Source organism: Miscanthus floridulus, chromosome 7 (genome assembly GCF_019320115.1).
Source record: "Miscanthus floridulus cultivar M001 chromosome 7, ASM1932011v1, whole genome shotgun sequence".
In the NCBI taxonomy this organism is placed as follows: Eukaryota; Viridiplantae; Streptophyta; class Magnoliopsida; order Poales; family Poaceae; genus Miscanthus; species Miscanthus floridulus.
The window spans coordinates 7,640,352-7,707,229 of record NC_089586.1 but is presented as its reverse complement, the minus strand read 5'-3'; the positions used below and the strand labels follow the sequence as shown (position 1 = coordinate 7,707,229).

At 45.8% G+C, this 66,878-nt stretch overlaps 5 protein-coding genes and 2 pseudogenes across 6 annotated transcripts; 6 read left to right on the top strand and 1 right to left on the bottom strand.

Moving 5' to 3' along the window:
• The first annotated feature begins 6,846 nt into the window (after positions 1–6,846).
• LOC136466488 (uncharacterized) lies at positions 6,847–22,109 on the top strand. Its single transcript, XM_066464917.1, has 3 exons — positions 6,847–7,134; positions 19,927–20,769; positions 21,851–22,109. Exon 2 carries the CDS (start codon positions 19,940–19,942, stop codon positions 20,735–20,737), a length of 798 nt encoding a protein of 265 aa, XP_066321014.1. The 5' UTR covers positions 6,847–7,134; positions 19,927–19,939; the 3' UTR covers positions 20,738–20,769; positions 21,851–22,109.
• Positions 22,110–23,045: 936 nt separating this feature from the next.
• On the top strand, positions 23,046–28,983 carry LOC136462454 (uncharacterized). 2 transcript variants are annotated; one of them, XM_066461548.1, is made up of 13 exons: positions 23,046–23,373; positions 23,478–23,537; positions 23,604–23,654; positions 24,392–24,493; positions 24,652–24,738; positions 24,838–25,413; positions 25,505–25,969; positions 26,503–26,564; positions 26,662–26,752; positions 27,097–27,176; positions 27,280–27,570; positions 28,041–28,335; positions 28,451–28,983. In XM_066461548.1, the coding sequence occupies exons 1-12, from the start codon at positions 23,299–23,301 to the stop codon at positions 28,075–28,077; spliced, it is 1,977 nt and encodes a 658-aa protein (XP_066317645.1). In that variant the 5' UTR covers positions 23,046–23,298; the 3' UTR covers positions 28,078–28,335; positions 28,451–28,983. The 2 variants fall into 2 exon arrangements, with proteins under 2 accessions (XP_066317645.1, XP_066317646.1); XM_066461549.1 differs by having other exon boundaries at positions 28,428–28,983.
• Positions 28,984–31,245: 2,262 nt separating this feature from the next.
• On the bottom strand, positions 31,246–32,103 carry LOC136464999 (aspartic proteinase nepenthesin-2-like). The gene is made up of 2 exons (XM_066463911.1): positions 31,384–32,103; positions 31,246–31,278 (listed from the first exon to the last, which is right to left on the bottom strand). Exons 1-2 carry the CDS (start codon positions 32,101–32,103, stop codon positions 31,246–31,248), a joined length of 753 nt encoding a protein of 250 aa, XP_066320008.1.
• Positions 32,104–33,957: 1,854 nt separating this feature from the next.
• On the top strand, positions 33,958–35,414 carry LOC136464998 (aspartic proteinase nepenthesin-2-like; annotated as a pseudogene).
• Positions 35,415–47,996: 12,582 nt separating this feature from the next.
• On the top strand, positions 47,997–58,022 carry LOC136466486 (serine carboxypeptidase 3-like). Its single transcript, XM_066464914.1, has 9 exons — positions 47,997–48,423; positions 48,635–48,803; positions 49,459–49,578; positions 50,315–50,458; positions 50,556–50,706; positions 51,009–51,097; positions 51,183–51,441; positions 57,214–57,347; positions 57,681–58,022. Exons 1-9 carry the CDS (start codon positions 48,098–48,100, stop codon positions 57,807–57,809), a joined length of 1,521 nt encoding a protein of 506 aa, XP_066321011.1. The 5' UTR covers positions 47,997–48,097; the 3' UTR covers positions 57,810–58,022.
• Positions 58,023–59,598: 1,576 nt separating this feature from the next.
• LOC136466487 (protein WALLS ARE THIN 1-like) lies at positions 59,599–61,125 on the top strand. The gene is made up of 3 exons (XM_066464916.1): positions 59,599–60,423; positions 60,510–60,661; positions 60,779–61,125. Exons 1-3 carry the CDS (start codon positions 59,605–59,607, stop codon positions 60,966–60,968), a joined length of 1,161 nt encoding a protein of 386 aa, XP_066321013.1. The 5' UTR covers positions 59,599–59,604; the 3' UTR covers positions 60,969–61,125.
• Positions 61,126–63,481: 2,356 nt separating this feature from the next.
• LOC136464997 (LEAF RUST 10 DISEASE-RESISTANCE LOCUS RECEPTOR-LIKE PROTEIN KINASE-like 2.4) overlaps positions 63,482–66,878 on the top strand; it is a 5,229-nt pseudogene continuing 1,832 nt past the window's right edge.

Below are 66,878 nucleotides of genomic sequence, written 5' to 3'. Positions count from 1 at the left end.
GTATTATGGCATTGACTTTGTAGAAGAAGCCGAGAAGAAAGTTCATATTATTCAGCAGAATATGAAAGCTGCCCAATCACGTCAGAAAAGCTATGCAGACAAAAGAAGGAGACCCCTTGTGTTTGAAGTTGGTGACTATGTTTATCTGAAAGTCACGCCAATGAAGAAGAAAAGGTTTGGAATCCGAAGAAAGCTTGCCGCGAGATTCGTAGGACCATACAAGATCTTGAAACGAAGAGGTCCGGTAGCCTACAAGTTAGAGTTACCTGAGACAATGAGTACCGTTTTCCTAGTTTTCCATGTATCACATCTCAAGAAATGTTTGCGTGTTCCGGAGGAAAGAATAGAACCTCGAGGTATCCAACTCAAATCAGATTTGGTGTATCGTGAACAACCAGTCCGGGTGTTAGACACAAAGGAACGTGCTACTCGGAATAGTGTGGTGAAAACATACAAGATACAGTGGGATCATCATGATGAGGGAGATGCAACTTGGGAAACAGGAGAGTATCTACAAAAAGCTTATGAAGAATTTTATAACAAATGGTTCGTAACCCAAATCTCGGGATGAGATTTTTATAAGGGGGGAAGGCTGTAACACCCCGGTGTTATGCCTGCATTTAGGCACTGCTAATCATACATATCGTGCATCATCAAGCATCCTAATCATACCTGCATAATCTTGCATATAACAACTGAAACATTACTTCAAAACATACGAAACATGTTTGTGAAACGTAAATGATGCATACACTTATTAGAGTTGTTTTGCTCTGATTCTTGCTTGCTAGTTGAGTAGAAACTGTTGGTTATGCTTGTAAATCATCTAGAATTGTTTAGCACAATTTTTGGAGCAAGGTTTGTATTCAAATTAATTCAAAATTTTGCTTCCAAAGTAATTTCCAAAAATTAGGGTTTGAGTTAGATTTGGACTTTGAATTTACAATTCAAAATCTAGAAAGAATTTGGCTTTGGTCATAAAAGCAAAGTTGTAGAGAATTAAATTCTAAACAACTTTCATTTTTGGTACATTTTCAAAAGAGGTCATTTTCTTGATCAAAATAATATTTGAAAGAGGGCATTTAAAATTTTCTTGAAAATCTAATTGAAAAAGGACTTTTTCTCCTTCATGGGCCGCCGCCTCGCTTTCGGCCTAGCCGCACAGGCGGCCCGGCCTGCCTCCGCGCCCGCCGCCAGCTCACCCGCCTTCACCTCGGCCCAGTTGGCTCGCCGTGGCCCAGTCCACCGCGCGCTGCCTTCTCCTCCCGCGCGCCGCGCCCGACCGCGTCAGGTACGCCGCGCCGCGTGGCGAGCGCATGCCGGTGACGCCGGCCGGGTGGCGTCCCGTGGCCCCCGCAAGCACGCGCGCCGCGCCAATATCACGCCACCGCAGCTCCGCATTCACGCTGTCCGAGCGCAGCATTCCGCACTCAGCCAGCCGCAGCAGCTCCTTCCGCGCGCAGTGAGCTCCGCCACCGAGCGCCGCGGTCGTTCCGCCGGCGAATTGCTCCCCCTCCTTCGCCTCATTCTCTGATTCCTCGCGCCAGCAGCTCCGCCTTGTCAAGCCCTTTCAGTTGCGCCCGTGTGTGGCTGCCGTAGGCGAGGTGAGAGGCCGTGGTGAATGTTTTCTTCCCCGCTCGGCCATGGCCAAGCTCGTCGGAGCTCGTGCCCGCACTGGTGAACCGCTCCACCTCGGTCTTCCTTATCTCGCGCATCAGCACCGCTCTGCCCCCGTGACCTTTGTGCGCGCCTTTCCGTGGTTTGCCGTGGCCAGGAAGCGCCCGCCCGCAAGTACGCCGCGCCGCCGCGCCTGTGCAAACGCCGGCGAGGCGCTCTGCCTCGGCTGGCCAGGCCGAGCCAGGCCGTGGGCTGACGCCCTATTGGGCCATCTCCCCTCCCTCGTGCTCGGGCCACGCAGGCCGATGATGGCCGTGGGCCAGCTGTTCCCCACGGGCCGGCCCAGTATTTCTTAAATGAATTGATTTCCATTTATTAATTGTTGTTTGAAATCTGAAATGGTTTGAAAAATGTTTGGATGATCAAACTTGCTCCAAATTTGTTGAAACAAAATTTTCTAGGTTCCTTATCACCAGATCTACTTGGGAAAATTATTGCATGTCATGTTTGGGATACTTTTCTGTAGGATTTTATTTAATCATGGATATTGCTGATAACTTGAAAAATATGTAGAAAAATCTATAGTCTGCAGAAAAATATGATTTCAAGTTTGTTAATCTTCTTAGGTCATGTACTTCCTATGAAAAATATGTTTCATGCATGTGCTGTGGGAAAATTTTGAGGTGTAGTTCAAGTGCCTTTAATGGCTGATTTTTGTTATTTTTGCTAGAGAGCAAACTTTGTATAAAACATGCATGTGGTAATTTTTGGACAGTCATTATATGCTATTAAAAACCTAGGAAAAATACTAATTCTATTGTTTGACACTTTTCATAGTACAAAGTAATTTCATGCTCATTTTTATGCTATAGCTTGTCATTTTTGTGTAGGATAGTTTACTTATCCAAATGCCATGAAATTTTTATGGTAGTCTGTTTAGGGTAGTATTATGCTACTGTAATTTTCTTAGATTTTTAGGAGCATCAGAAATGTATGTTGCTATTCAAACCTATTATTAATTAGGGTTTAAGCAAGTGTTGCTTTAAGTGGGATTAAGAAATTAGTAAAGCTTTGGTGTATCTTTGAAGCATTTCATAAGATATGTTGATTTAACATATTAGTAGTAGAAGAGAATGCAGTAGATGACATGTGCTTGTAGTATAGTTTCTTGGATGATGTTGACTACCTTGCATTTAAACATATCCATTGCATTCATCTCCTTCGATGCACCATTTGCATAATCACTTACGCGCATTGCATCATACAGGATCGCAAACCGAGAACCCAGTCGTCATACCTGAGGAGCCCGAGGAGCAGTTCGAGGTGCAGCAGCAGGAAGTGCTAGAAGCCAACGAGGAGGACGTTGAGGAACTTCCGGAGTGCCCCGATCACCGTCCGAGCTCCTTCGAGAGAGGCAAGCCCAGGAGAATTTTTCTCCCAGTTTGCAATTATTTAATTAAATGCTTTACTTAATTGATGCATTACGTTCAGGAGTTGTTTGCAACCGTTGCTGCATTATACCTTGCTTACCTTTGTTATACTATATCCTTGTTACCCTAGTATCCGCAGTCGAGTCAATGCTTAGCTGGCTTAGACCGGTAGAAGTCAGGTAATTTCCTGTCACCTGCGAGCTATAGGTGGTTACCTGGATCTGCTTGGATGACTATGAAGTCATGGTATAACTAAGTGTTAAATGAAGTTGAGACCGGACGGAGACTTGCAGAGTTTTGGACTGTAGTGTTTCCGTCTGTGTCGATTAAGGACCGACCGTTGTTGGGCCTCGAGTCATGTTGAACGCATGCCTTACATTTAGCTGGCCGGATAAAGTACCTTCCGACCGCGAAGCTGGGAGATTTTTCGGGCCGAGTAGATTGCCCACAACGCACTGTACCGGAGCAGGTGTGGTAGGACACGGGGGCGGGATGATAAGACCAAAGTGCAGTCGGTCGGCCCCCGGGTACATGTGGTTCCTGGCAAACTCGAGATTCCTAGAAAGTTGACTCGGTGATCAATATCTCACTTTAGCGGGTGAGTGAGGTTTGTGTAAGGAATAAATCACCAGCTGGTTAGGAATCGATTCGAATCGCCATCGCTCCTGGATAGTGAGCACTTGACTTGAGTTACTTCATCGTAGTAAATGTTATGGAACACTTGGACAGTTATAATGAATATGACAGTAAGGAAGTTGTTTAATGATCATGGGTTATCGTTATCTGCTTAATCACATGTTTACTCTAGTATAGGTGCAAATCTAGTTGACAGGTTAATAATAATTAACTTGGCAATAATGCTTTTAGAAAGGTTCTTGAAATGCTAAAAAAATGCTTCTTTTTGCAAACGAGTCAGCTACCCTACTATAAAGCCCTTCATAATCCTTGGTGTCATTTATTTTCGGTTATGTCGGGTAAGTCTGGCTGAGTACCTTCTCGTACTCAGGGTTTTATTCCCACTTGTTGCAGATGGGCAGATGTATTATGGCTACTGTATCAACTGCCTTTATCCTGCGATGGGTGATGCTTAGGACCATGGGCATGGTCATTCCTTACGTCTCATCTGATGCTTTTGTTGGAGATGGTCATTCACTGGCACTATATTTAAACTCCGCGTGAGTGTGTGTGTGGTTTGAACAAATGACTTCCGCTACTTTTATTCGAACTGGTTTGTAATAACTATGTTTAAACTCTGATGTATCTGAGATCGCGAACTTTTATGTAATATGTGATGGTGACCGCTAAACTTATTACGATCATGGCTGGGACACAAGTTGGTTTGAAATCCTTCGTGATTTCACGGACTACCGGGTTATACGGGCTTAAGTTTGCTCAATCGTCTGCTCTGGTGGATGATTTTCTTACTTAATTTCGTATAATTGGTCGGTTCTGTCACAGATGTTAGCCACTCAACTTGCCACGCCACTCGATCCTAGCGACAATACAAAGTTAGATCATTCGAGTGGCACTAGATGACCGATATGCAAACAAGTTTGCCCCTCTTGATAGTACGGCCATCTATCCTAAACTCGATCATAAACTTCTCTACACACCTATGACCGGTAAAATGAAATGCCCTAGGTTATACCTTTGCCTTGCGCATTCCATTCCATCTCCTTCAATGTTGATGCAACACATGCACCAACATGATCAACAATGATATGATCCACTTCATATCATCACATGATCATATTGGTTCATCGATCTTGACTCTACTTGCTCTTCACCGTTGCCATCGTCCATCGGCGCTAAGTCTTGCTCAAGCTTCACCGCCTCGTGGTCCATCACTCCAAAGCCTTCGACTTGCCCTTCACGCTTGCAATCGGTCCATCAAGCCAAGTCTTGTCTTGATCTTCTCCACCTTGATCACATGACTCAATGTCATGTCTCATGTGCATTTAAGCTCCTTCATCATCACATGTGTGAGCTTTGCAACATTTCCAAGCCATTTTTACCTTCATGACATATGTTGCTCACATACATATACCTGTAGACTAATCACCTGTGTATCTCACATAAACACAATTAGTCCACCTAAGTTGTCACTCAATTACCAAAACCAAACAAGGACCTTTCAGACCTAGACCCCATGACAGGAGTGGAATGGGTTGGTTTTGTTTGTGCCTAGGGTACAAACGGGACGTATATTTTGGGGTACCCAACTGGGATATATTGGTTCGTGAATCATCATTTTCATGAGACGGTATAGCTTGGCTATGGTCTAACACCGTAGTAAGAACTGAAATATGAAAGATGGTAAAATGGTTCTGATTGCTTACCACCTGCTTGAAAGTAGCATATGTGCTTACATAGAATGGTTAGTTAATGAACTAATAATAACTGCTAATGAAGTTGAATATAAGGACGCACGTTTAGTAATGCTTTCGTAGATGCAATAACCCACAAGCTAGATGACCTTGCATATCATTGGAGTCTTTTTATTTTTCTCCTGTCGGGTAGGTCTTGCTGAGTACAATTGAGTACTTAGGGTTTTATTTCCCCTGTTGCAGGTGATCGAATGATACGTAGAGCTGACCCTTGTATGTGGAAACCTCCTGGTGGGCTCAGAGGAGATTCATTTTCCGCTACGATCGTAGTGTTTATTTATAACCCTCACAAAAGGTTTTTTATAAGAAAAGATGTAAAATCTGCTAGCATCTCTTATATAAAAATATCAATTATGTTAATGCTCCACCATGTCCTTAAATTAATCCTGCTTACTCTGTAACTCTGATAACATTGTTATATTTCGCTGTTATAACAAATTGAGGTAATATTCTAGTACTATAATAAAGTGATGTAAGAAATGACTTAAGAATGTTGTAAGCTTTATTCTCTCATTTATGGTCCTGATGGAAAAATGTGGATTTTCGAGTTCTCCCTTAGGGTGTGCTCGACGAAACTGCATAGTTTAGTGTCGTCTCTTGGGTACTTAGTATCTAATGGAAGACAAATACTTTTAGGAGACATTAGATTAGGCGGTTCTGCCACATGGTGTCATAAATAGCTATATTTATTCACTTATGAATGTTGGAGATGTTGCTTATTATTTAATTAAAAAGTATTGGTATAAGTTTTGACTGTATGTAAGGATTTTTGTCATTTTATTTATGTGAGGGCACTTATTGATATTATTAATAGTGAAGATGGATGGGTTCTAGTACATAGTATTGATTTCCCTATTGGTGAAATCCAAGCAAACATGGGCCATGTTCGCTTATCTTATAATCCGTCTTTTTCGTCTTGTTTTTTCAGTCGGAACAATATTTTTCTCTCACAACAAATTAGCGGAACAGTATTTCGGCTTGTTTTTTCAGCGAAGCGAACGGAGCCGCTACGATGGTTTAGCAGAATCTATCATATGCATGGTGTCTTAAACACTTGATATTCTTATTTGGACCACATAATTTGTTTTTATCGCGAATCCAGTGGTTTGGTGATAGAATATCACTAGCACGATCAAAATTAAATAATGGCGTCATGTTCACAAACAGAAAATACTTCAAAGTTCAAACACAACCAACCACTTTCGAAACTAAGTATATTCTCGTCAATCACAGGGGTGGGCTCAGTGGTACTCCATAACTCCATACAGGCCCAGGATTACCTTGGAATTGGGCCTAGAGTATTCTTAGTACAGTACCTCGCATCAAAGGGCCCGGCTCAAGAAAAGCCCAGGCCTGTTTAACCATGGACCTCTCTCTCTCTCACGCTGGTGCCCTACCCGCCCCCTCACGACTCCAGTCCCAACTCGGCAACTCCCGTCTGGGGTGGGGTCTGGCCTTCCCCGTCATCCCGTGGCGGCGGCTAATCGGCGACCTCGACCACGCCTCTCCTGATCCTGTGCCCTTCCTGCTGAGCGCCGGCGCGGACCTGCCCCGCGCGTCCGGCCGTCCCCGTCCTCCGCCGCGGGCTGCCGGGCTGCGCAGCCGCAGCTCCTCTGGGCGCCTGGGCTGCCGGCGGCCAGCACCCCTGCGGCCTGCGCAGTGCCACTGCTCCTCGCCGTCTTTGCAAGACTGCATCTCTGGTGAGTAAAATGAGTACTGAGACTGACTGTAGACTGATGCTTTGCTGCTTGCACGCGCTTGACATTGGCCATTGATTGATGGTGAAGTATGGATCCGTAGTTGGTAGTAGACAGTAGAGATGAAGGTTTCCGTATGCCTGAAATTGGTGATTGACAGATGGTGAAATGTGAATTTGTGATCCTGGGTCCACCACTGGGAGGATGGAATGGCTATTTGTTGATCCTACTTGCTTATGTTGGGCGGACCCACTGTTGTGCCTGGGTGCATACCCAATATTTTTGGGGAGAAAATTATTAGTTTGTGTAGAGATATATACATGTATATATAGTATAGTTAATGTCTCAATTTATTACTCTCTGTTATTCTCATCTCTTATAACGCAAAGTAGCCCATAGGCCACACCCGACGGCCCATCAAGCGGCCCTTCACGCTCCCTGGTAACTCCCCAATTCCCGTCACCAGCGAGCGTCTGTCCTTCGAGGAGCGGAACGCAGTACACAGAATCGAGAAACCCTAGGGTGGATAGGAAGAGGTGGGTATGAGATAGGAATATAAAACTTCAAACCCATACCCTTGTTTGGCATGAAGTGGGATCAGGAATGGAAATAAATTTTTTATGACCATAATAATACCCTTATTCAGGACACAGAATAACCATCACAGAGCTATAGCTCACTACTGATCAATCACTTGGCATGTACACAAAATAAAAGTGCAAAGGCTAAAAACAAGTTTTTGAAGCATCGATTCATTAAGGCATACATGCACATAGCCCATTTGTACATGTTAGTGCCAACAAATTTTGATAAAGAGTTCCAGCAAGACTCCGAGTAACTGGAAGTCACCTTTGTTTCTGACTTCACAGCACCAAAATATACAACTTACCACCATGCAGTGAGAACACAATCTCCACTGCATTTGAAATTTTTGTCTACACACAAAATATACAGATGACCACCATGCAAAATGAAGTTCATAATTTTGGTCAACCATGGTTGACTACTTCCACTACCTTGGAGTTCAGCATGCTACTTATTATATACTATACACAAAAGGAAGCACACGATCTCCACATGCATGACTAAATTAGAGCTTTTTAGATTTTTTCAGGACTTTGACGAACAAACTCAGTTTTGAATTCATCTGGAGTAGTAAAGAACAGATTCAGCCTTTCCTCATTCTGACCAATTATTAGAGCAGCCTTCACGATTTGATCTTAAGTAAACTCAGTAAACTTTGCAAGCACGGTGAACAATTGCTCCCTCCTTTCAGCAGTCCGCTTTTGAGCCTCAAGTTCCTGGGTAAATGCAGACTGCAGTGCATTCATAGCCTCTGCATTGGCTGCTTCAACTTGCACAAGACTACTGAGTGCTTTAGAAATATTAGAAAACTCCGATGCAAACACGACATCATCTAGAAAAACCCTCTTACGATAGGCTGCAGATTTAATTCCACTGCCTAGGATGGTACCATGAGATGATGGTTGTGAATGGGGAGTCAACTGCATTTTCAAACTGCTGGGTTCCTTCATTCACATTTCCTGAGGATAGTTTTTCATGCAATTCAAACTGATCTCCAGGGCCTTTAGCCTTCACTCCTTTTGCTAAGTCACTAGCATAAACCTCAAATACAACAACAACAACAACATAACCTTTCAGTCACAAGCAAGTTGGGTTAGGCTAGAGTTGAAACCCACCAAGAGCCCTAAGTCACGGTTCAGACTGTTGGAGGTAACAGAGCAATAATCAGCCAGGGCTTAGTCACCCAGATGACTGCATTGCAATATATATATATAGGATAAGAACTGCATTGATTACATACAGCTCACTAGAGCTTTTACTAGACAAGAAAAACTGCCTGGGTACCCGCACACCTCTTGAGCTACCCAAGGACTTAATGACATAGATTAGCTAAAAACTTAAAAGCACTAAATGTGCCTGGGAAGCAGGGCTTACAGCTACAGTTCTCCCCCTAAGACCTGCTTCAACCCTTCTTGATCTGCTTGATGCCAATTCTGCTTCTCATATCTTCAAGCTTGGCCTTGCCCAAAGCCTTAGTGAGAATGTCTGCCAATTGATCAGCTGTAGGGATGTACTCAGTCCTGATGCTGCCTTCTTCAATACAATCCCTGATAAAATGTTGCTTAACTCTGATATGTTTGCTCCTGTCATGGAAGACAGGGTTCTTAGCAAGTGCAATTGCAGACTTGTTGTCAACCCTCAGTTCCACAGTCTCCACCTTTCTTCCCAACAGATCAGCCAACAATCTTGACAGCCACAGGGCTTGTGTTGCTGCTGAAGTCATAGCCATATATTCAGCCTCACAACTAGACAAAGCCACCACCCTCTGCTTGATAGATTGCCAGCTGACCAAGCTGTTGCCAAAGAAGAACAGACAACCTGTTGTGCTTTTGCTGGAGTCAATATCACCGGCTAGGTCTGAATCACAGTAGCCCACAAACCTAGCAGAATTTGGGGCTCTTTTGAACTGCAGACCATAGTCCAATGTTCCAGCCAAGTACCTCAGCACCCTCTTGACTGCTTGCTGGTGCTCAGTGGTCGGTTTCTCCAAGAATCTGCTCACATAGCCCACTGAGAAAGCCAAATCAGGCCTGGTATGAACCAGGTATCTCAAGCTTCCAACCAGCCTCCTATACTGAGTTGGATCCACCTCCTTGGCAGTGCTATGCTTGCTGAGCTTCAGACGCTCTTCCATTGGTGTAGCTGCTGGATTGCAATCAGACATGCCTCCCAGTTCTAGGATTTTCTTGGCATAGTGAGTCTGCCTCATGGTGATCCCATTCTTGCCTTGCTGTACTTCAATGCCAAGGTAGAAACTGAGCAAACCCAAGTCACTCATCTCAAAGGTGGATTTCATCCTTTCCTTGAAAGCCTTTACTTCATCTTTGACTGCTCCAGTGATAATCAGATCATCAACATAGACCCCAACCAGCAACACTGAGCCCTCTGAACCTTTCCTGTAAATTGCTGCTTCATGTTTGCTCTGTTTGAACCCCATTTCCTTCAGAGTAGAGTCCAACTTAGCGTTCCACGCCCTGGGTGCCTGCTTCAGCCCATACAAAGCTTTGTGCAAGCGATATACCTTGCTTTCTTCCCCAGGAATAGCAAACCCAGGTGGCTGCTGGACATATACTTCTTCCTTGAGCTCTCCATTTAGAAAAGCTGACTTGACATCCATATGATGAACAGTCCATCCTTCCTGGGCAGCTAGAGCAAGCAACAGTCTCACTGATTCTATGCGCGCAACAGGAGCGAACACATCCTCATAATCAACACCCTCTTGCTGCACAAACCCACGAGCAACAAGCCGAGCCTTGTGCTTGATCACATCTCCTTTCTCATCTTTCTTCAGCTTGTAGACCCATTTTAGAGAAATTGGCCGATGGCCAGCTCGGGGAGACACAAGCTCCCAGGTGCCATTGCGCTCAACAGCGCGCAGCTCCTCTTTCATTGCTGCCTGCCATGCAGGATCATCTTTTGCCTCTGCATAAGAAATGGGTTCCCCAGAGTGGGTGAGGTGGAGCTCTGCGAACAAGCGCTGCGCCGGCGGCGGAACTTCCTGTTCCCCGCCCAATATGCCATCTATGGTACGATAGCGCAGCTGCTCGTCGTTGTGATAAGTGTCCAGCCGTTCCTCATCATCTTCCAAGGGAGTCACGTGCTCCACTTGTGGGCTGGCTGGAGCTGGTGGTGGTGAAGGCGTTCTGGATGTCTCAGACACCTCTTCTCCTGCATCAAGCACCGATTCTGCTGCTGGAAAAGCTTCAGGTGAGGCAGAATGGGGCTGAGGAGATGAGTGTGACTGCACTGAACCTCCAGCTCCAGGGACTTCTTCCTCCCAAGGAAATTCCACCACAAAATCACTACCAGCTGCCCCAGACGTACCTGCTGCTGGTGATGTCCAATCCCAACCTCTTCCTTCATCAAAAACCACATCTCGGCTGACACGTACACGCTGAGATGCTGGATCAAAAACTCGATAGGCTTTGGCTCCTTCAGCATAGCCAATAAATACTCCAGCTTCACCACGATCATCAAGTTTCCTGAGCTGAGACAAACGGCGAGTATATGCCACACAACCAAACACCTTCAGATGGCCAACAGTGGGTGCTCGGCCATGCCATGCTTCATAAGGAGTGACATCACCTAGAGCCTTGGTTGGTGACCGATTCAGAATATGCACAGCAGTCATCACTGCCTCCCCCCAAAACTTGGCTGGCATCTGGCGCTGCTTGAGTAAGGCACGTGCCATGGCCACCACGGTTTGATTTCTACGCTCCACCACGCCATTCTGCTGTGGTGAATGAGGAGCACTGTAATGCCTTTTGACTCCTTCATTGGCACAATAAGCAGCAAATTCTGCAACAGTAAACTCTCCTCCATTATCTGTGCGCAGAACTTTCAGTTTACGCCCACTCTCCACCTCTGCAGCAGCCTTCACCTTTATGATAGCATCTGCTGCAGCATCCTTAGATGACAGCAGCACTGCCCACATGAATCGTGTGGCATCATCTACAAGCAGCAGAATATAGCGATTACCTGCCGAAGTTGCTGGTGTAACTGGCCCACAGAGATCACCATGCACCAATTCAAGGTGATCCTGAGCACGATATGTTGCTGCAGCAGGAAATGATCGCCTCCTCTGTTTGGTGGTGACACAAGTGTCACACACTTGCTCAACATGATCGATCTTTGGCATCCCTCTTGCCATTTCCTCCTTGCCAAGCCTCCGCAGGGCCTCAAAATTCAGATGCCCAAAACGCTCATGCCATTTCCACGCCTCCTCATCCCTGCGCACAGCAAGACACACTGGCTGTGCTGTCTTCATATGCAGTACATACAGCCGGTTCGCGCCACGCCTCACCTTGGCCAGTAGGCGGCCGCTGCTGCGTTCCCAAATCCGCAGTACTCCATCATCAATCACCACCTTTGAGCCATTCTCATCAAGTTGACCGAGGCTCATGATCGAGTTCTTCAATGCCGGAATGAAATAAACTCCATGAAGAACACGATGCTCACCAGTCTTTGCTTCAAAAACAATTGAGCCAACGCCCTTGATTTCCACCTTGGACGCGTCCCCGAACCGAACCGTGCCTTGAACGTCCGTGTTCAGGTCTGAAAACAGGTCACGCTGCCCAGTCATGTGGTGTGTTGCGCCTGAATCAAGGTACCAGCCGCCAGCCATCTCTTCATCATCTGCTCCCAGATAAGCACGCGCACGTGGCTCAAAGAACTCAACGCGCTGTGCTGTATAGTTGAGCTCCGGCGTGCTCTGTTCCATCTCAATGAAGCCGTGAGACAGAAACAGAGCTGCATCTTCCTCACACTCAGCAAACTGGGCACGCCCTTCATGTCCTCCTTGCTGCCCAGCTTGGTTACCACCGCCACGGCCTCCTCCACGGTTTCCGCCACCGCGTCCACCACGATTTCCTCCCCCGCCGCCGCGCTCTGTTCCATCACGGCGCGGCTGGGGACATTCACGCGCCCAATGCCCTTCCTGATGGCAGTTGAGGCACGTGTTGGGGCCAACACGGCCGGCGCCATTGCCTTCTCCACGTCCGCCGCCACGGCCAGCACCTCTGCCCCGTCCGCGTCCACCTCCGCGGCTGCGTCCTCCGCCACCGCCGCGCTGGTTCTTGAAACCAGAACTGCCAGCTTCTTCTACGCCTTTCTTCTCCTTCCTCAAACGCGCACGCCACTGCTCCTCAGTGTACAGCAGCTTGCCGTTGATGGACACCGGCTCTGTCACAGCTTGCGCTTCACGGTCATCCACCGCCTTGAGCCTTCCTGTCACCTCTTCAAGCGTGAGCGCCTCGAAGTCGAGGAACTGCTCAATGGCGACGACGATCTGCGCGTACTTGGTCGGCACCGTGCGCAGAAACTTTTCCACGACACGCGCCTCATCGATGTCCCTGTCTCCATGAAGCACCAGCTGCTGGTGCAGAGTTGACAGCCGCAGGGCAAAATCCTCCACCGGCTCGCCAGGCTTGACGTCAATGTTCTCCCACTCCCGACGCAGTCGCTGCAACGTCGCTCGGCGGACCCTGTCCACACCGATACGAGTCGCAGCGATGGCATCCCATGCCTCTTTTGCCGTCGCCTTGTCGAGGAGCGGGAGCCCCAACTCCTTGGGCACAGCAGCGACGATCACCTCCAGAGCTCGCCTGTCGTCGCGAAACTGCACTGGGCCTCCTTCGACAGCTTCCCAGAGGTCGCGCGCCTGCATCCTGAGCTTCATCGTCTGGCTCCACTCATAATAGTTGGTCTTGTCCAGCATTGGCCATGATGTGCCGCTGCCGGAATCGCGGTAGACCACCCTGCCATGCGGCGACTCATAGCGACCACCGCCACGACGCCTTCGGTCACGCAGTGGTGACTGCGAACGGCGCCTGTCCCGCGGCGGAGTCCGTGGCCGCCGGTTCCTCCGGTCCTCCTCCTCTTCTTCCTCCTCCTCCTCCTCCTCATCTCCCTTCTCTGCTGCTATCTCCGCCCGCAGCTCCTGCGCTGTCCTGGCCGCCGCCTCCGCGGCTGCTGCAGCCTGCTGTGCCGCCTCGACAGCCAGCGCCGCCGCCTCCTCTGCTGCCTTCAGGCGCGCAGCCCTGCCAGAGGGGTCGCCCAGCTCGCCCTCAGTGGCTCCCTTGGTCTTCCTAGCCCGGCGCTCAGAGGAGGTTGACGTCATGGAGAAGATGAGAAGGTGAGAAGGTGTCTAACCTATGCTCTGATACCAATTGTTGGAGGTAACAGAGCAATAATCAGCCAGGGCTTAGTCACCCAGATGACTGCATTGCAATATATATATATAGGATAAGAACTGCATTGATTACATACAGCTCACTAGAGCTTTTACTAGACAAGAAAAACTGCCTGGGTACCCGCACACCTCTTGAGCTACCCAAGGACTTAATGACATAGATTAGCTAAAAACTTAAAAGCACTAAATGTGCCTGGGAAGCAGGGCTTACAGCTACACAGACACTTCAATAGCTGCTTTTCAAGCACTGCTATTCAAACATAGATCTCTAGGTATATCCTAAGCTTTCAAATATCTTTTTATTGTCTCCCCCTGTGTCAGTTTTGGTCTTCCTCTACCTCTCCTCATATTATTAGCTTGGCTTAGGACTCCACAATGCACTGGTGCCTCTGGAGGTCTCCTTTGGACATGGCCAAACCACCTCAACCGATGTTGGACAAGTTTTTCTTCAATTGGTGCTACCCCTAGGCGATCACATATATCATCGTTCCGAACTCGGTCCATTCTTGTGTGACCACAAATCCATCGCAACATACGCATTTCTGCAACACTCAGTTGTTGAACATGTCGAATCTTTGTAGGCCAACATTCTGCTCTATACAACATAGCCGGTCTAATCGCCGTTCTATAAAACTTGCCTTTTAGCTTTTGTGGTACTCTCTTGTCATAGAGAATGCTAAAAGCTTGTCGCCACTTGATCCACTCTGCTTTGATTCTATGGCTAACGTCCGCATCAATATCTCCATCCCTCTGTAGCATCGATCATAGATACCGAAAGGTATCCTTCTTAGGCACTATTTGACCTTCCAAACTCACATCTCCCTCCTCCTGTGCAGCTCCGCCAAAGTCGCATCTCATGTATTCGGTTTTAGTTTTGCTTAATCTAAAACCTTTAGACTCAAGGGTCTGCCGCCATAACTCTAGTTCCCTATTTAGTCCCGCCTGGCTTTTGTCCACTAACACTACATCATTAACGAACAACATACACCAAGGGATATCCCCTTGTATGTTCCTGGTAACCTCATCCATTACCAAGGCAAAGAGATACAAGCTTAAGGCTGACCCTTGATGAAGTCTAATTTTAATCGGGAAGTAATCTGTGTTACCATCGTTTGTTCGAACACTAGTCACAACATTGTTGTACATGTCCTTGATGAGGGTCACGTACTTTGATGGTACTTTATGTTTGTCCAAAGACCACCATATAACATTTCTTGGTATCTTGTCATAAGCCTTCTCTAAGTCAATGAAAACCAAGTGGACGTACTTCTTCTGCTCTCTAAACCGCTCCATAACCTGTCTTATTAAGAAGGTTGCTTCTGTGGTTGACCTTCCAGGCATGAAACCAAATTGGTTTGTTGATATCTGCGTCGTTCCTCGCAGGCGCTGCTCGATGACTCTCTCCCATAACTTCATAGTGTGGCTCATCAACTTAAATTCCTGATAATTAGTACAACTTTGGATATCTCCCTTGTTCTTGTAGATTGATACCAATATGTTTCTTCTCCACTTCTCAGGCATCTTGTTCGATCAAAAGATATTGTTGAACATCTTGGTTAGCTATACTATAGCTATATCCCCGAGACATCTCCATACCTTGATTGGGAAACCATCAGGGCCCATCGCTTTGCCCCCTTTCATCCTTTTCAAGGCTTCTCTGATCTTCGATTCTTGAATCCTCCGCACAAAGCGCCTATTAGTGTCATCAAACGATTCGTCCAGCTGAACGGTGGTGTTCTCATTCTCACCATTGAACAATTTATCAAAATACTCTTGCCATCTATGTCTGGTCTCATCCTCCTTCACCAAGAGCTGCTTCCTCTCATCATTTATGCACTTGACTTGATTGAAGTCCCTTGTCTTCCCATCGCGAGCTCTAGCCATCCTATAAATGTCCTTCTCTCCTTCCTTCGTACTCAAACGTTGGTAAAGGTCCTCATAGGCTCGCGCCTTTGCCTCACTCACCGCTCGTTTTGCAGTCTTCTTTGCCACCTTGTACTTCTCTATGTTGTCTGCACACATGTCATGATACAATCGCTTATAGCACTGCTTCTTTTCCTTAATAGCCTTTTGCACATCTTCATTCCACCACCGAGTGTCTTTCGAGTCGCATCCGCTCCCTTTAGTCACTCCAAGCACCTCTGAAGCAACCTTCCGAACGCATGTTGCCATCTTCTCCCACATGTTGTTTGCATCGCCTTCATCCTTCCAAGGGCCCTCTTCAATGACCTTTTTCTTAAAGACCTTTGATGCCTTCCCTTCTAATTTCCACCACTTCGTTCTAGCAACCCTAACTTGTTTGTTCCCACGAGCTTGCACCAGAAAGTGGAAGTCAGCCACCACCAGCTTGTGTTGAGCAACCACACATTCTCCAGGTATCACCTTACAGTCCACGCATGTTCGTTTATCCCTCCTTGTAAGGAAAAAGTCGATTTGACTAAAGTACTAGCCGCTACTAAAGGTCACTGAATGGGACTGTCTCTTACGAAAGAAAGTGTTAGCTATCATCATCTCCATAAAAGTGGTTAAGTTTTTACATTGGCTCGCCGCGCCTAACACAACCCTCCTCCTTTACCAGGGCTTGGGACCTGCTATGCTGGGACACCAAAGGCGCCTCAACATAGGCGGAGTTTAGCATAAACCTCAAATAGCTTATCAAAATTCACAAAGGGCTTCCCATACAAAGCTGTTGCTCCAGGGCGACTCTGCATACATATTATGCTATTAGCAACAAATAAATGTGATTCTTTAAAAAAAATGTAATTGGAAAAAAAAAGTATGATACATGTATGCATGTCCTTCTATACCTTTGTCCAACCCATGAATTGCTCTTTGTCTCCGACAACCATTTTTTTTTCATCATCCCAACCAAAGCCACTACCAGATTGTTGAATATCCAATATATAGGACAATAGCTTCTTAAGTGTCTTCACTATAGAAGCAACATGAGGATCAGCTTTGATACAAGCATTTGGGAGTCTTTTAGCGAGCTCTTTCTCAATAAACTGAAGGTACCTAGACTTGTGACCTGTGTCCACCTTCCAACCAGTCATTCATATCATACAATACATCAATAAGTACCTTTTCCTCTTCTGCAGTCCACTATCTCTTGTCTCTCCTCTTACTTAGCTTTATAGTTTTGCGTCCCTTGCACGTCTATTTCATACAAAAAATAAAATAAAATCTGAAGATGTATAAAACTGATTATTCATGAAATAAAAATTTGCATTGAATACAGAGACAGGGCACTAAGTTAAGCTAGTATATGTAGAAACATTGCAACCATCTCCTCCACCTTGACATTTCTAGTATCCCTTAATCCCCCAATATCTGTGACCAAATTACACAAAGTCCAAAAGCACCGCCTATCCATCCGCAGTTGCTCAACACACAGGATGTCACTTCATAGATGATGTCATTCAAATTTTTTGATCGACTTTCTGGGTCAAACCTACAAGGCTCCCTAATTAGCCTGATCTGACGCTTTCTAATCAATAGGAGGCAATGCAGTACTAGCACATGTAATGCCATCAGAAGCCTTATTCTACGGCGTTCCATTTGTTGGCATAAGACTAGGATGTCTCTCTTTGCTTAAGGACGGGCCATTTCTGTGAAATAAAATTTGAAATTAATAATAGCTTCAAGTTTGGGTTCGCTACACTCAAAACACATAGGAGCAAAACAAGACATCCACTGGCAAACATAGACACACAATCAAACAGTGCGCAAACCACAATTAATTAAAATATGCATGACAAGATTAGGTACACTGAAGCATAAATAATACCTCGTCAGTGTTGTCTTGTTGGGCCGCATCATCACTAGTTGGATAGGTGCTAACAACATTTTCATTATGCTTAATGTAAACCTCTAGAAACTTGGCCTGATTCGAATACTTCATCTTGTCACAAACAGAAGCATCATCTTTGAGGTGGTCAATACCAGCGTCATCAAGGCTATGGCCAGGAATGTCATAGTAGAGAGTATCGCCTTCCTTGAAGCCTACAGTTTTAGCCAGCTGTGCTAAACGGTAGTAGGACATTTTGTCCATCTCGATTTTTGGAAAAAGTGTGATATCGCCTCCATCATAAGTTAGTTCACCTTGCTTTGAAAAGGAACCCCCAGGATGCATCAAGATATTGCTACACCCTGGAGCCATTATCTCTCTGTATTTGTGAAGTCAATGTTAGGTTAAAAAAATGATTCATGCATAAAATATTTTACAGTTCGTTAACCATACAGAGAAAATCGCATATTCCTATGGATGCAGGCTAATTAAACATGTGAAGATACGTTAGCCAAAATGACCACTGAAATGCAGTGGCGTAATGTACGTACTAGACATTGGTAGGCAAAACCAAAAGCATGCATATATCCTATAGAAGATCAACGCACTAGGCTAATGAAGTAAGTAAAAGAGCACTAGTACTTATTATATTAGTTAATCTAGAAGGCATCTGGGAACAAACCAACCAACAGTGATTTTTTTCACGTAATTTTTCCATACATGAAACTTCAGATTCGTGCAAGATCCACCAGACTAGGAAGTTCCGTTGGACAGGATGCACAACCAATCATCAAGCATGGGAGAAAGCAGGCATCTATCAACGAAGAATCAAAATGGAGGGCACGAACTGAGACGGGAAGTAAGGAATAGAAAAATCACCTGCTCAAGCTGGTCGGCGGCCGCCGTGCCGGAGCCAAATTGGATTTGTGGCCGGAGATTTAGCGAGGGCCGAGGGAGCTGTGGTTGCAGACACGAGGGCAAGTGGCGACGGCGCTGACGTCGAGGCTAGGGGTCGCCAAGGCAGTCGGGTGCGCGGCTGCGGCGGCGCCGGGACACGAGCGCGCGGTGGAGGCTGTGGAGGGCGGCGGCGTCCAGGGAGGCGCGTGCGGTGGATTGGGGAGACGAACAGAGCCACAGAGGCCACCGAGCTTTATTTGCGAGTGACTTTTCAATGGCAAAAGGGTAATTTTGCATGCCACTTCACCGTATCCCACCCAAACCCACCCGCGCCGGTGGGTTTTGAATGATGAAGCGCCTAACCCTTACCCATACCCTGTTTCTTCCCAAACCATATACCCAAACATGGGTTTGGAGCAATCTGTCTTCCCATTTCCCTTTCCCACCCCCTGTTTCCATATATCCAAACGCCACCTAGAGAAGTTGGGCGCCGGCAGCATCGCCGTCGCGCTGTCCCCACCGTGTGCCCCTGCTCCAGCCGTCACGTGGCGTCACGGCATCGCAGCTCCAGCGCTCCGTTCGTTCGCTGGACCGTGGCCGGCCGCCTATAGTCCGTTGCCAACTGGCGCCGCCGCCGCCCGCCAACGACTCCAGCAGCTGGTCACCCGCTCGGCTGCCTTGGCACGTCGCCTCGGCCAAGGCTGATGTTCAACGCCCTCCAATCTCCATCCAGCTGGTTCCTTTCAGTCTGAAATTCACTCTTTCAGAGGTAATCAAATCCCCATTTGCCCTTTCACAAAATGTTTTCTTTGACATGGGCATACCCAACTCTGGTATGGCACATGCGCTGCTGATGTTTACCCATGCCGCCATGCTAGATTGTGAGCTCCTTACCTCTGCAACCCAAGGTGGCTTTTGGATTTTTTGTTTCCCTGGCTTCTTTTCGTGTCTGAAGCTGTTACTAGAGTTTGAATGGTCAGGGCTGTTTGGATCTGGAGGTGCTGGTGACAATGTATTGTCAGTCGATTTCCTGTGCCCTTCCCTGAACACATCGTAATTTATCAACTATCATGTCTGTCAGAGATGCCGCTTCATATTTCCTATCATTTTGTTCTCTGTTGGACATAACCAGTACTTGTTTTTCTTAATACATGTTCCATTGATGTGGTTCAGACACATCTGATTTTGTATTTAGCATTCACTTGTGCTGCTTAATTGTTTTATTGGATCGTGCCTGCTCATTTTGATTAACTGCCTTCATGAAAACTATCTTTGTATGTCCACAAAAGAAAAGAAAGGAAAAGTCAAGTTAATTGCATATTTCTCATTGCTGCAGCAAAGGTATTTGGATGGCTTCCAGTGCACGGGGCATCATGTTTCGGCGTCTCAAAACACTAACTATAAGCCCAGCACTGGCATCTGGTGTGACCAGTCAGCGCCACCAGCTTCAACAGCGTGCACCAGTGAGTCGCACAGCCAAAGGAAAGGCTAAGCTCAAAGCAGGTCAGCCTTTGAAGCGTTCCACCATCGGAGCGAAGAAAGGGGCACCTTCCACTGGTGGAGGCGGCGGTGGCCGTGGTCGGCGTGAGGCCATTGAGCGCATTACTAATATTTCAGAGTCTTGTCTCAATGCCTCTACTCCGCTGCGGCACTTGTCACCCAAGGAGCATCTTCGCGAAGCTAAACGTGAGGAACTGGGACTTGTCTCCAAGGAGAGGCAACGCGAGCTTGATGTAGCCAAGGCCAAAGCTAAAGCCAAATCCAAAGGTACTGGTGGAGGTGAAGGAGACCGTGTGCTTATGGGTCCACCAGGCCTTGACTATATCAGTCTTGGGCTAGTTGATGAGGAGGCAATCCCCAAGTATGAGCTCACAGTCGAGGATGGTCGGCGACTTGCCAAAGAGTACAGTCGTGTGCTAATGCGGCGGCACCGTGCAAGGCAAACAGCAGAGTCAACACTTCTGACCCTCAAAAAGGAGGCCATTGCTGCTCTCCCTGAGAAGCTGCGAGCTGCTGCTATGGTACCTGACATGACACCATTCCCTGCAAACCGGTACATGGCGACACTCACACCACCAATTGAAGGATATATTGAAAAGGTGCGGGAAGCGGCCAAGAAGCACTCTGTGAAGGAGAAACTTCGCTGAGAATTCTAGGGAGGAAACTGTCTCCACATAAGGTGAGGACAGTTTAGTCAAATTTCTTCATTGATTTGCATTCTATTTGGGTTAGAGTTTTCATTCGTAAAAAGGAACCTGTGATGATCAGATGTTTTCTAATACATTATCACATTTTTGTGTCAAATGCTTCACATGGCATACAAAATTTCTTACTTGTGGGAAATGCCTTGTTTAGGCTTTCCCCACCTAAGTCATGCTTGCAGTTGCTTATGTAGGTTTTGAAGGATTTAATGTATTAAGTGCTTTGCGTGCAAATTTAGAATCTCATTTTTGCATGCAAATTTAGAATCTGATTTCTTACTGCTAGTGATGTGTTGTGGAAGAGAAGATAGACCAAACATGACCTCTACTCAAGTAATTGAGTTCCATGTTACTGGTCACTAAGTGTATGTTTAGTATTATCAAGAATTCAGAATACATGTTTAGAGTTTTGGACAGTGACAGCTGAGCTAGGGAATTTCAGTTACTGCAATCTGTTCCAAAATGTAAGTTGTTTTTGTTGTCTTAAGTTAAACTTCTCTAATGTTGACCAAGCTTATAAGAAAATGCAACAACATGTGCAACATCAAATTAGTTTCATTAAATCCACCATGAATATGTATTGATACTGATAGTGTGTTTATATTATGGATGTTAATACATTTTTCTATCAACTTGGTCAAAGTTAGAGAAGTTTGATTTATGACAAAACTAAAACAACCTAAATTTTGCAAAGGAGGGTGTACAGTTTAGTGCTGAAGATACTCAAATGATCTCAGCTAGTAAGGTTGAACAAGATATTGTTTGAGAAAAAAAAAAGGACAAGATGTCTGACACATAACTAATTCCAAGGAAAACTGTGTTTCTATTTTGTACTAGACTCTCTTGCATTCAGTAAATCTCCTGCACTGAACATCATTACCTTCACATCTGCTATCCCCAACTTTGTTAAGTGTAAATTGCCTTGTTTAGTTTGCATATTTTGTCAGTATTGAATAGTGGTCCAGTTTCTGGTAATTCATTTCTGTACTTTTCACCAACCAATTCTCGTTATGTAATTCTCCTAGTTGTCTAGTGACTTGCTTCTATTTTGCTTTGTAGGTGAATGAATATTCCACCTAATGTACAAGAACAGCTTTGGCACAAACTACAATTACCAAATTTGGTGATCTAGTCAGATATCCCAATTTGCAGAGCAGCCATGATCTAGTGAAATCATTTTTGCCATTTTTTATGCAACTCTACAGGATTGGCGTTGTCACCAGACTGTTATTTCACTTTTTTCTCTCTCCTGATTTAGGATGTTTGTTGTTGACAGCGACTTATGTAATAATAAAGGGTTAGCAGTGAGACCGTGAAACCGATGAATCTCTGAGATTTGACTTCTCACAAATGCCCCCTAGTACTTTATGCTATAGGTCATGTTCGTTTCTCTTATAATCCGTCTTTTTCATTTTGTTTTTTTTTTTCAGTCGGAACAATATTTTTCTCACAACAAATCAGCCAGAACAGTGTTTCGGCTTATTTTTTCAGCGAAACGAACAAGGCCATAATTATCATTTAGACCTCGTTTCCGTGTTCTTGCCTGCTAGATTGCTGACAAACCTGGGGTTATGATGCAGCGTTTGTGCGTTTGTGCCTTCAGTTTTAAACTGCACTGCATCTTTCCTTGAGGGAATGACATTCTGTACCTCAAGTTTACACGCCGTCATCTTTGAAATAATCACCAGCTGAACCGTTTGTACATTGGCTAAGAGCAACTTTACATCCCAAATCAAGGCTCCTACTTTTGATTTAGGGCTCCTACTTCTGAGTGCTTTTTTTCTATGCTCAACTCAACATTAGCACCCAAATTAGGGCCCATACTTTCTGTTTTTCCTTGTATTTGCTCTCTTTGGTCAAATGGTTATCCAACTTAGAGTTCAAACATAACAATTCAAATTCATAAGATATCATGGGCAATGGATTTGAGCTCAGGAATACTAGTTGTCAATTGAAAATTGAAAATAGTGGCCCTATTCGTTTCACTGAATTTTGGCTTATGCTGATTTATCGTGAGAGAAAAATATTGTTCGTTCACTGAAAATTACTATTGAAATAGTGCGGCAGAACATATGCTGAAGTACTTCTAAAATAGTACAGTAAAATGTACGCTGATATTTATGCTGATTTGTTGTGAGAAGAAAACTCGTTTGTGGCTGGAAAGTACTGGTTGAAGCGAAGGAGGCTAGTCCATCGTTGCACAAATCAAATGCCTGGTTCAAAATCATTGCACATTCGCACACACACAAAAAAAAAAGTTCTCTTCGGCTTCTACCAGTCTACCACACCTGCGCGCTGGACCTGCCACCGTCGGCGTGGCCGCACGTCCGTCCGGCCCCCTCCCCCGCCCCCCCCGCCGCCGCTGCTGGATTTCCCCACCACTGCCGTTGGATATCACACCCAACCGCAACTGGATTTCCCATGTCCGCAAAGTTGCGATCAATTCCAACAACTCGATTGGTAATACTCTCAAATCCACCGCGAGAAGCAAGCGCAGCAGCCAGCAGATGCCGCCGGAGAAGCAGAAGCGGAAGCTCGCCCGCCTCTGCGATCTCGTCTCCTCCTCCCTGCTTGTCCACCTCGTAAGCGAGCAACTCCGCCCCGCACGCCCCGCATTGGTTTCCTCCTGTAACCCCGCGCCGCTCTGAGCCTACATCTAACCCCACTCGCGCCTCTCGCACCGCAGGAACCCGCGCCGTCGCCGCCGCGGGAAGACGAGCGGCAGCTCCTCCTCGCGCTCTCCACGGTAACTTCAGTCATCTTCCTCCAGTTTATAATCGTGTTTCGTGGTTGTTTGACTGGGACTTTGTAGGTGAACAAGACGATACGACGATGGGACCAGGAGGAGGCAGCTTATGAATTGGTTAGTTTTTTTTTCTCACTGTTTATCCACCTATGAAAGTATTGGTAAATTCTCTCTGGCTAGTCCTACCACAATCTTATCTGTCGCAAGTAGTACTGTAACTGTGTTTAGTGTAGCACGTCCTATGGAGCAGCTGGGGACTGATATTAATTCACTCTGTGGTTGGTTTTGGGTTGTCACAGAATTTTTTTTGCCCCATTTCTGTGAGAGCATTTATTTAGCCCATGGCTGACCTTGGAGCAATTAACAGTCAATCTCCAAAATTTGTGTTTGATGCTTCTGTAAACCTTCGAATCTCAGACCACAATCGATGTAATCAATAAATTTTATGTTTGATTACTTACATAACCCTTCCAATCTCAATCCACATTGGATGATAGCTTCCATTTCTAAATTCTAAATCAGCAGTATTCAGTGACATCTAATTTGTCAATACTTGGTAGCTGACTAAAACCAGAAAAAAAAACCCTAATGGTTGATATCAATATACTGGCATAGGATATCTTATAACTTTTTGCTCTACTCAAGTGTGATTTTTATGAGCCGCTATAATGTTAGTGAGATCATTTTTTTGTGGTGGAAGTATCTCTGTTGACTTATCTATGTGTAAACTTGTGAATAATTCTGGAGAAGTGAATCTGTCATCTATGCTTTAAGTCTTCACATCCATTTGCTGTGTTATGTGTACAACTGTCACAGGAGATAATAACACATTCATATTTTCCCTTTTCATTTAGGAAACTCTTTCTGATTCCGGAGAAGTTCATAGTTGCTGCTTACTACTGAAAGAGCATCCATATGGTGGATTTGGTTGCATGGCGAATATGGTCTCTGTATTGGTAAAAACCTTTTTGTTTGGCAAACTATGTCAATGTTTCACTCTATTCACTTCAATTTTATGTTTAGCTAGTATTGTCTTATTTATGTTGCCTGTGCATTTCTGGCGGACCAGTATGACTAGGTTACCAAAACTTACATCTTTTGCCATCCTTTTCAGGTTGGTTTCCTTGATTTCTGCAGTGATTATGTCAAACACTCAGCTGGCAATATCCTAATTTCCATATCTAGTACCCTAATTAAGTTTGTATGCTTCTCATATGTTTCCCTTTTCTTCTTTTGGTGCATTCAGTCTCGTTTTTTTGCTGACTAACTGTTTACTCCATGGCTGTTTCTCTATTCCTAGGAATCCATTTGGATTCAGTTCATTGAGCTTGTCTGGGTGGCTATACATGCAGCATCGAAATGTGTTCATAACACTTCACATTTTACAACTGACTCCAACAGTAATGACATCACTAGTTCAAGCTCAAGAATCACAAGCTTCATGACAGTACTTAATGAGCGTTGTCTCAATATCAGTGGGCAAACCATGTCCAGTCTCTTTCGAGTATTACATGCTATCTTGAAGTTCCTTAAACACAGTGACAGTGATTTGACAGATGACTTCATTTGTCTATCCATTCATCATATTCATAAGATGCCTTGGGATTCTTTCCATCAATTACATGCCGGAGGACTTGCCAACTGTGCTAAGGATAACCGATTTAGCTTCTGTAATGATTTAGCACAGTCTGGAATTCTGACTGGCAGTCTTCTCCAGCTACTTAGCTCTTTACTTGACCACAGTTACCTGGAAGGTACAGATGGACAAGATATGTTTGTGAAACTTGTTGATATAGTTCCCAAGATAGCATTTTCCTTACATGGGCAGCATGATGGACCCAAAAGTCTTTATCAGTACTTAAAGCATAAAATTCTGGTAAGCTCTGACATTCAGAGCTCTTTTGTGTCACTTGTTGCTAGTTAATTTGGCTTCCTAAACATTTTAACGTTTCATTTTTTTAATGCAGATGGTAATGATGCGGCTTAAGCCTTACATACAGCAAGATTGTTCACATATTGTTAGTTGGCTGAAATTGCTTCGGCATTACTTTGAAGACCTTCTTCATGAGCCTATCTCACAACATATTGCTAAACCAGGAAATTGTTTAGAAGGTTCTCCGTTTTTATTGGACATGGTAGATTTAGTTGAGAGTCAGGATAAGTCAACTCGGCACTTGCAAAGGCAAGCTATCTATTTGTTCCTTAGTTGTTCCATATGCTTGTCTTACAACAGAAATGATGGTGCACTTCAATGTTCATGCAAGAGGGATGAGTGTTTGTTGGGTCACAAAGTACAAGGCTGTAGTAATCACTGCAACTGTTTTGGCTTATCAGAAATTTCAGACTGGTTTCAGAAGTGTTACCTAAACTGGAGTCTTGACTCAAATTCATCAAGTTTTGCCTTATCCTTTCTGGAATTGTATATGGAGGAGGTATGCATCTATGCGACTATGCCCAAATGATGGTAGCTAAAAAATAACATATTCATTGTTCTGGGAAACACATCTTACCTTTTAAGTCGTTTGATTTTATTTACATTTGTTAGATAATGTAGATTGAAATCAGTTTTACGATTCTAGTTCAGTTTGTCTTTGCAAGTGGTTTGTTGTTGCCCCACTGTAGGTAGTTTCTTTCTTTTTTTCCTGAACAGGGTAGTTTCTTTCTATACAGTTGGACATTTGGATTCTAATATTGCACATGGCTAGTGAGTTACTTTATATGCTGGGCATTTCAGTGAAAATGCATGACCAAATGCCCAACCCTCCTTACTGCTAATTGCTAACTAAGATAATCTGTATACTCTATTCTCCGTATCTGTCTGATAATAGTTATCTGCTGTTTTTTGCTCAATTACTCAATATTAACAAGTTCATGCTTCATTCTGTAATTGAAAAGATGGTTTACCACTGGCTTTATGAACTCTAAACATTCTTGGTAATATGTTCAATGTTCATTCATATTTCAGGATGACATGCTATTCAGCATTCTCTTACAACTTTTAGATGCACCACTCATTTTTCTAAAAATGTAAGTAGGAAAATATAGTTTGTTTACTGAAGCAAGGAAAAAGTTATCCAGACAATAGATGCTTCTAAAGTTGTGACCTTTTTGTCCAAACTTGCAGAGCTAACTTGGAAACTACTGAACTTGTTGGTGTAAAACTGTTCTCAAGCATTTTCGACCCAGTTCACCTTTTTCATCTGCTGCTTTTTCTGGTGAGTCGATCAAAATGTTTTCATTGGTTTTTTAGGTCTGCTGGAGGCACAATGATTTCTGTAAGATAGCATCTTGACATTCAGTTCTTATTTATTTTGTGGTACAAGTGAGTGACTTTATTGTATGGGTTAATTATTCAGTGCTGTAACCATGATTGAGGACCTGGACAACCTTACCATTTGTAATTGGACATACTAAACAAAATTCAGTACTTTAGGAATCATAGCTTTGCTCACCCATAGTACTTTCTTCTATTTGATCTTTCAATTTTTTTCTCCTGTTTCACTCCATAATGCCTATTTTGAGTATAATATTTTTTTTGTTCATTGAAATTATTCTGCAGCTACACTATGATCACATGGTACTTGTTGATTACCTCATATCTAAGGATGTTGGTGTGCATTGTGCTCAGTATCTATTAAGGTTGGTACCTATCTTACAATTTTTTAATTATTTTTGCCGACGTCTTGAGACGGAACAAAGCGTCTTCTGAATTGTGACCTTCTTCTCTTACACACTTGCACAGGTGCTTACGCTTAGTTTCCCAGTCTTGGCATGCTTTTGTTGATGATTCTGTTTACTCAACAAAAATAGATAAGCTTGACTGTAAAAGGCAGAGGACTTCTGGGAATAAAGATAGTGACAGAGCCAGTACAAGTAAACAGTATAAGAATGGTTCTGGTTGTGATAAAGAGGCCAAGAATTCACAGAAGCTTTTTCTTGATGCTAAAGAATGCCTTTATTCATTGAAGAGAACAGTGGAAGATCTGCAAAAGAAGGATTTGTTCCCTTACAATCCAAAGCCTCTTCTTAGAAGGTCTGTTATATGACCATGGTTTTTGTATGTTGTCTGTACTTCAGTGAAATCCTTTTCTTGTTCCTGCATTTGCCTCTTCAATTTCTTTTGGCATATCATCAGCTCAATGGCGTTGTCAACCTAATGATTGAATTTGATATTTTGGCATATCAACTCAATGGCATTGTCAACCTAATGATTGAATTAGAACTTTGCCACATCAACTCAATGGTATTGTCAACCTATGATTCAATTGGAACTTTTGGCATATCAACTCAATGGCATTGTCAACCTAATGATTGAATTGGAAATTTTGTCAAATCAACTCAATGGCATTTGCCAGGCAGACATGTTAGCTAACAAAATTGTGGTAGATGATAACTCTTATTTGCTTGAAAGTTGAAACTGAATCTTAATTTCTTGCTTGGACAGACAGACATGTTATTTTATCATCTGTTCATATGAATCATGCATATAGTTTGTTCTTGTAGCTTGGCCCGGTTTCAGGAGCTGTGTGAGCAGGGGTGAAATTTGAGTTACACCTGGTGAGAAAGCTACTGCTTGTAGAGTTGAAGAATGACCCTTTGGCAGATAGTTGTATTACTCATGGCTTAGTTTGGTTCAATTGATATAGTTAGTAAAAGGGAACTGTGAATATATCTTCCAATTCATGATCTGGTCTCGAACTTGAGTCGTCTGCATCATACAGAGAAATTTCAGATGCTGCTACTTTTTTGCAAGTTGCCTGCTACTATAATGCTTTGGGCCATGCGAGGAACCTATCATGTAAGGCACCATTGTTCACTATACATTAAGTAGCATCATATCATCGTGGCACTTGCTTTCAATTATACATCAATCATTTTGTCCTTACCCAGGTCAATGTATGTGAACATGCTAGGTCTTCAATCTCTGAAATCCTAAATACGCGGAATGGTGCATGGTTGCATGAGGTGGACTTCGATCCATGACCTCAGAAAGATGAAGGGAAATGATCATCTGTATACTTTGGCGGTCTGTGCTGGGTTTGTAAATTGGAATGAGAATCAGACGTTTACTGAGACAGCCATTAGAATTTATAATTACGGTTTTTAAATGTGCCTTGTCTCGCTATTATTTGTATTTGTACTAGGGAGACTAGAGAAGACAGCTGAAGCTGATCATGGGCACAGTTCACCAAGAAGAGTGTTGGCAGCGTATCCTTTGTGGGAGCGTGGGATTTCATTTGAGGTTGCCTTTTATTTTTGAAAGGCATTAGAGGTTGCTAGTTGAGCAATTTTGAACCATCAACTTCTAGTTGAACATTGATGATTCAGGCGGGGTTGTATAACCATGTACCTATTGGTTAATGAACTCCAGAAATACATGTCTTGTCGGCATTGTAACTCAAATGTATCGTTCAAGTTCAATGGCTTTCAACCATAACTTATATCACACATATTGCCCTGTTCGCTTGGCTGATAAGCTATGTCTGAAAGTATTGTTGGCTGATTTGTTGTGAGAGAAAAATATTATTCATTGGCTGAAAAATTATGGCTTATAAGTCAAACGAACAGGGCGAATATGCTTTTCCTTGTAACAGTTCAAGGTGCCCATCTTGGCCCTCTTAATAATAAGGCCAAGGGAAAAACAAAACCTAAAACAAATCTAGTCGGTCCCTGTACTTAATCTTAGCACGTATCCTTTGATCCAATTACCAATAAATAATCTTTTTCCTTTATGTTTTTTTTTTCACGAAGGTTTCTCCTAAATTTTTTTAATGAGCAATATTAATATAAGAATATATGTAGTATCTACTATTTTCCTCACTGAGGATTCAAAAGGGAAAATTCAAGGCATATTATGTCATATATCTTTTATTTCTCGTACATACTACTCTGTCCCTTATTGACTGTCGGTTGAAAAACGTGTTCCTCTCACAAGCACAGGTCCCGAGCGACCAACAAAAAGGGACGGAGGGGGTATCTTTTATTTCTCATATAGGGTTTCGAGAAGGTACCAAAAAAATATTTGTTCCTCATATTTTCCTTCCCTTGAGGTTTTTGGGGAGGTTATACCTGCATATCATACTATTTTTCTCTGGATTTTGGTTATGGATTTTTTTTCCTTTCAAGGTTTTTCCATATAAGTTCAAAGTAAGGCAACAATCCATATATGCCATATCATTTTCCTCTGATTTTTTTTCTAATGGGTTTTAAATGAGTTTACTAGCATATAAAAGCTTTAGTTCCTCCTCAATTTCTTTCCAGAGTTTTTAGAGAAGTTATCAATATAATCAAAGGATTATTGAATTAAGATTATAAGGAGAAAATTGATCAAGAGTCTTAGAACTAGCTAGTAAGTGATCAATTAGCAGATGCTAGTGATGAAGCGGATGGGAATGCTCGACGGATAGACGAAGCCTTCCATGGCAGCAAAGAATGCCTACGACAGTATCTTCATCGACCAGCTCAACCCCTCACATACTGAGGCAATGCAACAACCCTTCCCTCACTCACAAGAAGAGCGGGCGAGTTGTCGCAAAAGCCAGCGCGTCTTATCACCAATGCCAAGGCTGGTTAGGTACCATGATTAGTGGGTCATAGCTCTTGATCTCCTTCTGCTAGGAAGGGCAGAGCCGATTTTATAACACTAATCCCTCTAGTGTGTCATGTTCGTGGCGCGTCGTTGTAAATTTCACTATTTCTTGATCTTAATATAAAAATGTGCAAACCTTTTGCATATTCAAGAAAAAAAGTGATCAATTAGCAGATCATTATGCTATTAGATGGTTGCTAATGAAGATTAGTGCCACCTGTATATACAGGACCTTTCGGGTCTATCCCGAAAGGACTGACTACTAGTTGCTCATGAACACACGTAAACACCTCTTGGGCATATGTATTCGTATAATCGCTGTTTATTCAAACACATCAATCAATAAAATCATGCATTTTTTCAATCTCCTCTTTACGTCCAGACTCTGCTTCTAATAAGACTATTTGCTCATGATTGTTTCAAAGTGAAAGATTGAGGTGCCGTAGTTCCAAGAATGGCTGCAACAAGTTACAAGACAAACTTGAGTGACATTTTGTAAACTGAGGTTACATACTTTGATGAGCCAGCCATCTGGCTATAAGGGCCTCTCCAACAGGTATTTACGTAGCTAGCTGACTAGGATCGGAGTTGGTTCTGACTGGATCAAGGAGCTGATCTGGAGAAGAGAAAACCGCAGAAAAGCAACTCGGAGCACACGAAACGAGGAGGTGAGGGGACCAGTTTGCCGGTTCGTTTCGGCTGAAACGATCGTGCATTATAAGTCAGAAGTACTGTTAGCTAGTTTGGTGTAAGAGAAAAATATTATTATAGCTTATAATCTACGATCGTATAAGCCGAAACGAACAAACTATAAGAGGAGGAAGTTTTTATTAGCGGCTACATACACGATTCTTCGTACGTGGGAGAAGAGATAAGGTGAGGAAAGGATATAAAAAAAATTAACATTTGAGACCCACAGTTCTTTGCAGCTTGTGATGTGGGTGAACTGTTGAGTGAGTGTCTTTTGAGCTAACATGGATCCAGATAGCTAGCAATCAACTAGCAGCCTGTTCGTTTGTTGTAAATGATCATAAATTTTTAGCCAGAACAATATTTTTCTCTCATACCAAATCAGCCAACAATAATAATCTACGATCATATCAGCACTAGCCAACCAGACTATATGACTGTTGGGGACGCACTAACAGACCCCTTCAAACCGATAGAGACAAGAGACAGAAGAAAGTTAAAATAATGGAAGAAAACACTAGTGCGCATGGCAGACGTAAAGACAGGGGAGATCGAGTAGTCTCGGACCTTGTCGCACTGAGCCGGGACGAAAGAGAGCGTGTCGCCGGCGAGGTCGTAGAGTACGTGCAGGTTCTGCCGCTGATAGGTGCCTATTATCGTCATGTTGTTCCCGCCGGACGACTGTAGTATCGCAATGCACGTGTTGTTGTCCTGAGGAAACACGTAGTTCTCCCGCGGCAGGTTCAGCGTCGCACCCTTGAACTGCAGCTGCAGCTTCGGCATCGTCGTCGTCTGTGTCGACGCCGGGAAGCAGAGAACATCAGGTAGGGACGTGACGGCCACGGGCGTCATGTTCAGCTGGGAGACGAAGGCGTCGCGAAGGAGGCTGAAAACGTGCGGCGGCAGCGACGTGATGGAGGTGCCGGAGTCGATGATCGTCCCTCCGGTCCCGTCGGCGTTCAACGCGAACGCGGACGCCGGCACCTGCAGCGTCGTTGACCCCACCGTGATGCTCTTCATATTCAGATAGTAGTAGAAAGTTGAGGTCGTGTTGAGCGGGGTAGTCTGCACGGCGGCTCCACTACTTGCGCCGCCGGAGAGGTTCGCCGGCAGGCCGAGCAGCACGGGGCTTGACGTCGACGTGATGTTGGTAGAGCAGTAGGAGAAGTTGTCGACTTTGAGCTGCGACCGAAGGGACTGGTTGCGTTTGGGTTTTCCACCGTCGATACGCGTGGAATCTTGTGTAGTATCAGGCGGCAATATCAAGTCCGGGTGCAACACATTCATATTGAAGAGGTACTACGTTTTTTTAGTTAATTATTACTTGGATGAGCCTACATGCAGTCAGAGGTGTCATAGGGCTAAACGGATGGATCGGAGCATGTCTGATCACAGAGTCCATTTGGATACGTTGGTTTTTTTTTATTTGGTTGGGAACTGGCCGGTTTTGGCAATATCTGTATGGAGCACGTACAACGAGACATGACTAGCGTTCTTCGATTGAGATGACCATGTATGGGTAAGGAAACTTTTATTTGCTCCCGTGTAATTGTAGGGCCCCGTTTGGTTCCTACATTGGTTCCTACCTAAAATTCATGTTACATCGATTGTTTAGACACATGCATGGAGTATTAAATATAGACTAATTACGAAACTAATTGCATAACTTGCGACTAATTTACGAGACGAATCTTTTAAGCCTAATTAGTCCATGATTTGACAACATGGTGCTACCGTAAACATATGCTAATGACAGATTAATTAGGTTTAAAAAAATTGTCTCGCAAATTAGCCTCCATCGATGTAATTGGTTTTGTAATTAATCTATATTTAATGCTCTTTATTAGTATCTAAATATTTGATGTGACATGAATTTTAGGAGCGACTAAAGAACCAAACACCCCTAGATCTATTCTTGTATTCATACCGAAAAGATCAGCCGCACTATAACTATAAATATATAATAACGGGTCAATTGACACACACAACCTATCAACACATCTATCTTTTATCTTTTGCCTTATATTCCAATCTACTATTTCTTCTTGCGATGATGTTCATTGCTTCAATGATTAGAGCGGTCAGACCGATCAGGGGCAGCTCGTAGCCGCCGCATGTCCTGACAGGTCCCTCCTAGACGTGTGGGGTTTCAGATACCAAGAGACTAATTACACAACTTGCGACACCTAGACGTGTGGGGTTTTCAGGAGAGAGGACACCTATATTTAGGTTGTGCCTCTCAAACAACCCAAAATAAGCTTCCCATATAGGTACTCTATTGGAGGCTGTCTTACTGTCTATTTTAAATTTGGATGTCCATATGGGTTTCTTTTTTAGACCGTCTAAGACATCTTGCCTTAGGTAGGCAAAATTTCAGACCCCAAAAGGGACTGTTTGGATCACGAACTCTCAGGTGCCTTGCTAGGCGGACGATCTTGGCCACAGGAACACGAAATCAGTTGACTGGGTGGTGCTGCCTGCGCCCATTATTCGTTTAAAATGGTTGTTCAGTCTATTTACTCACCGTTGTAGTACACAACTTGCGACTAATTTGTGAGACGAATATTTTAAGCATAATTAGTCCATGATTTGACAACACGGTGCTACAGTAAACATATACTAATGACAGATTAATTAGGTTAAAAAAATTGTCTCGCAAATTAGTCTCCATCTATGTAATTGATTTTGTAATTAATCTTTATTAGTATCTAAATATTCGATGTGACATGAATTTTAGGAGCGACTAAATAACTAAACACCCTAGATCTATTCTTGTATTTATACCGAAAAGATCAGCCGCACTATAACTATAAATATATAATAACGGGGTCAATTGACACACACAACCTATCAATACATATATCTTTTATCTTTTGCCTTATATTCCAATCTACTATTTCTTCTTGTTCTTCGTTATCGATGATGTTCATTGCTTCAATGATTAGAGCGGTCAGACCGATCAGGGGCAGCTCGTAGCCGCCGCATGCCCTGACGTGTGGGGTTTCAGATATCAAGAGACCTCGCCACGTGCCTATATATCGTGGTTCAGCGAGGCTCCTCCGACGTGTCCTGCGTGCGAACAAGACCTTACACGTGTACAGGTGTGTGAACCAACGTGCAGTGAAAAGAACGTCTGTGGTCATGCTCATGAACCAACGGATGAACACGCAGAGGGTAGCCGGCTTCCTAGTCGCGCTGCTGGTAGCGCTGGCTGTCGTTTCATGCAGCGGCTCGGGCGCCGGCGTCGGCCCGGTGATTAGGATGCAGCTGAGCCACACCGACGCCGATCGCGGGCTGGCCCCACGCGAGCTGCTGCAACGCATGGCACTGCGCAGCAAGACCCACGCCGCGCGGTTCCTCTCCGGCTCGTCGTCGTCGTCGTCCACCGTCTCGGCGGTCCCAGGGAAGGGCCAACCGTTCGCAGATGAGTACCTGGTCAGCTTCGCCATCGGCACGCCGCCGCAGCCTGTGAAGATGACGCTCGACACCGGCAGCGACCTCATCTGGACGCAGTGCCAGCCGTGTGTCGCCTGCTACCACCAGGCCCTCCCTTACTTCGACATGTCCAACTCCAGCACGATTGTGCCGTTCCCTTGCAACTCCTCGACGTGCCGGCAGCTGCCGTGGGCGTCGTGCGGTGGCACCACCACCACCCAAGCTTGGGGCAACCAGACATGCGGCTACACCTACTTGTACGCCGACATGTCTGTGACGAGCGGGATCCTCGCCGCAGACACGTTCACGTTTGACGGCGGCGCGGCCGTGGACGGCCTGGCCCTTCGGATGCGGCTTCTTTAACCAAGGACCGCTCGACTTCAACTCGACCGGTACCGGCATCGCCGTCTTGGGCCGCGGCGCCCTGTTCCTTCCGTCGCAGCTCAATGTTGACAACTTCTCCTACTGCTTCACCAACATCACGGGGTCCACGCCCAGCGCCGTGCTGCTCGGCCTGCCGGCGAACCTCTACGGCGGCGGCGGCGCAACCGTGCAGACTACCCCGCTCAACATGACCTCGACTTTCTCCTACTACCTGAATCTGCAGAGCATCAGGGTGGGGTCAACGACGCTGCAGGTGCCGGCGTCCACGTTCGCGTTGAAGGACGACGGCATCGACTCCGGCACCGCGATCACGTCGCTGCCGCCGCACGTCTTCAGCCTCCTTCGCGACGCCTTCGCCTCCCAGCTGAATATGACGCCCGTGGCCTTCACGTCCCAACCTGATTTTCTCTGCTTCCCGGCGTCGACGCAGACGACGACGATGCCGAAGCTGCAGCTGCAGTTCGAGGGCGCGACGCTGGACCTGCCGCGGGAGAACTACGCGTTTCCGGTCGAGGACTAAGAATGGCCCGGTTCGGCTGGAGGAATCCGGATAAATTTGGATGAATCTACATAAAAAATTTGTGAGAGAAAAACACTATTTCAGGAGTTTAAGTGCGCGAACGGGGCCAATAATGGTCAGAACTACACGTGCGTTGCGATACTACGGTCGCCCGGCGGGGACGACGATAGGGAATTACCAGCAGCAGAACATGCACGTACTCTACGACCTCGCCAGTAACACGCTCTCTTTCGTCCCGGCTCAGTGCGACAAGGTTTAAGACTACTCTCGGCCGGCGCTAGTGCCGTGTAGTGCTGTTGCCTTATTTCCCTTCGCCTTTTACACGTGAACCTGAATAATGGTGCATGTAATTTCATGTCGTAGTTTTTTAAGTAATGAAAATTGTTCCCGCTTCATCTTCATGAAAGACAGGCATCAATCCAAAATTCCTAAAGAGAGAGAGCCGCAGCGAGAAAGTTAAATTTGCCATGCAGAGCACATACCCTCACTTATGCAGCTGTTGGATGAATTGCCTCAGAGATTGTTGAACATTTAGTCAATTTACGACTTATATTAATCCATAAATACGACTTAAACAATAGTAACAGTACCACTAACCATACTGTAACAGCACCACTACTGCAGATAGTATTTAACAGTGCAGCAATCAAGTGCGCTAAAAACGTTAACAGAATAGCATATAAACAATAGCGCACAGTGGGATTAGATTTATACCCTAGGGTGGGACTGCCGGTACCCGCAGACAGTGAGCCACCATCTTCTCCGTCGTTGGTGTTGGTGCGGCCACCAGTCCTCCTCGTGTCCACCATGTTGCAGAGGAGGTCGCGCCGGGAGACTCCTGCAGGTGCGGTGTCGGAGCAGTGGCACGGGAAGCTCCTGCAGGTGCGGTGTCGCAGCAGTAGCACGGGAAGCTCCTGCAGGTGCAGTGTCGGAGCAGTAGAACGAGACTCTCCTGTCAGGAAGCAGAAGCCCCCGAACAGGAAACTGCAGACGGGGCAGCAGTCGCATCGGGAAGCCGGCGCTCCCCAAAAACTTGATTCCCCACCTACCCATGCAGGTACGCTTGACGGGGGAAGTTCCGGAAGCCTGCTACCGAAGCTCCCTGTGCGCGCAGGGAACTCCGGTCGGAGATGCAGACGAACACAAGGAAAGTTGTGTACCATAGTCAGTAGCTAGGTATGGATAGGGGGGCATAGAGTACATATGATGAGCTACAACAATAGTTGTAGAGCCTAGCATAGCTAGGTTAAGAGATAATTGAGCATGCCATGACGTTGTTAGGATTTCATAGAGACCTTTATGGCCTTGTCCTGTAAACGGGCCCTTATGAGCCTCCAAAATATCTTTAAGTCCATGACCAATACCCCAATTGGTCCTATACATATGACCAGCGATCAGGAAAAGAATAGCAATAGCTAAATGATGGTGTGCAATATCGCTCAACCATAGACCACCGGTTATTGGATCTAGTCCTCCGCGAAAACTAAGAAATTCCGCATATTTGGACCAATTCAAGGTGAAAAAGGGGTTGCTCCTTCGACAAAACTAGGATAAAGTTGAGCCAAAAGGTCGCGATTCAAGATAAATTCATGAGGAAGTGGTATCTCTTTAGGATCAACCCCAGTGCAGGTACGCTTGACGGGGGAAGTTCCGGAGGCCTGCTACCAAAGCTCCCTGTGCGCGCAGGGAACTCCGGTCGGAGATGCAGACGAACAGCTCAGCGCTCAGATGTTGCGGAGAAGAGGAAGAGGAAGAGTCGGGTCTCGCACGCCTAGAACAGGCCCACGGCCCACGGCCACGGCCACGGGCCCGCGCGGGCGGGCGGGCGGCGCGGCTCGGCTCGGCGGCAGCGGCGCGCGCGTGTGGCCTCCTGGTTCTCCCTCTCAACTTGTCTATGTGAGAGTCCTAAGACTCACTATTTAAGTTGATAACCTTTTTAGTGAATTTCCCATATGGTACTAATCACTTTTCCACTTAACAATAATTGTGGACCTTTGAAGTTTATTTGATTAATTAGAATAAATAATGGGCCTGGCCCAAATTAATCTAACAATCCCCACCAAACTTCAAAAGTCCACAGTTAATGTCTTCAGATCTGAGCTTGTTTGATATACCAGTGTTTCGATGGAGACTGTTAAGTTGAACATCCATCTAGAAAAGGAGTTTACACTCATTTACAACTGACCAATGGACTATGCCTTGAATTGACAGTTTTGTGCAAAGTGAGGCTCACTCGATTCCTTTACTGATACTAGGCTGCCTGTAGCATCCCCTCTGGTTGGAGCATATAAGTCATATTCCTGGCCTATTCATGAGTATCTAGAGATCACCCAAATATCATAGATTGCGACTAGCAATCGAACTCACATAGGTGTGTTCCTTTAAGATGCCCTATAGGCCGACATCTTTGCTTCTCATTAAGCCACTCGGATCACATTGAGGTATTTACCAACCTGCCATACAGATAGGAAGAGAAGTGCATTACTCAAGAGATTGACCTTTATTAAAAAGGGTCTCTTCCCTCAGTCTACCCATAGCTTGTTTCACCATCCTAATTCACGGGATCTCCGATCACATAGGACAGGTTGCCACCATGATAGAACTTCATGTGGGTCTCAGTCCCATCTCACTCGATGCACTATCTATCACATTACGCGATAGTCCCTTAGTAAATTGATCTGCCAGATTTTTAGACGTATGGACATAGTCCAATGCTATTACTCCGGAGTTTCTCAATTTTCTGACAGATTTTAACCGCCGCTTTACATGCCTAGTGGTCTTCATGTTGTCCTTTGAACTGTTTATCTTGATAATTACTGTTTGGTTATCACAGTTCATAGAAATTGCGGGCATAGGTTTTTCAACCACCGGCAAATCCATAAGGAGCTCACGGAGCCATTCAGCCTCAACAGTAGCGGTATCAAGTGCTACAAGTTCTGCTTCCATTGTTGACCTTGTTAAGATGGTCTGCTTGCAAGACTTCCAGGAAACAGCGCCACCTCCAAGTGTGAATGTATATCCACCTGTGGCTTTTAACTCATCAGCATCAGATATCCAATTTGCATCACAATAGCCCTCGAGTACCTTCGGGTACCCCGTATAGTGAATGCCAAAGCTCGACGTTCCCTTTAGATAGCGCAATATTCTTTCAAGAGCACGCCAGTGATCATCTCCCGGATTTGAAACAAACCGGCTTAATTTGCTCACAGCAAATGAGATGTCAGGCCTCATTGCACTAGCCAAGTACATTAGCGAGCCGATGATTTGGGAGTATCTCAACTGATCCCTCATTATTCTTCGGTTCTTTCTCAGGATCACGCTTGGATCATAGGGAGTGGACATGGGCTTGCAGTCACTATAACCAAAGCGACTCAGTACCTTTTCCACATAGTGAGTTTGTACAAGTGTTACCCCACCATTTTCTTCCCTTAGAAGTTTGATGTTTAGTATCACATCAGCCACTCCCAAATCCTTCATGTCAAAGCTCTTTGACAGAAAGTCCTTGACTTCCTCAATCACATTGAGGCTTGTCCCAAAGATTAGTATGTCATCCACATACAAGCACAGGATTACTCCTTCTCCCCCACCATAGCGGTAGTACACACATTTGTCGGCTTCATTCGTAACAAAACCAGCAGATGTCATAGTTTTATCAAACTTTTCATGCCATTGCTTAGGTGCTTGTTTTAGGCCATACAAAGACTTCAATAATTTACACACCTTTCCTTCTTGACCTTCTACTACGAAGCCATCAGGCTGTTCCATGTAGATCTCCTCATCTAGCTCCCCATTTAGGAAAGCCGTCTTAACATCCATCTGATGAACGAAAAGACCATGAGACGCAGCCAGGGCAAGTAGTACTCGGATTGTGGTCAATCGGGCCACTGGTGAATAAGTATCAAAGAAGTCATCGCCTTCTTTCTGGGTATAACCCTTAGCCACAAGCCTTGCCTTGTACTTTTCAATCGTACCATCAGGCCTAAGCTTTTTCTTGAACACCCATTTATATCCTACAGGCTTGCACCCGTAAGGACGATCAACTTCTATTGGTCATAATTGAATCCATCTCACTTCGCACTGCTTTCTTCCAATAGTCAGCGTCGGGAGAGGAAAATGCCTCAGCAATGGTGCTTGGAGTGTCATCCACGAGGTATATAGTGAAATCATCACCAAAAGACTTTACAGTCCTCTGTCTCTTACTCTTTCGAGTAGCTCCACTATTATCCTCCTCTAGATTCTCAACACATGTTTGTTCAAGATGTTCTGTTGGCGCCACGGGGGAATCAATAGGTTTTTGACTAGATGTGCTAGGTTTATTTCCTCTTATAGGAAATTCATTCTCAAAGAATGTAGCATCTCTGGACTCAATCACTGCACCAACACGCATGTCAGGTACTCCAGAGCTTACAACTAGGAATCTATAGCCGACGCTGTATAAAGCGTAACCGAGGAACACACAATCTACAGTTTTTGGTCCAAGTTTGCGCTTTTTGATGATTGGCACATTCACCTTGGCCAAGCATCCCTAAGGGCGTAGGTATGAGAGAGTCAACCTTTTCTTTTCCCATTCCTCGAATGGTGTTACTTCTTTATTCTTTGTAGGAACTCTATTCAGGACATGACATGCCGTCAATATAGCCTCACCCCACCATTCGTTGGAAAGTCCCACAGTGTCTAACATGGCGTTAACCAAATCAGTTAGAGTGTGATTCTTTCGTTCGCAATCCCATTGGATTGGGGGGGAGTATGGAGGCGTCCTCTCATGAATAATTCCATGTTCCTCACAGAATGAATCAAACTCATGTGAAAAGTATTCTCCCCCGCGGTCAGACCTCAACCGTTTGATTTTTCTTTCCAATTGGTTCTCTACTTCAGCTTTATAGATTTTAAAATAATGCATTGCTTCATCCTTTGTTTTTAGCAAGTACACATAGCAAAATCTAGTGCTATCATCAATAAGAGTCATAAAATATTTCTTTCCTCCTTTGGTCAATACACCATTCATCTCGCACAGATCAGAATGAATGAGATCTAGCGGTGCCAAATTTCTCGCCTCTTTCACAACCTTGTGAGGCTTGCGAGGTTGCTTTGCTTGAACACAAGCATGGCACTTAGACCCTTTGACCAGATCGATTTTAGGGATTAATTTTAAACTAGCTAAGCACGTCATACAACCAACATTGATGTGACAGAGTCGGGAATGCCAAACATTAGACTCATTATCATTTCTCACATGGTTCACAATTTTATCACAAGAATCCATCAAAGAGAAGCGGAACAAGCCTCCGCTTTCATAGCCTTTTCCAACAAAGGTTCCATACTTGGATACAACACATTTATTGGACTCAAATACAAGTCTAAAGCCATCTCTACATAATAGAGATCCACTAACGAGATTCTTCTTGATGGAGGGGACATGCTGCACGTTCTTTAGCTGCACGATCTTTCCCGAAGTAAACTTCAGATTGATCGTACCAACACCAAGTACAGCAGCATGCGTACCATTTCCCATCAGCAAGGAGCAACCTCTTTGTTCCTAATAAGAAGAAAACAAAGAAACATTAGAACAAACATGAATGTTAGCACCCGTGTCAACCCACCACTCAGGCGAGAGACAAACTAAAAAACCTGTAGGTAGATGATTACCGTACCCAGATCCTCCAGATTCGCTAACAACCATGTTTGCGGACTTCTTCTGCTTGCCCTTGCGGTCAGGGCACTCTTTTGCCCAATGGTCAGATGCACCGCAGACAAAGCAAAGGCCCTTTTCTTTTTTCTTGCCCTTCTTCTTAAAAGTTGCAGCTTTAGGCTTGACTGTAGGCCTGTTTTTCTTCTTCCTCTGTGCGGCATGAAAGTTCTTCTTTTGCACCAGATTGGCGCTAGAACTTTCCTCATGCGCTTTCTTGCCATGAGTGTCCTTTGCCCTAGCATTCTCCTCCACACCAAGAGTAGCAATGAGATCAGTCACACTGAACACTTGCCTCCTGTGCCTTAGAGTAGTGGCAAAGCTCGACCAAGTAGGTGGCAGCTTAGCGATGATACCACCGGCCACAAACTTGTCAGGCAACTCACACTCATTGTTCTGGAGTTCCTTTGCCAGCATCTGTATCTCATGAGCCTGCTCTACTACAGATCGGTCATCGACCATCTTGTAGTCATAGAACTTCTCCATGATGTACAATTCAGTGCTAGCATCGGCAACACCGAACTTGGCCTCAAGTGCATCCCACATGTCCTTGCCAGTGTCCATATCCATGTACACTTGCACCATGGTTTCAGCTAATATGCTGATGAGACCCCCCTTGAACAAGTTATCTGCCTCATTGAACTTAATCTCCTCCTCGTGAGAGAAAGGAGGTTCAATGCGCTTTCCCTTGATCACGTGCTCACAACGCATACTAGTGAACCATAGCTTGGAGCGGACACGCCACACTTTATAGTTGGATCCATCATCTTTCAATGGTGGTGGTTTTAGTGACGCAGCAAAACTAGCAGCCGAAAATGACCTATCAAGTTTTTGGATTGTTGAACATTTGGTCAATTTACGACTTATATTAATCCATAAATACGACTTAAACAATAGTAACAGTACCACTAACCATACTGTAACAACACCACTACTGCAGATAGTATTTAACAGTGCAGCAACCAAGTGCGCTAAAAACGCTAACAGAATAGCATATGAATAATAGCGCATAGTGGGATTAGATTTATACCCTAGGGTGAGACTGCCGGTACCCGTGGACAGTGAGCCACCATCTTCTCCGTCGTTGGTGTTGGTGCGGCCACCAGTCCTCCTCGTGTCCACCATGTTGCAGAGGAGGTCGCGCCGGAAGACTCCTGCAGGTGCGGTGTCGGAGCAGTGGCACAGGAAGCTCCTGTAGGTGCGGTGTCGCAGCAGTAGCACGAGAAGCTCCTACAGGTGCGGTATCGGAGCAGTAGAACGAGACTCTCCCGTCAGGAAGCAGAAGCCCCCGAACAGAAAACTACAGACAGGGCAGCAGTCGCACCGGGAAGCCGGCGCTCCCCAAAAACTTGATTCCCCGCCTACCCGTGCAGGTACGCTTGACGGGGGAAGTTCCGGAGGCCTGCTACCGAAGCTCCCTGTGCGCGCAGGGAACTCCGGTCGGAGATGCAGACGAACAGCTCAGCGCTCAGATGTTGCGGAGAGGAGGAAGAGGAAGAGTCGGGTCTCGCACGCCTAGAACAGGGGCGCCCTCCCCTCATTATAGCCGCGCAATTCCCATCTGTCCGTTAGGCCCTGTCGGGGGAATGAACCTGGACAGGGTGGTTGGGCGTTGGGAGTTGGCTGCGGCGGCTAGGGTTTTGGTTGGGCCAAGCGACAAAACTAGGCTAGGGCCAAGCGACAAAACCAGGCCAGCCCACGGCCCACGGCGCGCGCGGGAGGGCGGCTCGGCTCGGCGGCGGCGCGCGCGTGTGGCCTCCCGGTTCTCCCTCTCAACTTGTCTATGTGAGAGTCCTAAGACTCACTATTTAAGTTGATAACCTTTTTAGTGAATTTCCCATATGGTACTAATCACTTTTCCACTTAACAATAATTGTGGGCCTTTGAAGTTTATTTGATTAATTAGAATAAATAATGGGCCTGGCCCAAATTAATCTAACAGAGATACGGGCTGCTTTTACTACTCCAGCAACAATACAGATTAACGACATACCTACTCTCTTCGGGTCGGTAGAACACGGTCTCCAAAGTATAATTTTTACTTTTTATTTTTATAAAATATTTATTAAAAAGTGATATATGTATATTTTTATAAAAAATATATTTCAACACAAATCTATTCACATGGTTTTCACATTTCTAAAGTTGTTGATGATCTATATTCTCAATGTTTAACCTAGAACTTGTCCAAAACAACTTGTTTTACCAACGTATATACTACTGTGGGGTCCACACGTATTTACGGGGCTGAGCGGCGCACGCCTGGGCTAGCCTTATCCTCTCGTCTTCTCTCCCCATTTGCTTTCCTCCTCTGCCTTCGGTTTCCAACGCAGGGGCTTTTGTCGCCGTCTCAAACGCCGCGACGGCAGCCTCCAGCTTGCCGGCACACCGTAGCAGCCACCTTCCAGCTACCAGCCAAGCCGCATTCATCCCTCTACCGCACTGAGACGCAGCATTAGCGTACAGTGCGGCGTAGCTGGCACAGACGGGCCCTGGTGCGGCCGCGGCGGCGCCAGCGCCGGTGAGTGTAGGATTCCGGCGAGCTTTCTCCTCCTCGTCCTCTTGGATTTGTGAGTTAGGGTTCCGACGAGCTTCTCATCTCTCTCCCAACTCTGGCGACCTTAGAAAAAGGAAGAGCCCCAGGGAGGCAGGCCGGTCAGGCGGTGCGGACGGCGGCGGCGGCGGGGACGGCGGCAAGACGGTTTAGGGGCCCTAGCGGTGGTGGAGGCGGTCAGGCCAGGTTGGGACGGGGGCGAGAGGGAGGCTGCCGCGAGTGCGGTAGGGTCTCGTCGGAGCTCCGCCGCCGCAGCGCGGTGGCGGAGCTCTGGCGAGACCCTGCAGCGCCGCAGCGGGGCGGGTGGGTGGCGGCGGGGGTGAGGAGCGGCTGCAGACGTGTCGTCGTCGGAGGTTGAAGATGAACAATACTGTTTTCAGAAAATGTTGTAATACAAAATACGAGCAATGTACTGGTTCGGCTGTAAAGGTTTGCACGGATCTCAAAATGAGATCCAACGGTCGCATGCCTAGGAGCAGGTGCCCTTAAGGGCAGAATTTCCACCACAGCTACAAACTCACTCGCAAAAGCTCTAAAAATACTATGATACAGTCCCCCACCCCTGCGGCGACTCAGGGGGGGGGCGGCTAGCTGCTGCCGAGGGAACCTCCCGCCACGCCGGCGCCCTAGCCGCCACCGCCACTCCCTGGCCAGCAGCGGCAGTGGCCCGCTACAGGGCCTAAAAAGGCCACGCCGTGTAGCGGCTTCCACCTTCCCTTTCCTCCCCTCGCCTCCTCTTACTCTTTCGAGATCTGAGTTTTTTTGGCAGCAAGGACGGCCACCGGCGTGCAGGAAGCACCAGATCCGAGTCCGCTGGGCATGGATCCGGTGACCCCTGCCCCAGATCCAGCATGCGGCGGAAGAAAGGGTGCAGCGGCCAGCGAGTGCACTGGCAGCTCGGCGGCGAACGGGCGGTCTGGGCTGCGGCCAGAGGTACCCATGTGTGTCTGCCTGCTGCGGCAGCGGTCGATTGGCTAGACGTTGCGGGGCTGAGGTGGCGTTGGCACGACACCGTTGGCGGTCGATGCCGGCCTCGTTCGTCCGCAGCTGGCGCTTGACCTGGGTTGTTGTTTGACGCCGCGAGGCGGGACTGTCGACTTCCTGTGCACTCTCAACTACACCGCGACACACCCCCTGGGCCTGGATGCGGCGTCCCCCGCCCCGAATCTGACGCCACAGGGGCCGGCGGGCACAAGGGTCACCTCACCGGCCAAGGGCCACCTCGCCATGTGCGTTGGCCCTGATGTAGATGCTCATGGCGCTTATGAAGCACCGCGCCTCCGCGGCGCTGCTGTGGGAGGCCGACCATCTAAAATCGGCACTACGTCGTCGACTATAGTGTCAAAATTCTAACCATTTATGGAAAACCATTTCTAGGGATCGTTGCCTTAAGATAATGTCCTTAGAAATAAATTTTCATGAACGATTGGTGGTTGCATTAAGAAAACCGTCTCTGTGAATAAATTTAGGGGTCTCTACATTAAGAAAACCACCCATGAAAACCCATTTAGAGCAAGGCTAATAATACAGTCGGCTTGCTGGCTGTAAGGTTCCTTGCAGCCTTCTCTCAGTCCACTCATACAGTAGTTAACTCTTTACAGTTAATACATGGCCCGCTTGTCTCTCTCATAGACTTTCTTGGTTCTTGTGCCCAAGCCGGCTGTAAGCTTACTGCCCGCTTCTTCTCTCTCTCATCCCTTCTCTCCTCCACCTCAGCATTTAGTCGGCTTACGACCTGCTATTATACTTGCTCTTACAGATGTTAGTGTCTTCAACAATTGCTCCTCTCTCTCTCTCTCTCTCTCTCTCTCTCTGCTTGCCAGGGCAGGCATCTTTGAATGCAGGATGTTTACCGTTCCACATAAGCCGGCCTCGTGCGAGGCATGACTAATGAGAAAAGGGTCAAGGAACGCGACCTTCGCTTTCAACTTGCCCGCGTCCATACACTCTTTTCTGCATGTGGTTACAAAAGTTTACATGGGCACTTATGTCCAAATGTGGAAAAAATAATAAGGCAATATACTTACATAAAGGATCCTCAGATCAATGCAACAAAATTTAACTCATACAAGATATCTTCTCCACTCATCAAGAACGAACTAGGGCAACTGGATACATAAAGGATCAGATCTAGACGTAGCTGGTCTTTCTTTTCTCCCTTCTTCCTCTCCCCTTACTCATGCCAAGGCAGATGCATGCAAGCCAGGCCGAAGTATTTCATGTTGGACTTGGGCTATTGGATTGATTTCTGTTGCCGGTCACCGTCTCCTTGGCGTGTCCTGCGAGCCAGCTCTCTTCCCTGTCCTCGCAAGTCCGTCCGTGACGTATTTTCCTGGATGACTTGTGTTGTGCATCTTATAATCTTATCTAACTCTCGTCCAACCAACCAGGCAGAAAATTTGACTTGCCTCATCCATCCAACTAACACACTAATACGGTGAGATGGTAAGTTTTTCCCCCACATCTCGGTGCATGCATAAGAGGAGGACGATGACACGGACAGCCATCGTGATCCCAAATAAACCCGAAGCAGCTGACTGACATCGGGCCACATGATCTTGCTGATGAGGTGATGAGTTGCTTTATCTGGATCAAGACGGATGGGAGCTGCCGATCGCGTTTGCTAGCAGCGGAAGCGAAGCAACAGGAGCCAAATTAATAAAGCAGGCAATCGTGTCCGATCGAGATGGATGGAGCGGCAAGCAAAGCAACCAATCAGTCAGTGACCCTTCCATCGATTCCCTGCTGCATGCTGCGTGCAAGCAACATGTGCATATGTCCAGTCCAGGTCTCACCGATCCTGGGGGCGGAAGCGGAACCAAGAACATGCAGGCAGCAGGCTCATGTCGAGGCCACAGGCACTTGCGTCACGGAACGCAGCATGCTATCGGCTTGCTAATCTTCTACTACTACTCCTACGTACTAGATCAAGTGCTGAACACATCATCATGCTTGCTCCGAATGATGCATGCAGAGAATGAAGCGAAGCAGAGCACTAGCTCGGTGCGGTGAGGAGCAGCTAGCATCACGTTCACGTCCATTATCTATCTCCTTTCCTTTCTCCAGACTTGCAAGTCAACCCAAATTAAAAGCCACGATGCCTTGAGATATGCATATACACCATAGTTTTATACTCCAGTATGTTAAGCTAGGGTTTGCCAAACTGCATGTGAAACTGACACTGATGAGTCACTGACAGCCGCAGCAGTAGGTTCGGTCAAACTAGGCTGCGCAACATATTGCAGGGAATAATAAGGCCCAGTTTAGATCCGGAAAATTTGGCAAAATGAGCACGGTAGCGTTTTCGTTGTTATTTGGTAATTAGTGTTCAATCATAGTCTAATTAGGCTTAAAAGATTCGTCTCGTGGATTTCGTCTAAACTGTGTAATTAATTTTATTTTTTATTTATATTTAATGCTTCATGCATGCGTTTTCGTATTCGATGTGACGGAAAATCTTGAAAAATTTGGTATTTTGGGAGGGAACTAAACATGACCTAATAATAAAAAAGATGCCGTATCCGTATGGACGTGTAGTAGCTGTGGAGGATTGCATGGAGAATGCATGAAGTACGTATAACTGAGCAAGGTTATTTCAGTTGCATTTATTTAGGTCTCACACCGTAATCGACCTATCGTTATGGGTGGCTCAACTAAAACGCTGCCACAGATAAGTCGGCTGAAGCTGTTTTGTTACGAGAGAAAAATATTGTAGCTGATAAGCTGGCTGATAAGTTCGCCAACATGCCCGTTGCAACGGATTGGAAAGCAGGGCGGGAGAATAGAAGCACACACACCAAGCATGCATCAAAGATTCAAAGCTCGCCATGACCTGAATACGTGATGGTGACGATGAGCGCGTTGTTCCCGGGTGTCGGCGGAACTGACACTAGTGACACTGACATCACCATGAAAAATCTGTCAATTCTTCCAAAAAAATACTAGTAATTAACTCTTCTAATAATTTCATAATTTCTGCAGAATCCCTGTTTTTTTTTTTCTACTTCTTCCTTTGGTTGTTCTTCATCGCGACGGCGATCTACAATAGTAACAGAGTTCGAAGTTACAGGATGAATCCATCGTAGAAGGTGTACGCCAAATCTTCACAAGGGCACAAATGAAAGGAATCTCTTTGGTCTCTGCTTGCAAACAAGGTTTAGTTTAGGGGGTGTTTAGTTACTTAGTCCAGATTTTAGTCCCTGTCCCATCGAATATTTGGACACATGCATAGAGTATTAAATATAGATTAAAAAAATAACTAATTACAGCGACTAATTTGCGAGACGATTTTTTAAGCCTATTTAGCCCATGATTTGATAATGTTGTGCTACAGTAAATATGTGCTAATGATGGCTTAATTAGGCTTAATAGATTCATCTCGTAAATTAGTCTACTCCTGTGTAATTAGTTTTTTAATTAACTCATATTTAGTTCTTCTAATTAATATCAAACATTCAATATGACACGGACTAAACTTTAGTCCCTAGAACCAAACACCCCGTTAGTTTAGTACTGAAGCCACTCTGAACACTGAAACCACCAAACCTGACGAGAGGAAGCCTCTCGTGCTAGTCCGTTTCAAACGCCACCGGACTTCAACGCGACGGACGCTACCTATAAATCGGAGGAGAAACCGCTGCCAGTTCCACTTCCATTCCATCCAATCCCCACGAACTCACTCATCCATCCTCCTCCTCCCCCGATGGCATCCTCACGCCTCCCGGTTCTCCTCTGCCTCGCCGCCGTCGCCGTTGTGGTGGCGGGGGCGGCGGCCGCCGGAGAAGGCGGCCTCCGCCTGCCCCGCGACGCCACCTTCCCGGCGGCGCAGGCGGAGCGGCTCATCCGCGCGCTCAACCTCCTGCCCAAGGAGAAGGAGGCGGGGCCAGGCGCGGGCGGCGGCGACGGGCCCAGTGTGGCGCCCGGGGAGCTCCTGGAGCGCCGCATCAGGCTGCCCGGCGTCCCCGACGGCGTCGGGGACCTCGGCCACCACGCCGGTTACTTCCGCCTGCCGCACACCCACGACGCCAGGTGATTGTGCTGTAAAGCTTGGATCTTTGGTTTGAAACAAATTAGAGGTCCCAACGTTTGTAACGGCAGTCCAGAGCGTTTGATGGGACCAAACAAGACGCGATTTTTCCCGTTGAGTTGCGTTGCGTGTGGTTGACGATAAAAAAAAAAAAAGAACGAGCAATTTTGCCACATTGAATTGGACGCGCTTTGTGTGCCTTGATTGCTGCAGGATGTTCTACTTCTTCTTCGAATCGAGGGGCAAGGAGGAGGACCCCGTCGTGATCTGGCTCACCGGAGGGCCCGGCTGCAGCAGCGAGTTAGCCGTCTTCTACGAGAACGGGCCCTTCACCATTGCCAACAACATGTCGCTTGTTTGGAACAAATTCGGTTGGGACACAGTGAGTAATCGAACCCTACCTCTTTTATGATCCCTTGTCTCGTCAGGGGAAATAAACTCTGTCACTTACAGTAACAAGTCTCAAACTGAACATTCCAGTTTTGCTTGCAATCAATTTTTTAAGAGGAAAATGACAAACCTTAACTACTTCAACCTATGTTGACTAGAGTAGCAATAGTCAAGTTAAGCCGTTAGTGAAAATAAGGTCACTTTCAATGTTTCTGTCTGCTAGTGCTAGCATTTGTGGAAGAAAACCTTTTATTGTCCATAAACCAGAATAGGCATATTTGCTGCTACTACTATCTATATTTACTAACTTCAGGTAAACGGTTGCAGCCAGCTCACCATGTTTGCTATCTTTATCTACTTATTGGGCCCTTTTATCAATTAACTTCCAATAGCTCCATGATATTACTTAGTTACAACTTACAAGCCCAGCAGCAGCAAGCATGCTTACTATAGTACTGCAGCTTAACTATTTAGAGAGCTGTTTCCCTATTTCCGGAAAGAGATTGTACTAAATTCAGTATATCGTTGTAGAAAGTTCTTATTACTGCACAACTCCCATCTTATGTTGAATTACATAGATCATGTCAATTTCATTTCTATAGGTTGACTTGACGTCCTCTGTTTCTGATATGACTTGATGTCTGCAGATCTCAAATATCATATTTGTTGATCAGCCAACTGGAACTGGCTTTAGCTACAGCTCTGATGATCGTGATACTCGTCATGATGAAAGTGGTGTCAGCAATGACCTATATGACTTTCTTCAGGTGCTACTTTTGTATTAATTCTGTCTGGCTGTTGTGGTCTCTCTCTATTTTTTATTGCATTAATTCCATGTGCTGTGTGATCACACCATAGAAGTTTGGTCAGTTTATTTTTGAAGAGTAGTTGAGGACAGAAGCTGAAACTAAGATATCTATACATTTTCTTAAATATAGAAGGGAGACTCTGCTCTTAATCATTTCATGAAAGAATCATCACATATGGGATTTTGAAAACCTCTTTTTTACTAATAATAAGCCTTATCCCACAAAATTTTCAAATTTGACCACTTTTTTCCATGCGGCCTTTGCATGGTGTCTAAATTGGCTGCTCAACCAAGGATTTGGCTACACCACAGTCCATGGCCTTGCTAAATGGATCTAATTGAAAATTCAGAGCTAAATCATACACTGTGGTACAGATTACTAGGGCACCAACAGTGGAGGCATATATATGCCTAAGCTTTTTATTCCCTTCAGCATGTCCATTGTGCTGATTAGTGCCCTTAGATGCTAGCAAGGCTGAGAGGACCTTTTTTGCATAAAAGTATAAAGGATTATGGTAAATTTGGCTGGATAGATTCATTAGAGGTAGTAAAGATCATGAATCACCTTTGCTATTGTGATATAAAAGTTGGATCTCAATCGGCACCAAATGGAAGGGAAGGATTGCTGTAGTAAAACAAAAGAGTCATGGCCTCATGGATGTTATTTATTTAATTGCTCTAAACTGCCATGTCAGGTGTTCTTTAAGAAGCACCCAGAATTTGCAAAGAATGACTTCTATATAACTGGAGAATCTTATGCTGGGCACTACATTCCAGCATTTGCAAGCAGAGTTCACCAAGGAAACAAAGCAAATGAGGGCATTCATATAAACTTGAAGGTACAAGTATTAGCCTCTTTGCATAAGTTTTTCAACCCTCTTCGATTCTCAGTTCCCCCTTTTTAACTTTTGCGATTCTTAACTAATCTTATTCTAGGGATTTGCTATTGGTAATGGTCTCACGGATCCAGAAATCCAATACAAAGCCTACACAGACTATGCACTGGAAATGAACCTTATCGAGAAATCTGACTATGAAAGGATCAATAGGTTCATCCCACCATGTGAATTTGCAATCAAGATGTGTGGTGAGTACTTGTACTACAACGGAACTTTGAGAACACCGCACAATTTTATTTTATAGTAATCATCATTAAATCAAGATATGGACATTATTTTCTGGTTGCCTGAAAAACTTTTACGTCAACATATGGTGTCGTTTCTGAGTATAGCAGAAGAGGATTAATGTAGTACTTAAAAGTTCCATTAGAATGACACATCCTGAGGATCACTCCATGTTAAAAGGATCACTCCATGTTAAAATGACACATCCTGAGGATCACTCCATGTTAAAATGACACATCCTAAGTACTATCCTCTGCTAATGCAGGTACTGATGGGAAAGCATCATGCATGGCAGCTTATATGGTCTGCAATAATATTTTCAACTCCATCATGAAGCTTGTTGGGACAAAGAATGTGAGTAAACAATGCCTTGCTATATGAACCTGTGTTGCTGTTGACTAAGGTGGAGAAACCTTACACAACAATGGCCTCTTTGCAGTACTATGACGTGAGGAAGGAATGTGAAGGGGAACTTTGCTATGACTTCTCAAACCTGGAGAAATTCTTTGGTGACAAAGCGGTCAAAGAGGCACTTGGAGTTGGTGACATTGATTTTGTGTCTTGCAGTACTACGGTTTATGAAGCAATGCTCACAGACTGGATGAGGAATTTGGAAGTCGGCATCCCAGCTCTACTTGAGGATGGGATTAACGTGCTTATATATGCTGGGGAGTATGACCTTATATGCAATTGGCTCGGTAAGAATACAATGGGCTCCATAATTTTGTTTACCTATTTATGTATTTTATTTTACAGTCTTTTGTCTATTGTTTGATCATGACTATGGACATGCCTTCTCTGCACGTAGATCTATCTTTTGTCGACCATATTATTAATTATGAATGCAAAATAATTGTAGGACTGACATTCATCAAATCTATTGATTTACTCATTGCAACATATGGTTAGCACAGTAAAATTTCAGCTGCATAAATGAATTTTGCACTCTGTCCCCTGACCAGTTTTGAAGGCATTATAGGCACAATCAGTCGAGCTGACAGTTTTTTTTTTCTGTCTGCCTAATTATGGGGTTATGGATGAATCTCAATGAGCTGGCAAATAAATGTGGACCATCTAGAATGGTTGTAGAACAACGAAGCTTTTGGGAACTCTTGAACTCTCTCTGTCTTTCCTTTTTCACATAATAATATACATATACACCAACATACATAGTGGGCTCTAGGCCCATGGGAAACTATAGACAGCCCAACACTCCCCCTCAAGATGGGTGATAGATATCTATCATCCCCATCTTGCTACACGCTAACTCACACTCTTTTACACCCAAACCCTTTGTTAGACAATCAGCTAATTGTTCTCTCGAAATTACATGACTCAACTCTAGTGTACCCTCGTCTATCTTCTCCTTGATAAAGAAACGGTCAACCTCAACATGCTTAGTTCTATCATGTTGGACTGGATTATTGGCAATGTTGATAGCTGACTTATTATCACACCAAAGCTTCGAAGCACCTTTTCTTAGTACATTTAACTCTGATAAGAGACTCCTTATCCACAACATCTCACAAACAACAAGAGACAGCTCTATACTCTGCTTCCGCTGTTGAACGCGATACAGCAGCTTGCTTCTTGCTCCTCCAAGACACCAAGTTCCCCCCAACAAAGACACAATATCCTGATGTAGATCTTCTATCATCAAGGCAACTAGCCCAATCGGCATCACAATAACCATCCACATTCAAATGACCATGACTCCTGAAGCAAAGTCCTTTTCCAGGACAACTCTTCAAATAGCGTAAAATTCGATATACCGCATCCAAACGTCCACTCCTAGGATCATGCATATATCTACTCACAACACTCACAGCATAAGAAATGTCAGGCCTTGTATGACATAAATATATCAATCGTCCAACAAGCCTCTGGTACCTTTCTTTGTTCACCGGGTTACCTGATTCAGCACATAACTTATGATTGGAATCAATCGGTGTTGATACAGGACGACATCCAAGCATGCCAGTTTCACTAAGTAAGTCCATAACATACTTTCTTTGCGATAGAACAATACCCTTTGGATTTCGTGCAATCTCAATACCAAGAAAATATTTAAGTTGACCAAGGTCCTTGACCTCGAACTCCCTACTTAGATTCCCCTTGAGACATTTGATCTCTACTTCATCATCACCAGTAATAATGATATCATCCACATATACAGCCAACACAGTGATCTTGCGCCCAAAATGTTTATAAAATATGGTATGATCTCCATTGCATTGTTTGTATCCCATTGCACATAAGGCACGTCTAAACCTATCAAACCATGCCCGTGGAGATTGCTTGAGGCCATATAAAGACTTCTTTAGCCTACATACCTTTCCAACCATCTCGGGCTTAGAATAACCAGGTGGAACCTCCATGTACACCTCCTCTTTGAGATCACCATGCAAGAAAGCATTTTTTACGTCTAATTGATGCAAGGGCCACCCAAAATTTGCCACACAAGAGATCAAAGTTCTCACCGTACTCATCTTTGCCACCGGGGCAAATGTCTCATCATAATCAATGCCATATGTTTGGCTATAACCCCTTGCAACAGGTCGAGCTTTGTATCTTTCAACCTTACCATCAGGAGTTCGCTTCACAGTGAACACCCATTAACAACTTACAGCTTTCTTTCCTGCAGGTAGTTTCACAAGGTCCAAAGTTTTATTCTTTTCGAGAGCTCTAAGCTCCTCCATCATGGCCTCACGCCACTTGGGATCCTGTTTTGCTTCTCTCCAATCTCTAGGAATATATGCAGATTGTAATGAAGCAAGGAATGCTCTATATGCAGGAGACAATGATTCATATGAGACATAATTACTTATGTCGTGCTCAAAGCCATACCTTGCTGGAGGTTTCCCAGCGGTACTCCTTGCTTCCTTTCTTAGAGCAATAGGCAAACCAATGGAAAGGTCGACTTCTTCTCCCCCTGTTTCAATAGACTGCTCAACCTCATCATCACCAATTTCAACATCACCAGCTGAAGAATGTTGTTGCTCCACCAATTGTGGTTGCTCAACTTGCTGCTCCACAGACTGCACATCAGCAGTTTTCTTTCTTCTAGTATAAACATGCACAATGCCTGGTTTTCTCCTTGCATCCATGTTATCAATATTTCTATTTCCTTGCCTTTCATTCGCATTAGAATTATTCAGATGGACTGGAATTAGTCCGCTGATAGCTTTTGTTGCCCTTGATTGATTGTCTTCCTTCTCTTGTCATATGTCCATATCATCCACTCCTTCTCGATCATCCACACTCATGCTTGGATCACCAAGCTCAAACAAGGAGTTCAGATCAGTCTTCTCCCCGTAATAAGGTTCAGATTCCTGAAATGTCACATCCATACTAACAAAGAGCCTTCGTTCAGTAGGAAACCAACAAGTATACCCTTTTTGACTTGATGAATAACCCACAAATATACACTTAATTGCTTGTGGATCCAACTTTCCCATAGACGGCCTATGATCCCTGACAAAGCAAGTGCACCCAAATACCTTCGGTGGAACAGTAAACACATTCACTCCTTGTAACATCTCATAAGGAGTTTTCCATCCAAGCAATCTAGAAGGTGTACGATTAATCAAATATACGGCTGTCATCACGGCCTCACTCCATAGAAACTTAGGCACATTCATAGTATACATAAGTGAACATGCAATCTCCAAGATATGACAATTTTTCCTTTCAGCTACTCCATTTTGTGGAGGTGTATCAGGACATGTTGTCTGGTGCAATATTCCATGAGCTGATAGAAAATTGCCAAACTCATTGTTCACATACTCTGTTCCATTGTCTGTCCTCAACACCTTAACTCGAGCATCATATTGATTCCCAACAAGTGAGCAAAAATTCCGAAAGCATTGAAGTACTTCACTCTTGTGTTTCATGAGATATATCCAGGTCATACGTGAATAACAATCAATAAAGGTCACAAAGTACTTCATTCCACTAATAGAGGTAACAGGGCATGTCCACACATCAGAGTGAATAAGCATAAATGGAGATAAGCTCCTTAGACCCCTTCTTACATATGTCGATCTTGTATGCTTTCCATATTCACATGCATCACACACAAGCTTTCTCCTGTCCACCTTCCTCATCATCTCTGGGAACACTTTTACCATAGTATCAAATGATAAATGGCCTAATCGACAATGTTGGAGCATCACTTTAGCTTCATCATCATTCATACTTGCTGTTAGTGCAGCGCCCAAGAACTTGTCATCTTTCTTTTGGTCTAGGAACCATAGCTCACCATACCTGATGCCAATTCCAAGTTCTTTTCCTGTCTTCTTGTCTTCAATGATGCAATTTTCCCGATCAAAAGAAACCCGACAGTCCATTTGATCAACTAAAGCACTTAATGATAGTAGGTTAACTGGAAAGGAGGGGACATGCAAAACCGATGACAGTGTAATTGATGGAGAGCATTTTACTAAACCAACACCTTTAATAGGTTGGCATGTTCCATCAGCTGTTTGAATAGTCTCACTATGTGTGGATGGATATGCATTATATGATTCAAACTCACTAGATGCACCCGTGACATGCCTTGATGCACCTGAATCAAGTATCCAATTTGCATAAGATGTACCTTTGTCAGGACGAGCGAGATTGATGAGATTGCCGAGCATAGTCGCCTTTTTATTTTCCTTTGGAAACTCGCTCCCCCTTGAGCTTCCTTGCAATTGTTCCATCTTCTCCTTCCCATTTGACTCTTCTGTACCTGACATTAGTTCAGAAGTCCTCGCCAAAAAATAATTGAGCCAGCTTCACAAGTTCCTTAGCGGTGAGGATTTCAGCCAACTTCTCAAACATCTGCTCAATCCTTCCACTTTCTGCCATTGCTTAGTTGCTGCTATCACTCTATGCAGTAGTAGCAGTATCAATTTGTTCCCTCAGTAAATCAGTGGCTTAGCACAAGCTGCAACTTCTCTCTAACCTCTTCCACCAGCTAGCAAATCCGATCCCCTTTCTTTTCTCCTTCAACCTCTCATAAATCTTGTACAGTATGGACTTAATTTGAGCATCACCACATTGCACCTCCTCTTCCTCAAGCACTCAAACCTCCACTAGCTAGCAGCAGCACAACTACAGTATGCTCCAACACAGCTGCTGAAATATCAAATCCACAGAGGTGCTCCCTCATAGGACGACAACAATTTCTCCCTCACGGTGCTCTCCTCTATTTTCCCAAATCAGAAGGAAGCACCAAATCCACCCAGGATTACCTTCGATTGCAGTCCTGCCACTGCCAAGCAGTAAACTGCCACCAAATTTCTCTCCTATTAGCAAAACCAGCGCCTTTCTTCAGTCCCTGCTCCAATCCTCCTCCTTACCACTCCCAATCAGTACCCAACCGTAGTGACTCCCTGTCTACTCTCGAGCAAGCAAGCCACCACCAAAAACACCACTCTTTCTCTCCCTTCAATCCACAGCTCGAGCTTCCCTTCTTCCTGATGGAGGCTCGAGCTTCCCTGCTTCCTGATGCAGAGCAAGCAAGCCTGTGTTGCGCCTTTCTGCCGTTGAGGACTGCTGCCTGCAGATCGACCGTCCGCCGTGGCCAACTTCCCCAGAAGCAGAACACTCGAAAATCAGATTTGTGGCTGCTCTTTCTTCACTGCGCAGCAGCCTACTCCACCTCGAACTGCAGGAGTTGCTCCTAATACTCACCAATGTCTTCCTGCTTGCAGCACCACCGCACGATTTGGAAGCTCCCCTCGCCGATTCCAATTAGCTCCGCCATGGCCCTTCTTTGCCTGCTCACGCACACGCCGTTCCCACGAGCAGTGCTGCAGGAGCCCTTTCTTGCCTGCTCGCATGGTCTCACCATGCCGTCGTCGCTGCGACGGTCGCCGCCGTAGTCGCTGCGACAGTTGCCGCCGACGTCGCCCAGCCAGGCTCCGACACCATGTAGAACAACGAAGCTTTTGGGAACTCTAGAACTCTCTCTGTCTTTCCTTTTTCACATAATAATATACATATACACCAACATACATAGTGGGCTCTAGGCCCATGGGAAACTATAGACAGCCCAACAATGGTCATGTTTGCAAATAATGCAAACGTGTTATCAAATTGGTTTGCCTGTCAATTCGTAAAAGAAAAAAATGTTTCTCTATGAAATATTTGTTGCTAAATAGTCCTTTCTGAAGTAGAGGGGACAAAAACAACATTATTGTAGCACTTTTTGTCTTGTTTTTCTGTCTTCGGAAACTGAAAAGAAATCTTCCCTTCGAAAAAAGTACAAAATGCTAACATGTCATTTCAGCTGCAAGTTGCAAACTTTCAGATATGGAAGACCTTTATCAATAATTCAATATTGATGTAACAAGTATCCTACTTAAAAGTAACCCTCTATCGTTAATTCTCTTGCATGTGCAATTGTGCATCATCAGATTCTTTAATGGTTTTGCAGTTAAGGCACCAAGTATACAATTTTGAATGTCTTTGTGTTTGGGCAGGAAACTCGAGATGGGTACACTCCATGGAATGGTCTGGCCAGAAAGACTTTGTATCCTCTTCTGACTTATCGTTTGTTGTAGACGGTGCCGAAGCTGGAGTTCTGAAAAGCCACGGACCACTCAGCTTCCTTAAGGTTGTGATCTAGCACTCTTTTCACTTTACCTTGTTTCCTAGTACCCGGTTCTTTCCCCAAAACGAGATGTTTCATGCTGGCAAAATTAAGAGTGGTTACGCTAAACGTAGGCATACTTCACAAAATGTGCCAAGATAACATAGTAATATCTTTTCATAACTGCATACTAACATGAAAAGGGACCGCTCAACCTGGCTGGCTGTTTAGTGCTTTAGAACCCTTCCACACCTGCGGATCGATAACATCCAACAGCAAGTTTTAGGTATATATATGCGAAGACCGAAAACAAAATAAACTCACAAGTATATGTTTCCTCCGTAAATGCAAATGCAGGTTCACAATGCGGGTCACATGGTTCCAATGGACCAGCCGAAAGCTTCCCTGGAGATGCTGAGGAGATTCACCCAAGGGAAACTGAAGGAATCGCTCCCCGAAACGATGGTTTTGAAGGCGGCGATGTGATCGGCATGAACGTGAAGGGAATTGCTTAATTACTAGGTAGTCTGAGGTGTCATTCCAAGGAGCGTGTCGATCACTGAATTGAAGCTTGTTATTTCCATTGATTAACCCTCCCTGATACTAATAACGTTGGCCCTGCAATGTATGTAACTAAAGTCCCACTCATCCATGCTGTTGATGAAAAGTCCAATACAAAGGGACAATGTTGGAAACCTTGTCTGCTGCTCTTGTAAAGCATCTCATGTATACACCCTTTGATCCAGAAAGACAAATAGTATTTTTTTATTAAAAAAATATACTAGTGTCTGAATTACTGTTGGCAATTTGCTGTCTAGCCCTCTTGGCGATTTGCTGTCTGATCCGCACGCTCACTGACTGGAGCTCACATGCATTTCTGCTGGTTAGTTTTGAGCTGCATATATATATAATTTACATGGAAAAAGGAGTGGTCCTTAGATTTGCATTGCTGTTTGCCAACACTGTGTCCCTCTCGCATTCGCGCATTCGGAAGTTTTTTAAAGGAGACACTGCTGAAAAGTTGAGACTTCTTGGGATCACCACAGATCGATCTCATTCACCAACTAACCAACCACAGGCAGTGCAGGATTACTTACTCTGCTGGCTGGCTCACATGGGAAGGGGGCTAGGGTTCTCTAATCTCTCCTCTCCTCCCCTCCCTGAAGCTTTTGAGGTGGCACTGCATGATATGATGTGATAGACAAGTGAGGCGTGCAGCAAGCAAGAGAATCGTGTAGGACCTCCAGAAGAGATGCATCTCCAGCTAGGTAGAGTTTGAGATGCAAGAATCAAGAATGTGAGCAGCCAGGAGGGACAAAAGCACAGGAAGCTGGATCAATTCTATACCTGAATTTTATATATACTCTCTAGTTTTTTGTCTAACACACACATAGTCACCAGGCACGCTAAGTAAGTATACCAAGGGATAGTTACACTGCCTAGATCTGCAAGATCTGGTGCTAGGAATTTTGATGAACACGTTAGCATGTACTAGCAGGTCATAGGTGGAGAGACCTAAGTAAAGTAAGCTTGTTGCCTACTGTGACAGGGTAACTAACCAGAGACAATGTGGTATAGCAGGAGTAGTACCGAAGAAGAAGGGCCACCAAAATGGCAGCAAAAGTGAGTTGATGGCCGTCAGGCTCATGATCTTTGGTGGCAGGGTGCAAGAAAACACAGTGCAGTGTGAAGGCAAATGCACCAACAAAAATGGTGGATGCCTGAGTATTTGTAGGTGCTGGCTTGTTTCCATGGGAGCCTGCAGGGTGGCCCCGCCACGGTGCACACGGGCAGTGGGTGCCCCGTGCCCCCAGTACTGAACAACCAGCCAGCCTGAGCCAGACCTGAGCGAGGCCAGTTGCAGTTGCAGGCAGCAGCTGAGCTGATCCTCAGACGTCGTGGCCCGTGGGAGAGGCGACCGACATGCATGTCTGCGACAGCAGGTCATGTCCAAGCACACTGCGACATGACATCTAGCTCTCCTTCCCCCTGCAGCCATGGAGCACGCACGAGCAGGCCCCACACCCACAGGGCCACACAGCTCACCACCACCTGTCGCTTCCGCTGCAACCACGCATCTCAGCTCCTTCCCTACCAGTATATATACGGACCTGCACCTGCAGTACCATCCATCCATCTTGCAGCAGCTGCACACTTGACACACTTGTGCTGTGCTCGGTCCTGTCTCTCCATCGCTACTTGCAGCAGCTGCAGCCTACAGGTGTGGTGGTGTCAACGACACCTAGCTGTAGCACGTGGCCAGGTAGGCGATCGATCGATCATGGGCGACGACGTGCGTGGCCTGCACGGCGGCGGCGTGCCGGCGGCGGCGAAGACGGAGCGCGCGCGACTGCACGTGGCGATGCTGGCGCTGCAGCTCGGGTACGCCGGCTTCCACGTGGTGTCGCGGCTGGCGCTCAACATGGGCGTCAGCAAGCTCGTCTTCCCCGTCTACCGCAACCTCATCGCGCTCTGCCTCCTCGCCCCCTTCGCCTACTTCCTGGAGAGGAAGGACAGGCCCGCCATGACGCCCGGCTTCCTGCTCCAGTTCTTCCTGCTGGCGCTGTGCGGGATCACCGCCAACCAGAGCTTCTACCTGCTGGGGCTTGACAACACGTCGCCCACGTTCGCCTCGGCGATCCAGAACTCGGTCCCCGCCATCACCTTCGCGATGGCGGCCGCGCTGGGCATCGAGCGCGTCCGCCTCCGCCGCCGCGACGGCCTCGCCAAGGCGGCCGGCACGCTGCTCTGCGTCGCGGGCGCCACCGTCATCACGCTCTTCAAAGGCCCCGCTGTCTTCGGCCCGGCGGCGGCCGTGGTGACCGTGACCGCCGTCGCGCCGCCGCAGGCAGCCGGCAACAACAGCAGCAAGAGCTGGGCGCTGGGGTGCGTCTACCTCATGGGCCACTGCCTGTCGTGGTCCGGCTGGCTGGTGCTGCAGGCGCCCGTGCTCAAGCGCTACCCGGCGCGTCTGTCCGTCACCTCCTACACCTGCTTCTTCGGCCTCCTCCAGTTCCTCGCCATCGCCGCCGTCGTCGAGCGCGACGCCGCCGCGTGGACGCTTACCTCCGGCTCCGAGCTGCTCACCATCCTCTACGCGGTGAGTTCGAGTAGCACGCGGTGATCATATGGCATGGCAAGAATCGAAGGTGACATGACACGACATGCATATGGCGCTTGGAACAGGGGCTGGTGGCGTCCGGCGTGGCCTTCGCGGTGCAGACGTGGTGCATCGACCGCGGCGGGCCAGTGTTCGTGGCCGTGTACCAGCCCGTGCAGACGCTCCTCGTCGCCGTCATGGCGTCGCTGCTCCTCGGCGAGCAATTCTACCTCGGAGGGTACGTAACGTACCCGATCGATCGATATCTTTCTTTCTTCTTCGAGTCTCCCTCCATCGATATAATTAAAAGAAGAAGAAAAATGTTTGCATGATTCGTTTCTCGAATCCTTTGCAGGATCATGGGGGCAGTGCTCATCATCGCTGGACTCTACCTGGTGCTCTGGGGCAAGAGCGAGGAGAGGGCGCTCGCTGCAAAGCAAGCCGCCGCCGCCGCCGGGGTCTGCGACGACGAGCCCGACGCGGCCGCCTCCTGCCTGAAGCAGCCGCTGCTGCCGTCGCCGGCGACCTTGGAGTCCGCCGTGTGATGCGATCCAATCAAATCCAATCATTTTCATGCACGAGTAGTCCTATATGCATGGCTGAGATGCACTGCACCCGTCGTACCGTATCGTAGTGATAGCATCTGGTAGTTAACGTCCATCGCCTCAGCAACATGTTAGGTTAATTATATATCAATTAATCCATCACCCATCACATGGCTCTGTGTTGTGTTCACTTGTAATAACCTTTCGTCAGCAAACTGCAGGTGCAGCTGTTTTTGTTTTATATTTGCAACTGGACCTTTTTTTGTTGAGCTTCGGAGGGACAGTTGACTGATAGCGTGAGTGTCAAGTGCCATGCATGATATGTCGTCAGTCATCAGTCACGTACTCACATGGCGACATTATATAGTAATTAGTACGAATATTCAGAGCTCCTCCAAGAGTTGATGGAATTTGGATTTCTAAACGGGCTCTCCAAAACAATTTGGATTGCTTTTAACCCTATCAATGTGTGGTTGTCTACCCATACCTTTTAAGCATCGTCTTGCCGAAAATAACTCATGCTGACAAAATCAATGGCATGCATATATAATTGCCTTTTAAAACTATGCCTATCTAACTAATTTGTGAAGGGCAAATTAGTCTTTTTTGTTACTCTTTATTTACTAGTCCTAACATTACTTTTAATTAGATACTCCATAATTCAGGATAGAGAGAATATGTATACATTCATCATAATGTAATAGGTATATAGTTTACGGAAGAATCTCTTAATTAGACTCCATTTTTTAAAGTTACATAATTAATAGACAAAAAAAAACGAATTTGACCCTCATGATACGATTCGCCTGCGTCCGCCAGGTCATGCATGCGCCGCCAAGTCGCGGAGGTCGCGTCTCGCGTGCAGCACATTCTCAGATGATGCTCGCACATCGCAAGGTTCATTACTTCAGATGCCATTTGAAAACATTTAATTAAAACAAAATCAAATCAAACAACTTTAAGCGCAATTAGTTTGAAGATGATGGTGGTTCTGCCAACCGGCCAAATTAGGACAAGAGACCAGCGGCCACTAGTCCAGCGCATGTCCAAACATCTCTCTCCTTTTTCGAGGAGCAAATCTCTATACGTATCAGCATTGCAACTTGCGATAATTTTCATGTGAGACCAACTCGACTACAGGAGCAGAATTTTCCGGAACGAAGTAAAAATAACGATGGGACCCTTTCTGGTAGGTAACGCAAAAGGAAGTGTGTGTGGTTTATTTGGTTGATAGAAACGATGTGATTTTTAACAAAAAAGAAGAAGTTATATATAGAATCTGTTTGGTACAGCTCATAACAGCTTTATATGCTGTTGTAAGCTATTTTTTTTTTCAAACACTCATTTCCAAAACAGTTTCATGGTGATGTTGTTTTTCTCCTCCCCTCACAAAGATATGAGTTGAGATGAAGCTAAAAAAAAGTAGCTTATTCCAACTTCATCTCCCATATTATAGTCATTTTATTCATTGTTCGATGATGTGAAGCTGTTTTGCCAAACACTTGTTCCAAAACAACTCAGCTTCAACAAAAAAAGTTGCTCATGAAGCTATTTTGCAAAAAAAAAAAAGCTTATACAGTGAAGCTGAGCTGTGCCAAACGGGGCCATACTCTTACTTTAGGTCAGGTTATTTTCGAGGCCATGTTTATTTTCTATGGCAAAACTTTTGCCCTGCACTTTTAGCCTATTTTTTTGACAAATTGATCTAAACAGGTAGGCTAAAAGTGAGCAAAAGGTAGGCTAAAGTTTAGTCCATTTGTACCTCAAGATGTGCAAAACTGAGCTAAAAGCATTGAGGGTGTGAATGACACCTTATTTTATACTTTTAGCCTATTTTTTTTGTCATGGATCCAAACACCCAAGCAAGGACTAAAGTTTAGCAGTAAAATAGATCTAAACAGGATCATATTAGACGTGCTTTTTGGTCCACCCTTCATAAATAGAGCAACAATACAAGTTGAAGCGGGAATGCCGATGCTTACAGAATGCGGCAATAGAGATATTCCCTCTATCATGTAATAAATTTATAATATAAATTAAGTAGAGGATCAAAAAGACATATATATCCTTAATTTATGTTCTAATCAGACGCTATCATCAAGCCAATTAATGAAGATCGATTGATGTATGACAACAAACGATACAATACCTACCGAATTTGTGCTATTACTTACTGCAAAACTATCTCTTATCCCTAAAATCCCTTAGGGTATGTTTGGATGTAGATATTGGAAACCCTGGAATTGAATTGGTACCAATACCAAATCAGACCCAGTATTGAAAATGGACTAAATACCAAATCTGTTGTTTGGATGTAGATGAATTTTCTATCTGGAATCGAGTGATGTATCAAATGCCAATTCCTGTTTGGATGTACATAATCGAGGAATTCCCTATCTTCTTCCCCAATCGGCCAATCCCCACAGTGGCACCGCTCGCACGACGAGCAAGGCACACAGGCGGAGGTGGCCTCGGCCTCGAGAGCAGAGGCGGAGGCCGCCCCGGCCCTGGCCATGGGGGAGCTCAAGCTTGACCCCGGCTCGGCCATGGAGGAGCTCGACCCTGGGTCGGCCATGGAAGAGGTTGACCCTGGCTCGGCCATGGAGGAGCTCGACCTCGGCCCGGCCAGGCAGCGCTTCCCCAATCTCGTGACGAGCCCCAATCCGCCCCGCCCTTTCACTCCACCTACACCGGTGGTCGAGCTCCCCACCAGATCCGCCCCGTAGGCGCGCACTCACCCGGCCAGGGAGCATAGGAGCCGCTCGGCCGGCCGCCTCTGGTCGCTGCGACGGCGCCCGCCCCACCCCGCCTATCCTCATCTCGCGTCGGGCTCAAGCAGACATGGCTCATCTTCCCCATCGCTGCCTTCACCACTCTTCATAGGGGCGCGCGAGGGGGTGGAGGAGCTCCGGCGAGGGGACAGAGGGGCTGGCTGCGAGGGGACAAAGGGGCCGGCGCCAGAGCTCAAGACGATGAGCGGAGAAGGGGATGCGATTCCCTCCAATACGGAGGGTCTCGGCTCGGTATTGCTTCGGGGTCACGCTAGGTGAAGGGAATATCTCGCGGAATCGAGGCTAGTTTCCAGACTCCAATACCATGACCATCCAAACAGGTGGAATTGGGGTCTGCCATTTCCAATTCCAATACCATGGTCTCAATGCAGACATCCAAACGGGGCATTATATATATTTGGATAAAATTTTTGAATGCTTAAGAATGCGCTATATTATATGACGAATGGAGTATACACGAAGCATGGTTGATTATCTTTTTATGACTAGATGTAGCTAGCCGCCGAGTTTGAACGAAGATGAAGGCACCGTCGTCATCTCTCGTTTTTGACTGAGTAGTATTTGTGTAGCTGGCTAATCTAATAATAAGGAACTACACGATCGACTAGCTACATTTTCCTGATCAGACCAGACGGCGCCATGACCCATGATCCCGCGAGTTTTCCCGATCGTAGACCCGGGGTCAACTCGATCGTCTTCTTCTTGCTAGATCTCTTCACTGTCTGTGCGTGCCCATGTGCGTTGAGTTCTTCTTATCTCTGCAGATCCCAGCTGCAGCTTCTCTCCGGCCGCTTTCTTGCTCACCTACGGCGTGGGTTTATCATCTTTCAGTCCCCACCGGAGTATGCCACAGCCTCTTGTCATATGGCTCCTCCTCGCCGCGGCGGCAGCGAGGACGGCGGCGCCGGAGCCGACTGCAGCGTCGGTATCAGGCGCGACTGCCTCGCGCTGGGCTCATACTACATCACGCGGGGGCAGAACCTCAGTTACATCTCGAGCCTCTTCGGCATCAACGACTACCTCACTCAGGCGGACTCCGTCGCGGCGAGCCACGGCCTGTCGTCTCAGGCAGAAGTAGACCTGTTCAGGAGGTATAACCCCCGCGCGGACAGCATCAAGCAGGGAGACGTCGTCTATATATCCCTCTCAAAGGTGACATCTGTCGTCTTCGAGCCTCTATACTTCTATACTTTTGTTGTGTGGCATTGGGTTTTCGGAAACGCTATACATCAACTGAATGATTATTTACTTGCCACTGTCAACCGAATTTTCCAGCGTTGGATCTTGACTCCGGCCCGAGAGCTGCCGCTCGATCTGCCGGATGCAAGGTTTTCATTATCGGAAATAAAAATTTATCGGAGATTATAGATAAACAGGATAAGCCAGATATATCGGAAATATCGGACCAAATTCAAAAAAAAATTCAAAATGTTTTGAAAAAATTTCGTAGAATTTGACTTGAAACTATTCCTAAGCTATTAAACATCACTTGTTCACAGATAAAAACAAGAATAAAACATTATAGTGTGGGACCGTCGCGCGGCTGAATTTGGGTTGTCTGTGTGGGAGCAGGAAAGAAGGAATAAATTTGGCCGATGTCAAATTTTATCGGACCCTGTGGATAGAAAGGAAATTTCGGTGAATTTCGGCCGATAAAAAAAACCTTGGCCGGATGACTCCGGCCCGAGAGCTGCCGCTCGATGCCGGATGCTTGCAGCGTCACGCCGCCCCAGCCCTTCGAGCATTGGATCTGATCGATCGCGTTTCTCATCTCTGGGTGGACTCGCAAATGCCACGGTATGTGCGCAACTCGGGGTACGGCCCGCACGCCGGCCTCCCCGCTGTGACCTCGTCGGCGATGATGATGAAGCAACTGTAGCAACTCATGTCGATGCAGTAGCAGCAACAACAGATGTGATAGTACCATGTCTCAGAGTACCAGCCAAGGCCGGACGCTACGCCTTCCTCGGTGTTGACGTCGGTGGCGAAGCGTGGCACGGAATTTCAAATTTTTGTGAAGATTTTGTTTTTTTTTTAATTTGTGAAGAATTTATGAATAATTTGACATATATTTCTCTGTGTCCGGAATCCATCGAAATAATTTGTAATTTTTTTTTGAAAAATTTAGTATATATTTGTGTTATTCCGAACTTACATCACTCGGTCTAATAAATTACTTTGAAGATATCATTGTAAATATAGTAATAAGATAGTATAAATATAGTTAGAAGACGGTGTAAGTGTATGGGAAAAATTCAGTTGAGACCAAAATAACTTAATGTCACGTAGACAGATCTTTTTTTTTTTCAAGAGAAGACCCAATTGCACGGCTCCAACTCCATCGAAGCCGTGTTAGCAAGGGGTGCACGTACGAGCAATTATCAGCTCACTGTTTTATTTTTCTATATATGTATATATCCAGATGGCTACTATAATGGAATAATCCCACGGAGCACTGGTCGAAGGAAAATCAAGAAAGTCATCATAAGTAAGATATAAATCTCTCACTCCCTCTTTGACAATTCTATCTCATATATCATAGTCATATGCGAGTCATCTTTATTATGTGTTTAGTAGGAGATATAGAGGCACGGACGAAGTCATCACCATTTGAGATTCATTGGACACCCGATAAGTGGGACCCACACGTACATCATGTTCTGATCGACTTCTTCCCTTCTACTCCACGATGAGTCGATGACCCAACCTAGTCTACCACCACCCACGACCCTAGCCGCCCCTTCTGCCACAGCCCCCCAAGCCACCTCGTCCACCACCGTCCCTAACCCGAGGTGCCCCATATGCCACCATGCCCACCCCCAACCACTAGGTCTTCTGCCGCCCTTTTTCGGCACGTTCGTTGCAGCCCCCTACCGACCCCAGCCTCGACTACAACTGCCCTCCTCGCACGCTCACGCCGAGGCAGAGCTCGTGCACTACCGTGGCCGCCCCACCGGGATCGAATTCGCTCACCCGCCCACGCGTTTGGGCGGAGCTCGCCCAAGCACGCCAAGCGGGGTGGGATTTGAGGCTGCCCGCCCCGCTAGAGCACTCATGGGTGGTGGAAGAAGAGAAAGGCGTCACGAAGAAGAAGAGAGGAGCACAGATGGAAGAAATG

Excerpts from the sequence above, each read along its gene's own strand:
- LOC136466488 (XM_066464917.1), top strand. The coding sequence starts at position 19,940 with ATGGCTTCCAGTGCACGGGGCATCATGTTTCGGCGTCTCAAAACACTA.
- LOC136462454 (XM_066461548.1), top strand. The coding sequence starts at position 23,299 with ATGCCGCCGGAGAAGCAGAAGCGGAAGCTCGCCCGCCTCTGCGATCTC. Across the intron at positions 25,414-25,504 it reads ACTTAAAGCATAAAATTCTG|ATGGTAATGATGCGGCTTAA; the intron begins GTAAGCTCTGAC and ends TTTTTAATGCAG. Across the intron at positions 27,571-28,040 it reads CCAAAGCCTCTTCTTAGAAG|CTTGGCCCGGTTTCAGGAGC; the intron begins GTCTGTTATATG and ends TTGTTCTTGTAG.
- LOC136464999 (XM_066463911.1), bottom strand. The coding sequence starts at position 32,103 with ATGAATGTGTTGCACCCGGACTTGATATTGCCGCCTGATACTACACAA. Across the intron at positions 31,279-31,383 it reads TCCCGGCTCAGTGCGACAAG|GGGTCTGTTAGTGCGTCCCC; the intron begins GTCCGAGACTAC and ends ATCGGTTTGAAG.
- LOC136466486 (XM_066464914.1), top strand. The coding sequence starts at position 48,098 with ATGGCATCCTCACGCCTCCCGGTTCTCCTCTGCCTCGCCGCCGTCGCC. Across the intron at positions 51,098-51,182 it reads AGCTTGTTGGGACAAAGAAT|TACTATGACGTGAGGAAGGA; the intron begins GTGAGTAAACAA and ends GCCTCTTTGCAG. Across the intron at positions 51,442-57,213 it reads CCTTATATGCAATTGGCTCG|GAAACTCGAGATGGGTACAC; the intron begins GTAAGAATACAA and ends GTGTTTGGGCAG.
- LOC136466487 (XM_066464916.1), top strand. The coding sequence starts at position 59,605 with ATGGGCGACGACGTGCGTGGCCTGCACGGCGGCGGCGTGCCGGCGGCG. Across the intron at positions 60,424-60,509 it reads TGCTCACCATCCTCTACGCG|GGGCTGGTGGCGTCCGGCGT; the intron begins GTGAGTTCGAGT and ends CGCTTGGAACAG. Across the intron at positions 60,662-60,778 it reads GAGCAATTCTACCTCGGAGG|GATCATGGGGGCAGTGCTCA; the intron begins GTACGTAACGTA and ends AATCCTTTGCAG.